The sequence below is a fragment of the Megalops cyprinoides genome, chromosome 8 (assembly GCF_013368585.1).
Source record: "Megalops cyprinoides isolate fMegCyp1 chromosome 8, fMegCyp1.pri, whole genome shotgun sequence".
NCBI classification, from domain to species: domain Eukaryota; kingdom Metazoa; phylum Chordata; class Actinopteri; order Elopiformes; family Megalopidae; genus Megalops; species Megalops cyprinoides.
This window is the reverse complement of record NC_050590.1, coordinates 12,097,444-12,169,532: the sequence shown is the minus strand read 5'-3', so window position 1 is coordinate 12,169,532 and position 72,089 is coordinate 12,097,444. Positions and strand designations below refer to the sequence as shown.

The 72,089-nt window shown below is 42.0% G+C and overlaps 3 protein-coding genes across 4 annotated transcripts in view; 1 reads left to right on the top strand and 2 right to left on the bottom strand.

Moving 5' to 3' along the window:
• Positions 1 to 13,650, bottom strand: part of cylda (cylindromatosis (turban tumor syndrome), a) — a 21,407-nt gene extending 7,757 nt beyond the window's left edge. Inside the window, exons 1-7 of one of the 2 annotated variants that reach the window (XM_036535327.1) lie at positions 13,303 to 13,650; positions 9,390 to 10,076; positions 6,848 to 7,159; positions 4,388 to 4,493; positions 3,453 to 3,539; positions 1,863 to 1,979; positions 1 to 67 (exon numbers count right to left, since the gene is read on the bottom strand). The exon at positions 1 to 67 is cut by the window's left edge and continues 304 nt beyond it. In XM_036535327.1, coding sequence (XP_036391220.1) covers positions 1 to 67; positions 1,863 to 1,979; positions 3,453 to 3,539; positions 4,388 to 4,493; positions 6,848 to 7,159; positions 9,390 to 9,881 — 1,181 coding nt within the window. In that variant the 5' untranslated portion in view covers positions 9,882 to 10,076; positions 13,303 to 13,650. The remainder of the gene's footprint in view (positions 68 to 1,862; positions 1,980 to 3,452; positions 3,540 to 4,387; positions 4,494 to 6,847; positions 7,160 to 9,389; positions 10,077 to 13,302) is intronic. The other variant, XM_036535328.1, reaches the window with a different exon arrangement.
• Positions 13,651 to 20,582: 6,932 nt separating this feature from the next.
• snx20 (sorting nexin 20) lies at positions 20,583 to 22,635 on the top strand. The gene is made up of 4 exons (XM_036534499.1): positions 20,583 to 20,769; positions 21,291 to 21,474; positions 21,575 to 21,720; positions 21,967 to 22,635. Exons 2-4 carry the CDS (start codon positions 21,306 to 21,308, stop codon positions 22,633 to 22,635), a joined length of 984 nt encoding a protein of 327 aa, XP_036390392.1. The 5' UTR covers positions 20,583 to 20,769; positions 21,291 to 21,305.
• A 14,623-nt stretch (positions 22,636 to 37,258) lies between these two features.
• Positions 37,259 to 71,782, bottom strand: LOC118782152 (protein naked cuticle homolog 1-like). Its single transcript, XM_036535435.1, has 10 exons — positions 71,628 to 71,782; positions 71,474 to 71,506; positions 71,132 to 71,271; positions 47,344 to 47,401; positions 42,815 to 42,918; positions 42,351 to 42,446; positions 40,986 to 41,133; positions 40,201 to 40,282; positions 39,321 to 39,448; positions 37,259 to 37,878 (listed from the first exon to the last, which is right to left on the bottom strand). Exons 1-10 carry the CDS (start codon positions 71,650 to 71,652, stop codon positions 37,355 to 37,357), a joined length of 1,338 nt encoding a protein of 445 aa, XP_036391328.1. The 5' UTR covers positions 71,653 to 71,782; the 3' UTR covers positions 37,259 to 37,354.
• Positions 71,783 to 72,089: the final 307 nt, after the last annotated feature.

The following is a 72,089-nucleotide window of genomic DNA, read 5'->3' as shown; positions in this document are numbered from 1 at the left end:
GAGGGCGGAGACATCTGGTTGAACTCAGGGGGCATGTCCGTGAGGGATTTGGCAGGGTCTTCTCCAACTGTACCAAAAAAAAAAAAAAATAACAGGCCAGTTACAAGAGCATGGTGTAATTCCATCACCTGTAAATGTTTCACCAACCTGCATTGTCTGTCAATGTGGAGTTCAAATAACTCAACCTCCCATGCATGTATAAGAGAAATCTCCCAAAACTGGATTTTAATACATTTAACTGTTCTGCTGGAGTTCTCAAAGTCTGTTTTTTAAATAAATGCCATGTTCTTCTATTTACTTCATCCCTGGCAATTGAAAATGTTCGGCATTTCAGAGATGTAAATTTTGGATATTCTGTACAGTTAAGCGTGTATCCATAAAAACACGAAATACAGAAGTCATAAGCAGACCATGCATGCAAGCACAACAAGGCTGGGTCACAAATGAAGATAACACACAGCCACATAGACGCAGGAAAACAGAAATGCTGCAGGTGGGCACTGAAATAGTGCCATGACAATACATTCATGCTGAAAGCAGCTCCAGACCCAAGAGGTTGATGGAACTTGTGTTGTCAACCTACATGCATGGCGGAGCCATTTTATGAGAGCTCCATTTCTCTGCTTATATGAGGTGATTTACATTCTCCATTGTGCAAGTTATCTGACAGGTGAAATATGTTATTCTGTGTACAAACAAATTCACTGTCTTTCTCTGCCCAACCCCACCATGTACCCCTGAATGAAATAATACATTCGTCACAAGGCTCCTAAGAGCCTTGGCATCTTTCATTAGAGACCTTCCAATCTTTGCACGCCATCTTGCAAGTGGCTGTCAGAAACAGCAGAATGTGGAGACAATGAGAGAGGCATCTGCCTTACCGTTCACATACACCGCTGACAGCAACCCAAACAACACAACTCCTCACACACAGATGAGAGATCACTCCCCAGAGCAAAAAATCACAACCCACCTGACAACTGTCACCCAGGACAGAGGGTACACCTCATTTATTGTGTGTCAGGCTTTTATTAATACACCCCCGGTACCTCACAGCAGTGTTACTAGATTAAACCTCAGGGTTTGAATGTAGACTGCATTCAACATCGTTTAAGTATTCAATTAATAGTTCCAGTGGAGCAGTGCCTATCCTCCAATGAGCTCCCACTTCCTGGTGGTGCACTGTTTGCCTTGTTGTGCAAAAAGTAGCCATTGGCTGTGTGTGACCTTTTGGCATTTGTCTCACTTTAGCACTCATGCACAAGTGCAGAGGTTGTCATAGTGATGTGAGACTAATGTACAATTGGCAGTTCCAAAACAGACTAGCATAAAGAGGAAAGACGGTGCACATATTTAGTTTTTGGGATACAATGAGGCAAAGACCCCACCTAAGAATGTTCCTTTTCTTCCCTGCAAGTATTTATAGCTTCTCATGTTAGTACTAATAGTGATTTTCCCATATCCCTTACAAACTATTCACAATTAACTTTAAGGCTTGAGGTCCAACAAAATCAGTGAACTGAATTTAATATCTGGAGTGTATTATTAAAAGCCTTCTATGATTTGAAAGAGATGATGCCATGCAATCATGCAGATGGAGTCTCATATTTAACACATACAGAACAGGACTCCAAACAAAGGATCTTGTAAGCAGGTTACAGGACCAAGTCACTTTACATTAAAGTATGTACTTTAATCAGCAGAAATACATTTTGACAGTAGGTTCAACAAGAAGCCAGATAGAGAAGTCAAAGGAAAATGAGATACAAGATTATTATAACCAAATTGTACTGTGACACAAATGCAAGACCCTGCTATCAAGATTGCTTGTTACCGAGTCATTTCTCTGTCGTATAGATTACCTTCATCAATGTACCAAGTGCTTTTGGATTTTGATTGTGGTGGGTGATCAACAGAGCTGCCATTTAAAGTGTAATAAAACTCAGACTTGCTTCTATTCCCACACTGCAGACCTAATCCTGTAAATAACAGAGTTTAATAGAAAAAGAGTGAGTAGGGATGTATGCGCATTTACCTAGCGCATTCAGTTGTGATATAGGCTGGGACCCATTTTACCAGAAATAAAGAGCAATGCCGAGTCAGTCAAGAAAACTCAGAAACTTTGTTCAATGTTGGATAATAATAGAATGATGTATAACTATGGAAATAAATCTAAAGTCACCCATTATGATTCAAAATTATTAACAATTTTCTAAAACACTTCTGCTGTGTCCAACAGTATCTAAAGTTGACATAAAATATAGGACATTATCATTCATAAACATATAAAAATATTCCAAACACACTTCACTTCTAACTCTAAAATGACCAGCCTCTTAACTGGGTAATTTTTGAATTATGACATTTTATACTCAGCCCAACAAATGGACTTGTGTGTCATTTCCATGGACACCATGGATAACAAAGGGCTGCGTGTAATGCCCTAGCAGAGTTTAGTTTAGTGTCTACCAGCCCCTGCAGACAGGTCCAGCCACTATTCTGATGCCATGCAGTGGAGCAAAGTCAGCAAAGCAGCATAGATTCCAGGGCAGAGAGACACACACACTGCATGGGGACAGGAGCCCTTGTCTTTTGCAACCACATTAAAGCCCAAACTAACAGAACACCACAGCATTCCATGCTTGCAGCAGGTAAAAAGAATATTTAGTCACTGAAGGGAACAAAACAGTGGGGAAAACACAATCTAAATTCTGATTTTATGGTGCTTGACAGCGAGTTCCTCCAAATCCCCACTAGATGTCCCCAGCGGTGCTGAGACTAACATCTTTATAACCATTCTTCCTTTTTAACAGGTGCATGTTATGAAAAACACAAATTCAGAATTAAGCTCAAAATGTCTAGAAATAAATATAAGCAATACTGTTAGTTCCCATATTCCTACTGTTAGGTTTGAGATTAATTTGGTTCATCTGGGTTTTTTTTATCTGGGGTTTATTCATTTAAAATTTATACCTCTGAGTATACTTAGTAATCAGCAGTTTTTTTCCCAGTTTTACACCAAATCATTTGCCATATGAACCAGTTAAATGGTCAAAACAGAAAAACCATGCACATGACCATTTCCACTAAAACAGGAAGGATTTTCCCTCTGTCTGACACATTAGTGTTTCCATATGGTTGAAACAGAACAAACAGAAAACCAAATCTATGAATAAGAATCATATTAATACTTATGCTCAATACACTGTATAAAGAAAATAACTGTTAAAAATTCTTAAGAGTGGACTTTAAATAAAGTACACATTTAAGGAAGGTTTATTGTTCTGTATATACTGTCATTTTATATAGCCTTTCCATTCGAAACATTTTATTGTAGTGGACAAACAAATTAATGCATACTGGAAACATAATCTAACTGTATATCTATTTGCAGTACACGATGCCACGTTCTATAATACATCTGTGTTCACGCAGACTTAGTGGCACTATACCTTTGCTCTTTGGCTTGTTCTGGGTGGATGAGGGTTTGTCACCACCATTTCCACTGCCTCTGGGCGCAAAGCTGGGCAAGGAGAACTCTGTAAACAACCACAGGGAGAAAGCAAGAGAGAGAGAGAGAGAGAAAGAGAGAGAGAGAGAGAGAGAGAGAGATGCTGAGGCTCGGCTAAACAATCGGCATACACTCTGGACCACGAAGCGCACAGTGTAAACAGTACATCCAGTTCTCTACTCCTTCCTTTCAGCCACAAACTGCTCCAAAAGGATGACAACAGCTGCCCAGCGCAGAAGATTTGTTGTACTTGAATATCTGTAGCCAATGACAACTAATACAATAGCCTCAAACAGAAATGGAATTATTCAAAAGAGGCAAGCCTGAGCTGCTTCAGTGTCTTAAAATCGTGATACCAAAACAATGGTGTGTTTTCACAGCAATGCATGACTCCCTTGGATCTATCACATCAGCGGGATTGTAAACACTATGCAGCCTAATCACCTTTTTACTAATTAGAAAATCCTGGCCTGAGAAAAAAACTTTCTTAAATCTCAAGCTTTACTTGGAGTGACAATCCTTCCAAAAATCTGCTTAGGCAAACAGTCTTGGTCTCCGTTTTGAAAAGGTAAATGCATGGAAGAGGCAGACATTTCTAAAATGCAATCAGGAGACATCGTTAAAATTCAACATTGCTGGCACAAAACTGGCACAAGCATGAATCACTCAATACATAGCAGAAATGAACAAAGAGGCAAAACTTCTCACTGGCCTTTCTGAAGCAAGCCATGAGACAAAAGATCATTTGTCTGAGCCTTTGTCAAAAATGCCAGGAAAACATTGAGAACAAGAGCGACACAAAAGCAGAAGTAAACAACAATGAAATGGTATAAATTTACAACAAAACTAAGAGAAAGCAAAGACAAAAATGCTCACCTGGCATTACGTCACAGATGGGTACAAGACGCGTGTGTTCTACGCTGGCAAAATTACACAGGAGTTTCCCGTCAATAACACCGTCCCAGTCACCGATAGGATTGTCCTGAAAGAGGCCAACACACCGCCTTCTTACACCTGCAGGTGCTCGTCATTTCCAAAACCTATATTTATTTTTTCCCCAGCGCTGTCATTTCCACAGCTGACCTCTGCTCACCCCACCCAACGAGCTGTTTTCCTATTCCACTTTTCTTTCTCCCCTCTAATGACAGGCTGAGTGCGAGACGCTCGTCTGCACCGGAGGAAGGCTGTAGGCTGGTCCCAGACTGGACGGGTTTGAAGTCCGCAGGTCCTTACAGCCAGGCTATATGGTGATCTCTGTGGGCGAGGCTGAAAGAGAGCAGCAGTGTTTCCTCGCCTGGACAAATGCCTTGCTGCTGGTCACACAGCTTCTGAGCCTCACGCGCAGCTTGGCTGGCCCTTTGTTCCTCCCCATGAATGACAACATCCACAGGTCACATGCTGTGAAACTCTTATTCATTCATTCAGTTTTATTTATTTACCGTTACTTTTTTCTCCCAATTCAGAACTTCAAAAATAGTAAATTATGCTGAAGTAAAACACAAAAACAAGGGTATCCACTCCAGATGTTCCCCAAGTCAAGGGGCTGGCAAAATGAAGTCCAGGGCATTGTGAGCAGCCCACTATGTAAATTAATTTCGCACTTGGAAATTTGAACAGATTGCTGTGATGCCAACAAATATCAAGCTGTGCTCCTGTTCAGTTGTGTTTTGGAAAACATTCTCATCCTGAACATCTATTCTGAGCATGTATCAGTGCTCTTTTTCCTAATTAAATACAGACACTTATACTCTTAATGTGTGGTAGTCATTTGTTGCTATGTTTAAGTCGAGTGCCTCACTGCTGACTAAAAATACAGTTCACCTGGTATGACTGGAAGATAAAGCCTGCTTTGATTCATATGAATGAACTGAAATTTCCTTAGCTGAAATGGATAATCAGAAGTGTCCAAGCAAAGTAGACAGAATACATTCATTCTTCTGCACTGCTGGAATTTCTTTGATGGTGATAATTCATCAGACAAATACTGAAAGGTACAGATTGTCAAAAAAATACATTCTTCTGTGGTGAGCACTGACTTTCATCACTGGCCCTCCATACCGTAGGACTGGACTTCACTCACTACAACTTTGGTAAGCATCTTCTTAGAGCATTACTGTCACATTAACATCAAGTTTATCCATGAAAAATCTGCATCCTGTTTTCATGTTGTTACAGGTTTGATTACATTTTTCAATCATTGACTTGACAGGCCTCTGGTTTTTCTCCCTCAATTTATGGTATAATGTCGAGGCCATCTGACATTCCATATTTCTGTTTATGCAAAAATGTATATATTTCTGCAATTATGTGCAAAAATAACACAAAATAAGACTCTGACTTTGTTACAGAGACATTCCAAGATGAAGTCATCCATCAGCAGTGCAGTTGGAACATTGTTGCCCATTTGTACAACTGCAAGAAACATCCAAAAATTGTAAAGCCTCCTTCTACCCCTCACACTGAGACATGTGTTCAGGCTTCTATCCCTCATACTGAGACTCGTGTTCAGGCCTTCTTCTATCCCTCACACTGAGACTAGTGTTCAGGACTGATTCTATCCCTCAAGCTGAAGCTGGCATTCAGACTTCCTTCTATCCCTCATACTGAGGCTCAGGTTCAGACCTCATACCTCTCACCCTGAGGGTGGCGTTCAGGCCTGCTTCTCTCCCTCACACTGAGACTCGTGTTCAGGCCTGACTGTATCCCTCACCCTGAGGGTGGCATTCAGGCCTGACTCTATCCCTCACCCTGAGGGTGGCATTCAGGCCTAACTCTATCCCTCACACTGAGGCTGGCATTCAGGCCTGACTCTATCCCTCACACGGAGGCTGGCGTTCAGGCCTGACTGTATCCCTCACACGGAGGCTGGCGTTCAGGCCTGACTGTATCCCTCACGCTGAGGGTGGCATACAGGCCTGACTGTATCCCTCACACTGAGGCTGGCATTCAGGCCTGACTGTATCCCTTACACTGAGGCTGGCGTTCAGGCCTGACTGTATCCCTCATACTGAGGCTGGCGTTCAGGCCTGACTGTATCCCTTACACTGAGGCTGGCATTCAGGCCTGACTGTATCCCTCACGCTGAGGGTGGCATTCAGGCCTGACTGTATCCCTCACCCTGAGGGTGGCATTCAGGCCTGACTGTATCCCTCACACTGAGGCTGGCGTTCAGGCCTGCTTCTATCCCTCACACTGAGGCTGGCGTTCAGGCCTGCTTCTATCCTTCACACTGGGGCTGGTGTTCAGATCTCCTTCTATCCCTCTGACTGAGGCTCGCATTCAGACTTCCTCCCATCTCTCACACTGAGGCTCGCGTTGCAGGGCTGCTTGTCTCACCATGTCCACGCCCACGTAGTAGCCCAGAGTCTCGTTGCCTGGCAGCAGGTCACAGAAGATGATGGTGCCTCGCTCTGGACCCTCTCTGGTCTGCACCACCACGCGTGAGTTGATCTCCAGCTGGGGGAAGTCTGCGTCCCTGGGGTCCACAAGGTTCACATGATCCACCTCCAGCTCCCCCAGCTCCTCCTCCTCATCCTCCCACAGCTCAAGCTTGTCCAGGGCCACAAACACGCCGCACTCATCCTCGCAGCGGAAGAGCTGCTTGCCCTGGTAAGAGCCCTCCGTGAAGCCATGGCCACGGCCTTCCTCCTGAGACAAATAAGTGATGGACACGTAGTTAGCCCAGCATGTAGTCTCACGCTCACAGAGGCCTGTGTTACTGAGGCAGAGGAGTAGCAGCGAAGCCGTACAACACTGCTACGCATTGTTAGAGCCAAAGCATTCCATCACTTACAAGAATTTCACATAAGCAGGGTCTGTTATATCATACTGGGTGGGAGTGAAAAGCTCTCAAAGCCCGTAGTTAATGAAGCATTATTCATTCAATTAACACAGGGCTGTAACAAAAATGTTTTATGTTAATGTTTATCTAAAGTGTAAACATTCACTAAATGCAGCATTCAGGTCAAAAGCTACTATCTTATGTACCCTATTATGCAGAAACACGATGCAGGAAAACTCATAATTCATTTACAGATTGCCTTCCCTTTTCTATTTTTTTTTTAACAGAATAATGCATGATTCTATCGTGTCATCCAGTCCTTCTACATGTCTTCACTGACACGGCTTCGCAGTGAGTGAGCTATACCTGAAGCAATTCAGATGTGCTTCCACATTAATACTAGCATAGAGTTGGCTAGTCCCCTATATCATAGTGAATGATTGGCAGTGGAACTGGTTTAGCCTTAGGCATGTAGTGATGTAATTATGACACAGGCCTCTCCCTGCTGGCACTCCAAACACAACTCATTTCATAAGTCACTAGAAACAACATCCACTGTGCTCATTTATTAAATACTCAAGCAAACATGGCAAGCACAAATATAATTCCTTGTAAGAATATGAAGTAAAGGCTCTTAATATTTTTGGTTGAGCAGTCCATTCGAGAAGGCCTAAGACTTAACATGAACAATTGGGAATGACTACCGACACAAGCTAAAAAAAAAATACATGAAAGGGGACTACAAAAAGGCAAAAGATGCGAGCCAAGGAAGAAGCAGAAATAACTGCATTGAGGACGCTGGAGAGCAGCATACCATCCAACCACAGGACTTCTGCAAGCTGTAGCTGCAGCAGCCAGTGGCACACAGTCACCTGAATTGGGTTTGTGTGAATTTCTTTATCAACTCCAAAACAGGTCTTCACACGGCACCAGTAGCTCACAAGTACGCAGCACTATAAATTATGTTTTGGTGTAAGCAGCCCTTGTGCGGTGTGTGAAAGGCATTAAACTAACACAAATAGTATCAACTTGCATTAGAACAGCACAAGCACAAACAAGATGGTTCATCGGAAGCCTCATCTGCCCCAATGCTGTCAGCATCAAAACCCACCGCCTGGGAAGGGTCATGCTAAGAGATTTAGCATTATGTCACCAAACACAGTATATAAACTCTACAATCAGTGTTTGATTGGTTATTGTACTATTAGTCATATACACATGGCCAGGGCAGGGAAAGGCTGATAAGGCAAACTCTGACCTTTCTCATGTTGGCAGCCATACTGAAGTGAAAAAAAAGCTGTAGGGGCATCAATGGGGCAGCAGCCACTGAAGTGAATGGCTCTAAAAATACAATAATTGCTAAAGCTAAAATTGTTTCAAGTGTTTCACCCTGCTGAATGGCAGATTATTTTTGTTGGCCATTTAGTAAAGTACCTAGCTAACAATTTAAACTGTCTAGGTACATTTTCAGTCAAGGTCTTTCAATCTGCCAATCTAACTGCCTAAATAATCCCTCTCCACCTCACCTGATGTATTGTGAGTGTTCTCTGGCTGCTGTCCATTACCCAGGTGGGTGATGAGTAGTGACGGCTGAGGTAAATCCCCCTCTTCATTGTAAAGCACTTTGAGAAACTTTAAAGATGCTTACTATATAATGATTGAATACAAATGTAATCCAGTATTATTACAGGAGTAGTGAGAGGGCAAAGTATGTCGCCAGATAGCCAGCAATCAAAGTTTTGTAATTAGCTACCTAGATAGCTCTCTTGATTACTTCAAGCAACATTTCCTGTAACTCGCTCACTATGCCCAGTTTTTCTTTTGTTCATTAACAATTTAAAGGCTCAGAAGGTCCAACTCTCATGGGCAAACAATGCCCCAAAATTCAACCCCACAATACCTCATTTATAACATAGTAGGACATATTAAAATAGGATGACCCTTTCCAGACTGAGAGGTAGACCAAGTGCCACATATTTACCAGCATCTATCCATTGTGCAGGCTAACGGACAAATAAAGATATTCCTGACACATTAGTTACCAAACCACAATCACAGCCACTCCCACCGATGCATCCTGCACAAACAGGGCCTCACCAGTAGCTCCACTCCAAACCAGATTCCAGAGAGGGTCCTCTCAGGGATGAGCGAGCCTTTGAAGCGGACCACCCCGGGCAGCGGGTCGTCCCCCGATCGTAGCTGCACGTGCACCTTGGAGCCGCAGTCGATCTGGCGGGCCCGCTCCAGCCGGGGCTTGTTACACAGCAGGCCGTAGCGTTCCTCGCAGTTGGTTATAGGGAAGAGCAGCTCGGCGAGCTTCTCATCCAGCTCCAGCACGTCCTTCTCATCAAAGCTCAGTACCACGTTGGCCTGGTCCAGGACCCGCAGGCTCTTCTTGCCCTTGCTGGGCGGGATCGAGCGGCCCAGGCTGTTGCGCTCCTGGCAGGCCTGGCCGATGCTGCCTCGGGGGATCTTCAGGGTCTTCTGCGGGGGCTTCTCCACAGTGCACTCCTTCACCACCATGTAGTAACGCGAGTCTTCCCGGAAGCCCCCGCTCGGCTTCTCCTGGCTCCACAGGGATGAAGTCATGGCCACTCGGGGGGCTTAAGGCCACACCTTCTGCATAGCAACTCTGGCAAACACCTGTGTGGAATGCAGCTTATTTCCAAGAAGAGAGAATGGGAGACAGGTCATGGGGCAATGGCCTGGTGTCTCCCAATGTCCTCTCTGTGGGTTGGCTGCATTTCTCTAAACAGACTGGCCAGACTCTACACCCATTCGGACCTGTACATAAAGAAAATAGAAACATTTTTAGGGTTCTGCAGTTACGCTGATAATTTAACTTTGCCAACATCTCTTCACTCAGCTATCAAAGTATCAAAACTGTGTATATTTAAAATATCAAGTATGAATGTTTTCAATTCAGCAACACTGCAAAGCTGCAAAAATTACTACAATTATATAAAATGCATCTTACAGAGACTTACTACTATATAGCAGAACATATATTTCAATGTATACATACATGTCATTTTATGTAGGCTGTACTTCTGAACACTGGACTAAATTATACACATAGGGAGGAACGATAAACTGCAACATTAAAACACAGCCTGGTTAAATTGGGAGTTGGTGTGGCATTTCTTTACACACTAGGTGACATAGGCATTATTCTGAAAGGAAAAGCAGGGATTTCAAAATTGCAAAAGAGCACAAGAAATTCTGATTCTCTGTGAGTGATTACCAATGTAGCAACACTGCCAACTTCTTAAGCCAACTTCCTGCACATATGACGGAAAATTCTGCAATTACACAACTAGAACACAGCTAAAAACAAGGCTTACTCTTGTCTGAAATTAAGGGGCTATACTCAATTTAACTGTAATGTGCTTTGTCCTTTGGGTAATGAGCTGAAACAAGCGTTATGTTTTTTCAGGCTTACACAAGAATCTTACACCATTACACTCATAATGTTTGAGTGACAGAAAACTGCAATAGTTCATATTTGCTTCAATAAGTTTACATTAGAAAAGTTCAAGACAAAGTGCTCTGTGGTTAGACTGAATAGAGGCCTACGAATTAATTCACTGAAATAATATGGGAGGTTTAAGACAAAAAAATACACAAAGTTTTGAGAAATGGGCATAGCATTATAAAACTGTATGCATGAGGCTAAAAATAAGTGTAGCCATTAATCTGGAAAAAAAAATGAACTGTTATAAGCACTGGCCACTTTCAGACAGAAGCACCATAATACTCTACTAGCTGAAATAATGATATAGCCAAACCCTTCAGAAAATCAAAAGCACCATCCACAAACAGTGGTACCCGCTCTGAGGTCTGCATTTTCACTACTGGGTGAACTACCATGACCTTCAACCTTAAAATCAACCAGAAATTTGTTTTGCCGGAAACTCTTTTGTTAATGGGGACTTTTCCAAGTCGAGACAAGTGAAGCTGCACACTGTGTATGATGAAGGGGTTAAATAAACAAAGCCTGATCTGCTGGCTGTTGGGCGACTGGATTTCCCCTTGCTGTAAAACAGTCAGATAAGAAGCCACTGAAGTGCAAAAAGAGACTTCAGGGAAATTCACAGCTGCTCGCTTTACCCTTCCTGCCCACAAAGCTCTACCTGCAGCACTATCAGCTTACACACTGTGGGCAAAGCATGCCATGCAAGAACTACAATATCCTAACTCATCTTCCCCAATGCCCCTGCTTTTAGGTTACCATCCTCCTGCTGATTAGCTGCTGTTTTTGTGGGTTGTTTTTTTTAGCAGGGCAAAAGCAGGTCTCTCTCTATGGGTCTTTGTGCGTCAAATTTGGTTCTTGTTGACAACTGCCCAGATAAAGCAACAGAGATAGGCCTATCTTCTGTACTGTGCTTCCATACCCTACCAGTGAGACCTTAAATGGCAAATCCCTTCTCCACCCCTGAAAAACAAATCAGTGGACACACTGGCCTCATAAATGACTAGCACAATACTGACTGGTGCTCATTCTGTAACCACGCAGGAAAGCTGCGCTCTTTCGATGTTACATAAAGGACCCCTTGTTTACAATCTAGTGCCATCTGAGGCTATGTTCCCTATTGAGATGTATGTTGTGGGAGAGCACTGAAGTAAACATTGGCCATGTTGTGAGGCTGTTTTTTTGGACTTTTGGTTCCCACACATGCTGGCCATTCTTCAATGTCCCTTCTTAACCAGGCTGCAATGTACTGTTGATGAAATCTCAAAAGGTAACATTCCCTGATGTTTGGACCTCTGTTAACATAAGATTATAAGCGTGACAAACATGCATGGTAAAGCTTGTGGCATACATGGGAAGGAAACTGAAAACTGAGCTGTCAGTGTGTCAAGAGCAAACACTAAAAGCTTCTAAAAGCCTGATTTTCAAGTCCTGTCATGCAGCCAAGTGACATATAGATCAGAGTAGGTCCTATGTTTCTAGTCATGTGAGTCAAAGCATTCAGTTTGTCGATGCGCACCATAGCATAGAATATTCTGCAAGCTCACCGTCACTATGTATGACCTGCCTACATGATTTTACCACAACAGATAAAATGTTAACACTTTTATCTAAAAGCACCTATCAAATAGCCTCTTCAAGCTTTATATAAGACATGTCTAACCTAATACAAAGCCCTTTTTTCCTCAAGAAAATGCCATAAGAATATCTGTTGGGGGCGGGGCGACAGTGAGTGAAAACCTGCCCATAGCCAGCAAAATAAGTCTTTCAGCGTGCTATAACAGTAGCACTGACAGTCAGTCGCGGTATCTCAACACGCAACATTCTGGAACAAGACACAGCACAGAATAAAAGACATGCCACCAATGTCAAATAATCACCTGCCTGAACGTGAGGCAGCAACAATCAACTCGTCGTAGTCGTAATTACGTGCAAACACCAACAACCCGGAATGTAAACGCATTTTAAGTCTGTTTGTAATTAATGTTTCCTAGATACTGTAACTAGCCAGCTAACAACGTGAAAGAACAGAACCTCGCCCTAACACAGACAGCAAAATATGTTAACCGTACTGGGATGCCACATTCCCCGCTACACTGCTCTGTCTCGCGTTGGTTTTCAATCAGAAAGAGGTGACATCACCACTACAACTAGCTAGCCAGCTAGATAACGTGAGCTAGCTCATATGAAGGAGGAAATAAGCAAACTAGATGACTAAAACGAACGTGCTAAGATCTTAAACTGTAACAAATTGTGCCCACGATATTACAGAGAGCGTATGGTATTGCTTGCAAACAACCACACAGTGTAGCCAAGTAGCTGGCAAACTAATATAGGTAGCTACGCAATCTTCCCACCTGAGATAATTTAGTTGTCTGACTGGTGAGCTAGTCCGCTATTTGGCAAACATATAAATTATTTAAACATCCAGATTCCTATCTAGCCAACCCTCTGCTGGCTATATATCTGGAAATGCGTTGCAAGCGACAGTATCATGCATGTATCAAAGATAATGACATGAAGCCATCTTTCTCTTACCGTCTCTTCAATGGCAACTTAGCTAGCCAGCTCGATAGCTAACTGGCTAGATGGCTAGCAACCAGTTTGTCCCAAACTCACTGAAGAATGCTATTTTAGCAGGAATCCAGAATATGTGTCAAACTAGCTAGCTGGCAGCTAGCTAGTGGTAGCCTACCATCTCGTGTATGTCTCTGTGTGCAGTGCTAGCCAATGGAGGTATTATAGCTAGACTAGCTATGAGCACTTAGTGTTTAAGTATCTAATCAACTATAAATTCGTAAACACTAGCTGCAGTTCCGAAAGAACACAAAATACAACACACACTGCATTTAGCTAAACTGAGATTATTAAGGGAAAACCTATACAACCAACCCCGCACCACATACATTGGTTCTCATTCCTAAACCTATTGGCGTATATCCAGTGATAAAGATGATCATTGGCCAAAGTACATGCCTGTTTCTCAGGCCCACCCTCCGGGGTTTTCCCGACTGTTCGGCGTGTTAGGTTGTCGAGTAAAAGGGGCGGAAGAAAGTTCTGATTGACGTGAGAAACTGACACTGCGATGTCTTTCGATTTCTTGCACTTTTTTTTTTTTTTTTTTTACAGATGTTCTCTTATGTTGTCGTGCATCGCCACCAAAGGCATGCTTCGTAAACCTTCAAAAGATACAGTCGTAGATGAAGAGTTTGTGCAAGGCTCTGTTTATGTAGAAAGCTATATATATGCAGGCGACGAGTCCTCATTGGTTAGAGGTCCTTATTATGGATGATGTCACAGGCTGCTAAGCACGACAATTTTGGAGCGGAAAACAGCAGAGAGTGTGCGACTGCAAAGCTGCGCAGGTTGTGTCTAAACGTGACCATTACTGTCCAAGAAGAAGAAAGCATTGCATTCCAAATATACGTCCTACTTTGGTAAGGAGGGGAGAGATTAAAACATTGACCATGATACAACTAAAATAACTGCGTTTAGCAGCCACAGACAGCTGTTGTTCTGCTTATTCAAATGACCTGTGAAACAGAGGAGTATCGACTATCGAGAGACCTGAGCAGTCATCATTTGCTATAGAACATCACAACACAGCGAGGGAGACAGGGGGTGGCGTAAACAAGTGTAAGGTCAACTGTAGCCCAAGGAGGCGAACAGTTTTTCCCTGGCAGTGTGGTGAATGCAGTGAGTGTGGACAGACTGCCAAAGATCCAGGCAGGACACTGCAGTTTCAGCCATGCCTTTTAAAGAGTAAATACGCACAGCTATGCAGCTTGAGCCAAGAGAAGGAAGTCTGACATAGCAATACAAATCCTGAAGCAGATCCCTACAGAACAGCACTGCCCCAGTTCCTCATTTGAACCCGCAGGTAACTGTGGATTTCTCTGTTCAGCCATGAGTATGGAGTGCACACTTATTCATTCAGAGTTGTGTTACACAGCAAAATGTTACAACTGTAATGAAAAATGGGCTGTGATAATGTCATACTTATATTCTATAACCAGGGCTCACATTTGACCTGTAATAGTGCATAATTCTGTACTGAGATCAGTAGTACAGTTACATAACTATATTTGGCTTCCTGAAACCGTTACCCAAACATTTAGAAATTACTGAAACATTGAGAGGGAACCAGCTCTATGCAGAAGTACACTGCATTGAATTCGCTCTGGCACATGTATTACATATGGTGTTGAATGATCATGTTTAAAGGTTTTATTATTGAATGATATGTCTTGTGATGTGCTGGTTGTGCAGTGCCTGATAAATACTATTTTTCTTCTGTTAATCAAGTATGTTTAAATGCCATAAGCTGGTGGCCATCTTGGAAAATTGCATTAATGTGTCATGAGGCCTTCACATAGCTGCAGGGCTAAGCAGGTAAAGTTGGATTGAGGGTTATTTGGTGCATTCCATTGTCATTATTAGAAATGAAAAACCGTCAGAAAACAGAACTGACAATGCGTTTACAACTCTCATATCAAAACATCTTCCCTAGACAAGCTCCATATTGTACACAAACAAACTTTTGAGTGTATCTAACTGCTGTTGTATTGTATCATTAACTTTTAGAAACATTAAAGTATGTGTTATATTTTATATCGGATCCTTTTTTTATTTGTTGCTCAAGAATGAATTATTCTACTTTAACCATTGTATTGCTTTGCAATGCCCATTCCTCACCCTCCATTTAGTTGACTGCAACATTTTTTCCCAGATTTCCTGTCATTTATTTTTAGATTGCACATTTGTATAATATTTTCAACGTGCAGCTCAATCTGTACAACCAGCGCAGCATCAAACTATGTGCAATATGGACCCTCTAAACAGCAAAACCCATGTCATTGGCATTTGTCCATGACAAATAAGAATGAATTGTTAGCTGAGTCATGACTGTTGAAAGCCTGTTTTAGTCTAATGTGCACTGCTGATATCATATCCTGGCACTGGCACAGCATATATGAAATTTTTTATTTAGTGAAATTTTGAAAGTGTTATAAATGTCAAACAGTGGCATTAGTGTGGCATAGTGGTTAACATCTAATAGTTAAGATCAAACATTTACAGCAAGTCATTTACAGCAATGATTCAGTGCTGTGTGTAGACACAGTACTGTAAGGTCCACCTAGGTTTTTGTCACAAGGGTGAAAATTATGCATAGTGCTGTGTGCTAAAGTTATACAATGTGGGTCAACCTAAAGAGGACAAGCTGCTTTATTCATCATACACAAATGTATGTATTAGTCATACATTTGTGGAACTCGACAAACTTTACTGCAATTTCAGAGTTGAATTTCTCCTGTCTTTGCATCATTACATTTTAATGAATGAATAAAAGTTTTAAACCATTTTGTAATTACATTGAAGTATGATGTTACCACTATCAAAGCTGACTCACTGTACTGTAGGGACAGAAAAGTGTTCCATTTGAAAACATTTTCGTTTGCATATGGTTAAACCGTTCATAACATTCCAGATTCAGTAGGATGCCTAAAAGTAATAAATAAAGAGAATCTTGCCTTTGATGGAAAGCAGATTGTTAAAACCTGATGATCGAGTCTTCCTTCGTTTTCTCTTGGTGAAACTGTTGTTTCAGTACATTGTACCAGCTTTATTATAAAAAAGGCTGAAGTATGAATCTCTGTGTTTCTCCTGTTGTGGGGCATTTTCTCTGAATTTAGGGCGTTGATGATGCATTGCTGGGGCCCCAGTGGTGAAAAGAAGAAAGAGACCCAGTGTGGTCTGGTGTCCATTGGCAGAAAGAGTCCAGGTGGTGGGGGTCAAGGGTCAAATGAAAGAGATCTCACAGGATAGCCTCTCATTTCTGGAGGTGGGCCTTGCATTAAGGAGACAAAGGACAACACCAAGGATTGTACAGTTTTCACCACTGTGACCTCCTTTAAGACTGAGGAGGAAGCAGTAACATTACTCTAAATTATGGGTTCCAAATACTTCAGATGTGAAAAGATGTAATGTAATAAACATTGTCCATCATGAGCATCAAGAATGGTTGTCCATTCCCAGGGGCAGGAACCAGAGTTCAAGAAAATGCCAAATCTTTTTATGGAAACTAACAAAACTACAACACTACAATGACGTGGCCACATCCCAATCTGTCAGGCTATGTAATCATCTGCCACATTAAGTGATTAAATTAGTCCCTCCATGTTTAACTAGCTGAAGTATGTTGAGCATTCTGGTGTAAAAACAGGTGCTGCAGATGATCAAGTTGAATGATACACATTGATTGTGGTTATTATTATGACAGCTTTTTCACTGTTAGGCTGTATGTTACTGTGATTTGAGGTTTCATGGATGTGCTATTATGGATCATTATTAGACAATACAGCGTCTAATCTTAAATGTGACATGAAATTATATTACAAATCAGTCTTTAACAGGTTATGTATCTTTGCTGTGGAAGTGTAATGTTTTCTTTGATGATCATTCCAAGCACTACATACAGCTTTGGACACATCCTTCCTTGCACTGTTTTTCAGTTTCTATCACTGACGTGCTACTTTCTATAATGTAGTCATGCGCTTGTTCTTCCTGCTCTAATGACAAGCACTACATATATTGTGCTGTGATAGTTTTATAAGTCATTCTGGATAATAGCGTATGTCAAATAAATAAATACTAATCTTCAGACTACCAGAGATTGCATGTTCAAGCAAAAAGCCAAACACTGATGTCACTAACGTCTGTCTGTAGTGTTACTGCCAGTGCTGCAACTTGTCCTGTGGGCTGTGGCAAAGGGAATGTTTTTGTAACCTGCAATGAGAACAGCTGTCAGTTGTTTCATGACAGGGCCCACTGGGACTGTCACACTCCTCTTCTTAATCTTTTTGCTCAAGAGTAACATTCTGGAGAGAGACAGATGATAATCAGCTTAAGATGTGACAAGTAAAATCAATGCAATCACAGGGACACATCTGTAACAATCTAATGGGTAAAACAATAGTGTAAATTTTGCATTGTGTCCAGTGTTAGACAAGGAGTCCACTCTTCTATTTAGGAGGTAGTGAAAGGAATCAATCATGTTTAAAACCATGACAAGACCGTAATAAATGCACAACTTGGAGAAGTAAACTGTTTGTAACAATCAAATCAATCTAAACAAATGTGATTCTTACTCCTGCCAAAAAGTGCAATCCTGAATCTCAGATGTTAACTTAATAGCCTGCATACTGGTGTGTGCTGATGAAGGTTGCAGATTGTTACATTTTATGAATGTTTAGTGGGAGTGTAGGCAGGTAATGTATTTGCTGTTGTAAAGATCATAATTCGCTGTCCTAAAGAGCATAAAACTTTTTTTTTTTTTAGATATTTTTACAGTTATTTTTCATGTATTTATGGAAGACCACTTTTCAAACAGGAGCACTATTATGAACACCCAACAATAAAACAGATTTACATGTTCTGCACAAACAAATCACATTGTCTACTGGCAGTTTCACAACCACACTGTGAAAATATTGAATATATGTTTTATCAGTAAGATTGGCATGTATGTGCCTTTGTGCACAATTAGACTTTGCCAGGAGAGATGGATATCAAGCCTGTGAATCATCCTTCGTATAGAGTTTGGCCCGTGTTTCAAGTTAATTTGAAGGATGACATAAAAATCCACTCTCTGTTATGACAGGTTATGGGGAGTATTACTGTAGCAGTACTCTGATTAATGCTGAATATAGATCAGGGAACTACATTGTCATGGCTGGCCAAATCTGGGTTAGAATTCCTCCCTGGGAGGAATCACCAGATGATTTGATCAGCACAAGTCAGCCTTTTCTGCTCAAACAAGATGTTGACAAGATTCATATTGACTGCAGTGCAATTATGAATCCAATGTGATATCCTACAGTGAGAAGTACTCCCCCGGTGAATAAAAATTAGCCATAATCCTGCATCTGACGCAGTTAACTAGCATTCAGTTTGCGCTCAGAAACTGTTAGAAGTTTTGTTGATTTGTTTTCTGTTCTACATTTCCCTACCTCTGTTTTCATCTTAGATACAGTTATCTTGTAAATTACCCCCAAGCAGTCTTATGAATTAGGTAGGATGGGACACATTTTTCTGATTAGTTATTTTAGGGCACTTGAATTTTCTAAAGGATAGCTGTCTTTTACAGCACAGCCATGTTCTTCAACATGAACTAACAGATGTACAAACAAGACTTCAGCCTCCAGTATCATAACATAAATATATATTTTGTCAAATATCTAGTAAACACATGAAGACGTGTAGTTAGGGGGTGCTCCAGTTTAATGGATGACTTGTGACCTCAGTCTTACAGCCACCATCAGGAGGCCTTCTAGAATCATTACTGTAGGATGCTTGACTTTTCATGCTAAATAAATACAGGGTTTTATAGCAAAGGTTTTTCAACTAAAAGTAAAATAGAGCATTCCTTGAATATTACCAGCTGTTTGTGATGGAAATGGACATACCTTCCCCTGACTTTAGCCGAGGGTTTAATATTAAGCGATAAAACTAAATATGTAAACAGCATTATTGTTGAATTATAAATGTGTGAAAAATTTCAATTTCTCAAACGGGATGGAATGTTTAATATTTTGCCATTGAAAGCAGTAGGTAACCTTACCAAACTGACAAAACTGCAGCAAAACTCAACCCTGTGTCTGGTGTAACAGCTCTTGTTTAGTCCTTCACAGACAGAGCGCAGGAAGAGGTGAGAAACAAGACAAATGTCACCAGGGTAATTAGGGCAGCGGTGAAAATTTCTCAGAATTGAAGCTTTTGTATTCCAAAAGCCACACATCAGGAGAAGGAAGTGACAATTTTTACCAAAAGCACAATTATGCAAATAAAGGTCAACTTTGACATCAGCAGGTAGGCTTTCAAGCAATCGTGCGAGCATTATGGATTACTTAATGTCTCTGCCTTTTACATCTCTCCATTTAGTTAGTTTCAGTTTAATTTGTGGTAACAGGAGAAGTATTTTAAAAGAACTCTTAATATTAATCTGTTTTAATTAACATGTTTAATTAAAATTGCATCTCAGAGTTAAACACGCCAGAGCACAGACTGCATTTGTCTGTTCAGTCGAGCGATAAATAGTCCATTACACCTACACGTTAACCACATCCCCTGAATCAACCCCCTTTCTAAAGCTGCATTTCTGACTGAATACTCTTATTGAAAGTCCATTAAATCACCTCAGCTTCTCCAGACTTAATTACAGCTGCTATCAGTGTAGCCAAGATCAGTTTACACTAAATTCAAACAATATAATATATAATATAATATGAAAACAGACCTAGGGTCAGTGCTAGGAAGAAAAATATCTGTACACCCTCATCTCTTGTATTGATATTTTTGCTGACTTAAGACACAGCACATGGCAACAGGGGTGCCCATCTAATTTATCAGACTGTAGCAGCACAGCATAGCATAAGTACAGGCAGCACATGTAAAAGAGCAGCATCCTGGGTGCTCATGTTTCAGTGGGGTGCTATATAGTGGTGTGGTCCATTTTCACAGATACAGCCACCTGCATTTATTTAGATGTTGCTGAATTTCAGAATCCATTCATAGATTATTTTCTGTTTTTTGTGTGGGCATGGAGATAAGGTGTCTGAGAGTGCATTAGTGGCAGAAATGAATGATTACATTTGAAGCGTTCAGGCAAAATGTCCCCTTTACTCCACCGCTCAAGTGTTTCATTTCCTCTTGAGAAAGTCTTGACCCCCCCCCCACAGTCAGCCAATCACAGTGCAGAGCTCACCCACTGTCGTGGCAACTTCCTTACGCACAGCACACTTCTGCATCTGTCTCTGTTGTCCTGGGGCACATACTCCACATTCACTGGCCATGCTTCTTCTTTAAAGGTGGAGGCATGCAAGGTGTGCAAGGGGGATGTCCATCTTAGTGCCTGGTGTGTGAAGGAACTGTGAGACCCAGCAGATGAGGGTATGACCTAACAACAGGCACTTCAGCACCCAGAATATTCCAGTGACAACATCAGAGGTGAGCTGTCCTGTTTTCTTTTTCACAAGTGAGCTAGTCATTTGCTGTCCGACTACCTAATGTGTGACTAACAGCAGGCTGGGCTTCAGGACAGAGAAGGATGCCTTATATTATCAAAGGAGGTCTTTGTTTTGTACTTTTTGGATAACTCCAGAGAGACACAACTGATCTGGCCATGAAATCTGTAACTTCCCCTTTTTACAGACATTTGTCAACGTGTAGTCACAAAGCATTGTGACAGGAGGAATCATGTAAAAGAAGAAGTTTTGTATCTGATATGGACTCCACGTCAATGTTTTTAGTTATTTTTTTTACTGAATAGGTGGAAGTTCACCATAATAACTGGAATACCGTACATGAAAGAGCACACAAATTCACCTTGCTAACTTGGGTTTCTGTTTAGCACATTGGTATGAGTTGGTATAATATTGGCTATTTTTATTTATTTATTATAATTGTGTTTACATTTTCTTTGGTTTCTGCTACTCATGTTTATCCTTATAATTCCATTCATTGAGCAGTTGTGTATTCGCACTATGAGAATGGCCCAGAATGCATCAGCAGCGGAGGACCCACGTGACACAGTGGAGACTTTTGAGAGCAGTCACCAGCTGGCACCACCAGATTCTGACACCTCTGCAAGACACCTAATTCCTGACCTCTCTAGCTCCCCGCAACAGCGCCATGAGCAAGCAGTCACTTTAGGTTGGTTGAAGCAATTTCTCTCTTATTCACTCAGCATCCATTCTCTTGCTAATTCTTAGTCCTTTGCATGTGGTGCTACTGTTTTTGTGTTTGATTGTAGGCCTGAACCTTAGCCCCACTTCTGCAATGACCACCAGAGAACTGCAGCAGTATTGGCAGGGAGTGAGGTCTGAGAGGAAGCCTGTCAAACTACTGTTTGAGATCCCTTCAACTCGCACTGTGGAGCAAGCACTCTCCAGATATGTGGTGAGTAAGATGGGGGATTGAGTAATGTATGACATGCACCCCTCGTGGCTCATCCAGTCTGCTTCATTGCAATGCTATATATTCAAATGACAAGAGGTTTTTATTTTAAGTCTCCATGATACTTGGGGTTGTGTCTTATATTGGGTAGGTATGGTGAAAGTGAGCTTCCTGAATTTCCTTATTGGAAATACCTGCTGACAGAGTTTTATCCCCTCCAAACCCCCCAACCTGACTATACCTATGCAGGTGTACCAGATTGTTGTGATCAAATCAGGTAGCTACGACTCCAAGAAAGTGTCCATCGAGAGGCGCTACAGCGACTTTGAGCGTCTTCACCATCAGCTGCTGCAAGACTTCAGTGAGGAGTTGGAGGAGGTGACCTTACCCAGGAAGAGGCTGACGGGGAACTTCGCAGAGGAGAGCATCGCCGAGCGCCGACTGGCCTTCAAGGACTACCTGGCACAGCTTTACTCCATCCAGTGCATCCGCCAGGCTGCCCCCTTCCATGGCTTCTTCACCGACCCTGAACTGAGGAGGGCCCACGGCTTGCTGCGTGGGGGCCAGTACAGTCAGGCATTGGAACTGTTTCTTCAGGCACTGGACCTACAGGAGAAGTTGGCCCATCACAGGCCTGTCTTGACGGTGCCTACACTCTGCGCTGTCATGGTGTGCCAGCGTGACCTGGATGATCCCAGTAGTGCCTTCTCCACTGGACAGCGAGCCCTGCCCCTGGTGCGCCGCTATGGTTTGCAGAAATACCGCTGCCCACTATTGGCGATGATGGTGGACCTGGGCTTCCAGCTGGGCCACCCCATTGCCCAGCTGCAGGAGGAGCTGTCCCGTGTAAAGGATGCTCAGAGGGGCCCGGTGATATTGCTGTCTCTCAAGGAGCTGGTAGTGCAGGAATTCACCTAGAGCAAGCAGTACCCACTGCTCCATCTCCTTGGCTGGGTTCACATCAAAACTGTATAAGTCTTAGCTTATGCAAATACTCCAACAAGACATTACAGTTTCACTATGTGCAGTCACTGAAATGAAATTGACATTTTTAAATCTCTAAGATGTTGCTTTGGTATTTTAGATACAATATTTTTCTGGTGGTACCCAATGAAAACCCAGTATCTTTTTGGATATCCTAACTGCTACATAGTTCAGTAACCCAATGACAGCCTTAAAACAACAACAACAGCAGTGTAACACTCAGCATATACCTCAGGGACAGAAAATAGGACATTCAACCTTGTTTTTGGAGGCTGCGTAAGGCAATACATTTTTTCAAACAAAAAACACTGAAGATTTTGGGCTTAGCCTCCACACTACTCCATAAACCTGGATTAACAGCATGGAGCAATGTTACAAAGACAATTTGATAAGATAACAGTTTTTGGTTCAATTTGTAAAACCAGTTGTCTATACTTCTAAGAGCACCACAGGGAGATAAAAGTGAATGCATAGTGGGCCTAATTGTCATACACCTTCTGGCAGTATAGGTAGGCTGCAATACTCAAAAACCACCACTGGGGTGGGCTGTTGCATTTATGTAAACACACATCTTTATGGCTCAGTGTTCAACAGAAAAGAGAACTCAACTTCCTCACATCACTGAAGTGACAGTGAAAAGTGATGAAAATAAAAAGATCAGAAAAGAAGTTTTTTTTTTTTTTTCCCCAAACTGCCAATCTATGCCTCTCAACTTGAAACAAATACATGCAGTACATACAGCACTGTATAGTGTGAGAAGATAATATACTTCGGGTTGACCAGCTGTCAATACATTTATTTGTAGTACTTTGAAAACTATGGAAATAATTCTATTAAACTTATCTGCTGCATAACCTAGTCTTTTCTGGATTCAATTAAAAGATTTAGACTGACTAGTTTGGTATAAACTGTTGGCGTGTGGGTGGGGGATGAAAGGGTATAAACCACAGACATGAGACACAACTCAGGGAAAGAGGAAAAAGGCAAAAATAATTGTTTGGCCTTTTGGGGATGTATTCAGCATGCTGTGTTTCTGATGCAATCTTGAAAGAACTCATCAAAAGCATATCTGTGGAAATGCAGGTCATTCTGATTGCCATTTACTCTCCCTTCTGTCTTTGATCTAAGAACTAAAATGTTAGCTGATTTTTTTTTTTTTTTTGACTGCCTTTTTTTTATTCCTGCCTGTTTTCTGTGATTATGACTTTTTTCACAATATAAAAGAAACCTTTCTAAATCCAGATAGAGGACGGCATAATGAAACACGGAGTGGGGTAGGATGTTTGTCAGTTCCTTCAGACGTCTGAAAGTGAGACAGAAATGAAGACTCACTGCAAGAAATGCCTTAGAGGATGACACATTTATTACTGAAGTAGTCATTAGCAGTGGACATCAAAAATCATGATAAGCCAGTTATTGTTTCTCATGAAATACACCCTTTGTTTCCTTAAATTTACAGTCTGTTAATTACTTAGTATTAAATCCATAAGATCCATAACATTTCTTGGTACAATTTATTTAGTCATTACCTGGCACACTACTTAATGATCAAACCAACCCAGCCATGATGTAATCAAAGGTATTATTTTTATTTTCCCTTGACATTTAACAAAATCTTTCCAACAATGAGGGATCATTACACACTTGGTATTTGTGATCAGTGCTTTATTTTGATCATTTGATAGTGGCTTTGTGCAGTGTCTGGGTGCATATGATTGATCCTTAAGCTCCTGTCTGATAGCATCTCACCACATGCCAGCGACAGGGCCTGAGGCGTGGGCTGTTTGAAGTTTGGCATCTTCAAAATCCTTTTTGTTCAACTACATGTGTTTTGCCAAGATATGCAAAAGAGATCCATGGACCCGGAGATCCTGTGTTTATCATTCGATGTAGAAATGAATGTATTAATATTGAAACTCATAATACACGTTTCATTCAGTCACAGAGAATAATACTCTGTTTACTCATTGTAATGTTTTTGTGTTTGTGCTATAACAATTTTTATTACTACAGAACAAACACACAGTTTAAGTACTGTAAGTTTCGGTCCCTGAATTAAAGAATGCTGAAATGCAAACTTATGTAATCAAAGAAAATATACTGCAGTGTCTCCCCCAGTCGAGACTCTCAATGTTCCTGTAAGATCTGTTTTTTTCCTGTTGTTGTAGATGTCACAGGCCCAGGCCAGCAGTACGGTATATGCCTCCACAGGATTACCCTGGCCAGGCCTTGGCAAAATGGTCAGAGAGTGGGAGCCATTCCCTGCTGAGAAACTGGCTTCTCTTCACTCTGTCCAAAAACCTCAGCTCAGAACACCTTCACAGAGCCAGGATAGACTCCAATATTCATTGCTACATACACACATATTCATATTCATACACACACACACACACACACACACACATATTCATATGTGTAAGTTGTGAATATAAGTGAATGTTCCTGGTCCTCATCACGTTTGTCTTTTCTCTGCATATACAGTATGATACTAAATAAGGAAGACCCTGAAGGCATTGTTGATAGTTTAAACAAAATGGATCACCACAAACACAATGCAAGGTGAGCACACAACCCATATAGGACAGTGGTCGGTTGGAGGGTACACAGATTCTCAGTGGTTTGGGGGGTAATTCGGAGATGTCATTCAACTGAGATAGAAAACAAGCATACAGAGGCAGCTTTATACAGAGCTACATCTGAAACCAGAACCCTCAAGGAATGTCCTCACATGTTCTTCCATTTGTTCAGCATTTTAGAACTTGTGTAATATTACAACTCAGAGCTAGTCTGCATACACCAGTTAGATCAATTTCACAGCTGTGGTAATTGATTAATTAACAGTTCCACAAAATACAACCATAAAATTAGATTTATTGAAGATTTATTGTTTAATCCATAAAAGTTTAATCAATAAAAAGTAGCAACATGTCAGAAGGGTCTTGGCACACTCAAAAAAAACATACTACACATGGGACATGACAATACCTCTTTCTCACCTGGACCTCTGATATCCCAAAAAGTCTAAGAGAGAGTAGCCTGCAGCTGTGTGCATGTGTGTGAGAGTGTGTGTGTGTGTGTGTGTGTGTGTGTGTGTGTGTGCGTGTGCGTGTGTGAGTGTGTGTGTGATATGGGGGCTGTATAGAAGCATATAAACCATTCCTTTCTTGTACTTTCAGTACCAAAGATTAATGACTTTGCGTGAAGGATATACTTGTAAAATTCTACTCATGGTGCAAATATGTCTGAATGACTGTCTCTATTTTTCCTCTTTCTTGCAGCTGAAACTTGAACTCTTCCAGGGGCGTAGATGCTGGCGAACTCTCTCCAGACTCCTTCTACCAATTTCCTCTCACTGTGATTAAGCGGTTCCTGGGCCTCCATCTATCTCCAATGGACTGCAATGGATTGTTGCGGCACAGAGCTGCAATAGTTTTGTATAAAATGATACATGATGCAGGATGGGAAAACATCAAGACATTATCCATGTGCAAAAGTATTTACTGACAGTATTATTTCAACAGGGGGGTTTCAGTGATTTCACATCTCAGTTGTGACTTAATGTGGAATATTGAATACAATAACATTTATCACCTGAAAAAAGCAATGGGGAAAACAGACATGGTGCGAATTTAACTAACTCGTTTGTAGAGTATAACACTATTGACTATATTGTCATGGTGAGTCTAAATTATTAGTCCAGCAATAACATTTTTCTTACATAGTTAAAGTAATATATAATAGTAAAATTGGTCAAATTTCTTCTTAAACTAATTTGGGAGCAGTAGTTGTAATCAGTCAGTCATCAGGCTGCTAATTGCAACATCTAGGCAAAAACAACAGCTCTGAAGCTGACATTGTGTGACAAATCAGTGGCAAGGTGCAGGAGGCAGAAATACTTTGTTGTCTTAGGAAGTCTGATCAGGTATCAAAACTGTTGATATACACCTACACAGCCACTCAGCCAGGACTGGCAGAAGGTTGGTACAATGGTGGAGAATTTGGATACTTTCTTCTTCACCTTAGCACGGTTGCTTGCCGTGTTAGCCCTGATCTCTCACAGATGAGGGGGACAGAGAGGAAAAGTGAGGCGGGAGAGCTCTTTGATTTTAGCCAGGCCAGATGGACACACAGTTTCCCATTTACAGTCTTTAAAAACATCCCTGTGGAAAAGAGGGGGGAGAGAGAGGAGATTTCACAAGGAGATGCTGTGCATTTTTTCCATATAACATACAGACAGCCCAGCCTGGCCTGGCCTGTGCCCTGAAATGGAGGAAATGTTCATCAGAATGTGGTTTATTTGACATTAAAGTAAAGCCCTGCTCCATATGGGCTCAATTCAGCTCCCACATCAGTCCTAAAGCTGAGGCCAGGCAGTAAATAACCCAGCTCCAGACAACCATTTCAACTGCCTGTGTTTCTCCAGTCAAAACATTAAAAGCACATCTAATGACCTTAATGGCATGGCCAGGTTCATTGTTCGCATGTATTAAGTGGAATTGTGCATGGGGTTATGATTTATGGGTGGCAAGACAGGAGCAGGTGAGTTTTTCAAAGCCTGTTCCTAAGCAAAGGCTGCCATGGGAAGGCTCTAATTTATGTATTTCAGATCGCTGAAAACTCTTTGGTTTTACGGGATTCAAAGGCATGTGCGTTTAATGGTCTGTGACTCTTGATGGATTGACTGTATTGTTACACAATTTAGAGGTGCTTATAAATGGTATTAATAATTGCTGTTGGCTGAATGTATGATTCACATGCCTGAATACATTTCCTCAACCAGCAAAGACAGAATATTTGCTTGATTTCAACAAATCTGACAAGGCAACAGAGGGGACATGGAAAACAGTATAACAAGTCCAAGAAGGGTGAAAATCTTTCAGCCCTGTCCAAATGTCCCATTTACATTTGAAATAGTCCCACATCAGAAAATATCTACTGTCATGCCATTTCACATCTAAAGTATGTCCTCTGCACCACATAGCAAGTGTCAAATTCTCTTAGTTTAAAAACCATTGCTAAACCAAAGGAGTCATTGCTGAATTCCTCACCAATTCAAACAGAGCCCTTACATGTGTCATGGGAAGGTTAATGGTTCATTGAAGGGTCAAACAACATTAGCATGCAAATGCTCTTTTCAGGTGGCAAAACCAGGACCATGGTGGACAGTCTACATCATGTCCTTTACCCTGTGTCCTACCCAGAGGGACCAGAAAACGCTATGGCACCGCCATGCCACACTCCTGCGAGCAACATCAGAGCACGACTACAAAAACGAGCCCAACGCTGGACACAAAGCACAATCAGAGCCCCACTCTGGGACATATGCATCTCAAAGCGGAGCCCCCTCTGTGGCACGCCTCTCTCAAGTCTGCTATCTCTCGGCAGCTCCACATATCAGTGCAGCCCCATTGCCATCCTCGTTAGTAACCTGATCCCAGGGACACTGATTAATGCCAGGAGGGGGCTACAATCAGGCACGGCCATATGCTATTTAACTCAAGATAAAAGCGGAAGAGATCATTATGACACTGCAAAGGGGTACGCAGTTAAACATGGAGCAAAGCAAGCAAGTGGTGTCTCTTTTCCTATGATTGTCACGATGACTGATCTTTCCCTCTCCCTCCCTGCATTTCCTCCTTCAAAAGCGTCTGAAAAACAACAGCTACAAAAATGCATCTGGACCCTTCCAGCTTTGTACTGCTGTAATGATGTCTGATGTGTAGAAGGGAGTAAATATGAGCTTAATAAGGAATCAACAAGAGGACATATTGGCACCAGCCAAACTTTTAATCAGATCCAGTCAGTCCAGTCATAGTCAGTTATACCAGAATTCATCTTTTCGTATTTTAAACAGCAAACACTTCAGTTTCTTATGTATACATATTTGTTAGTTTTCAGCTCACAGAGTTGCAATTTGTGTTTGAGGGCAGTGAAGATCTCTTCAGTGTAGGCCAGATTGAACTCTTCTTTAAACCAGGATTGGATACAATCTCTTTCAAAAAAGAAAAGTCAGAAAAAGCATGTTTGTGAGTGTGCATGGGTGCATATCAAATGAGTTTTAATTGACGAGTTAAATTTTGCCTGAAAGTAAAAAAAAAAAAGATCATCTCCGCTGCAATGACTTCCGGAGTGGTTTGCAAGGTTAGTGCAAACTTCTTCTGCTGAGTGCGTACTATTATATATGGGCTGCCTACTTGTTGGACGTTCATTATTAAACCCTGTTTTCTCCTTTCATCTCTGCTCCTCACCAGTACTCAACATAAACTACACAGGCACCTTGCAGCTTGACATCTCTCCATTCATGCTGTACCTTAAACAGCATGCTGCGACATCAAAGAGGAAGAGCTGCCTTTGATGTTACAAAAAGAGAGAATCCAATGATTTACTTAAACCAATGGAACTTTTGGTTCCTCTTTTTTCCCTCCATCCCTTCTCTTTGAAAAAATGTGTGTTTCTTTCTCTGGCACTTCCATTCTCATTCTGTGCAGTTTTGTCAACTTTTACTTCCTTCTCTCCTTCCTCCCTCTTTCCTTGTTTTCCGTACTTCCTCAGATCCTTTGCTCACAAATGTATGTGCAAGGGGGCTGCTGTTTTTTGCTCCTACTACTTGTTCACAATCTGTTCTTCCACTTGAGAAGAGAGACAAAGGCGAGCAGAGTGGCTGTCACTCTGATTCCACACCTTTGCAATGAAAGCCTCTTCAGCAGTTCCCAATAACTTTCAAACTGTATTCTCCATTATCATATCAAAAGTCACTCCACCTTTCATTCACTATGCAATATTAATTTGGAACTCATGCAAAGCAAAGACACTTGATGACCTGGGCAACTTTTTGCCCTGCGTCATTGACAGTCTCCGTTCTTCACAACAGTTTTAAGACATGCATGTTATGTCAATGATGTGTTCTGTGTATGTTTTTGTGGAGACTGTATGTTCTTTGAATATGTTTATCTGTCTCTCATACCCACACAGTATTAAACCATCTGGGAAGAAATCTAAAGCAGTTTTTTCCTCACATCCTGTCTTTTATTATTTCTTTGCTTTTCAAAGGATCTTCAGCTAGTTTTGAAAATTATAAATCTGCTCTTGTTTTTCTTGTGCTCTTCTCTTTCACCACAATGGAGAAGAAATTAAAATCTGATTTGTCTTCTAAAAAAAATCTCGGAAGTCAAATTAAATGTTTCTCTGTTGTTCCCTGTTGCTGATTTATGTCATCACACAGATTGTTAGTAAAGGGTGTGCTTGCTGGTTATGTGTTCAGATTCTTGCCCCAGGTACAGTAAAGATCTGAGACAGCTTGTGGAACTTAGGGTCAGAAGCTTTAAGCATCCCCACAGTCATAATATATACATGCTTACAAGCATACTTTGATCCAGCGCAAGACTTCTACACTGGAGGAATTTGTATTTCACTAAAGATGACCATTTCTTTCAAATTTTGGGTAATTACCAATATAAAACCTCTTTCTAAAACCTGCAAGGTCCTAATCCTCAAGGATGTGCATCTCCCATCCCAAGACTAAATAATTCACCAGAATTCATTAGCAATCAGATTCACCCTGTTAAAAACATGTTCGTTTACTCTGCGGTTTGATTATTAAAAGGCAGATGTAACATGAAAGAGTTGATGAAAGAGAGATGATTCGCTTTTCAGCATCATGACAGACCAGCAAACACTACCACCGCATAGTTATATCTACCAATAATTAGGGAACATCACAGCAATTCAGGGTGAATACAGAAGGATATGGCAGCCCACTGCATATGCCAAAGATATGATTACAGAGGGGATTGTTAATCTAGCAAATTGACTTCCCATCAAATGTTAATAAACAATCCTGGCATTAATACGAACAGTGAAAAGTGTGGGTCACGGCTAGCAACTCCTGGTGACGTAGATGTGATCTTCAACACTTTGACAATTTTTGTTTAATGAACTTTATCATTATTGAAGTGTTATTTTTTGTGTTCTTTAGACACATAAAAGTCTGCCACACCAATTAGCCTTAATTCTTTTTTTCCTCTTTCTCTCCATGCTCTGAGTTGGCAGAAATTGGCATATTCCAATCATTTGCATTATCCCACGAATCTCCTTTGAAGTCCTAAGATACTGTAAGAAAAAGGACCCACTTATCTGCACATAAAAAATGTTCAAAGCCTATAAATATTCTGGAACAGATGTACATTATCATTGGATTTGCTTTTTTCTCTTTGCTTCTGTATTAGTAATAGAGTACCTCGTGTCCTTCTCATCCTTAGCATTTAGCATCTCCTCTCTACAGAAGCTAGCTCCCCACTGTGCCAATCCACACTTCAAAGCTCTCTGCCTATCTGCTGGAAACAAAGCACAAAGTGAAAACATATGGCTGCTTTTCATTTTCCCACATTTAAGTCAATATCATTGCTTCTCCGCTTCTGGCAAGAACATAATAGGGTTAATCTCCAACCCATAACCAACCCCCTCCCAACCCCACCCCCTTCATCCATCACCACACACACACATACAAACACACACAACACAAAATCTAATAGAGATGACTGGAAAGGGAGTGCATTCATCTGGCTTTCATGACTATATTTTTGTATGAAGATTGAAAAACAATCAACGTTTGGTTCTTAATCTGGTATGTTAAAGAGACATGCATGAAAGATGCTGCAGATGTTGCGAAATATGAACTGTCTGGCTTCAAGATAAGAGGAATTATGCTGTAGCAGCCACATTTTGGAGCAGGGAAGCAAACTCGGAGGTCTGTGAGTTCAAACAGCTCTCAGCTGTCTAGTTCAGAGGGTCAGGATGTCTGCCTCCTTGTATCAGGAATTAAAGACATTCTGTATTACGATACACTCTTTCCAAGTGTCCCTTCAAGAACATGTAGCAGTTGATGATTTCATGAAAAATTAAAAAGAGAAAAAGATCAAGCATCAGTTTGCAATGCAGTTAGATATGCTGAGCTGGTTATGTATGGGAAGTGCTTGTGTCATACAGGTCTATCCTGACTTTTCGTGCAGTAGACATCAAATGTCATATAGTTTATAATACTGACTTTCTGCATAAACAGAAATACCTTTTCAAAATTCACTTCACTTAATTCCAGATTATATATATATATATATATATATATATATATGGAGGACAATAAAGTAGTTGGAGAGAATGTTTTATATAGAAATAAAGGTAAAATAACTGAAACATCAAAAGAAAAGTCATGGAGATCATATTCCAACTTTATGTTCTAGATTATGAAGTAAAGAGAGAATATATCACTGACAGCACATCACACCTACTTAAGGTAGTGAGTCACTCATTCATTCAGGTGGTGGCACCAACACTGAAGAAGACAGGTGAGTTGACTCAGGCACTAATTGTCCCATTGAGGTGAATACTCTCCCCCTCAGGAGGTGAAAACAGGCATTAATATTTTTTGCATGACATAGTATATTTTAGTGTTTCAGTTAAAAAAGGCATCCTTCAACCTTGTGGCATATTCAAAAAAGCTTTTGAGTGTCTGCCACCATATTCTTGGGCTGTGTAGTTACAAATGGTTCATGAATGGAAACACCACACAGAAATGTATTGAGATTATCAGAATACACCTCAATCAACCAGTCATCCATCTCTATGAGCAACACTGAAGCATGGAGCCAGAACAACTCCAATAGCCGACATATGGCACTCTCTAACTGCCAAATTACCAAAAAAAAATCTACCAAAAACTCGTAAGTGAATCAACTTAATATTTCCTTGGGGGTGTGTAAGATAGAGTGTTTTCTTGTAGACGCCTGGGGCAGGGTGGGGGTGTCTCATACAAAAGGTTGAACAATTTCTGATAATAACTGACATAAACATACAAAGCGAATTCCAGGCCAGGGCTGTAATAGGGCTGCGTGCAATGAGGATAGAGCTGGAGCCGGGGGGAAAGAGGGAAATGGGGGCTCGGCAGCAGGAGATCCACATGTGTTTGACACATGCTGAGCCATGAGCAGAGATCTCTCCCTGCATAGCACAGCAAGCTCCACATACCAACTCTCTGACCTCAACACTGCTCACGCTCACGTGCCGAAGTCCAGGAGAACCAAGGAATCAGTGTGCTCTCAAATTCAGCAAACGCCAAGCTTAGACAACAAACCAACAGCATTAGACGGCATGGAGCAACATCTCTGGTCTCAACATTCTCACTGCTGGAGCAGGATTCTTTCAGCATAGGTTATGCTGAAACAGCATATGGCTTTAACTTTGAACAGCTATACTCATCCATCTCTAACCCCTGTGAGACAAGGGCAGTCCATGAGTAAAGCACTAAAGGACAGACCTTCTGAATGGAAACACAAATGGGGTATTGCATGAGACCAGATTGAAAGAGGACTGAGAAAAAGCAGGCTGACACAAAACACACCAACAAAACCCAAACTCTGCCGTCTGTTTGCAAGATAAGTATTTCAGCTGCATATCAAAGCCTCTGGATGTGGTGAGCTGTGGGCTCTGTGGGCGGCCGGGTTCGGGGAGATTTCGGAATACTGCACGGCTCCACGGGATTGCCGTGAAAGGATTTCTCCAAGGACTAGCCAGAGCTCGTGACCATTCCAGCTGCCTGCACAAACAACTGGCGAACGCATTCCTCCACACAGCCGAGCATCACAGGCATTCCCCCTCAGCTCACACCGCCCCCCGCATGGAGACGGTGTGCGTTGAGAGGGAACGCACACACCCCATCCTGTGTTTTAAAATCGAGCGTTTAATTAGTCTACACTGTAGACTGATTAAACGCTCAATTTTAAAACTACACATTGTTTTATGTTTGCTGTGTTGAGACTGGGTTACTGTCATTAACTAGTTAGCTTAGCGTAGCTCACAACATGGCAATCAAATGAACGTTCATCAGATGGCTCTATCTTAAATTTTCACAGGACTTTATCATCAGTGATTTACAATGTACACATTGGTTGTGGAGATTAACAATTCAGTCCAAGTAATGAGGTGTCCGTGAGTTGGTGATTTATACAAGATCATATAAGCAGAAATTAGTTTCTCAAACCTCAAACACTCACCATACAACTCAAACTGTCATATGTACAAAGAGGACAACATATAAATGAAAACACATTCATAGACAGTGCTTCTAATATTTCTAGACTCTGTATGGTTTTTCGTTTGTGTTGTATTGTGCCTCACTTGTAAGTCGCTTTGGATAAAAGCGTCTGCAATGTAAATATATGTAAATGTAGACAGTGAAGCTCAGGTTTGACATTAGAGGTTACAAGCCTAGGCCTGTAGTCCCAAACAGTGAAGAAAAAACAAGCAAGCAAAAACTTTTAAGGAACTTGTTAAAACTTTAATGAAAGAGGGTTTCCCTTGGCACAGTTCTGCTATTAAATAAATAAAGCATTTAATCAAACCATCTATATATATTCTATACAAAATGAAAGAAAAATAATCAAGAAAAAATACTGCACTGTAGTTCAGATGTTCAAAAACTCACAAGTGCTGAACAATTTCAATTCACAATATGCACTAGGAAGTCAAATGTGAAAAACCATACTGTTCCTTCTTGTCCAAATGGACTGATGCAGCAAATTCAAGGGGAATGGTGACATAAGCATATATGCTAGATTTGCAGACAAACATTTGATCAACTATTTATCAATATAAATAAGCTTATTTCTTCTACTTGTACAACCTTTCTGCAGTCCATAAAATATTTACATTGCTTTTCAAAAGGTAGATATAGGAACCTTTCAATAACATAATTTAGTGGTGGCATACACAAGAAAAAAAAAAAAAGTTTCTCACTTTAAATACTGAAAATCTTACATATCTTAGCAAGGTACAGTACAATACATTAGAACATTAAAACACAAGACTTGGCTTTTTCCCAAAATGAGAGGATCCCTTTAAAGATGGGGAGTACAGAGAGAGTAAGGTAGCAGCAGAGTGTATCCTTCCATGTATGGTCCTGCCAATACTCTAGCAAACAACTGTTCTCTCAGTCGAACTTGGTAAACTTGAGAAACTTCTTATGTGATGTGTGATATGGAGGAAGTTCTGCTCCAATCAGAGAATGAGTAATGCTGGAGTGCATCGGACCACGTGCACAACTGATTGATGCGGTCAGCCACACAATTCAAATCAGCCAATTACGTAAGAACAGATTACAGTGCTACTTATGTTCTACTTCAATCTGTCATTCAGTAGCTCACAAATCAGTTGAATCAGCTGAGTTTCCAATCTTTTTATCTATAGTGAAGAGGAGCAACTACTAATTCTTCTGCCCGTGATGGTCGTCAAAGAGTTTGTGTGTATGAGGGATCTGCCGGACAGCTGTAATAAATACAACCAGATTCCCACGTCAGATGCCATTGCGTGAGCAAGAGACAGTTGAATGAGCTACAGCCATGACCCCCACAGGGGGGTGACTAGAGGCCCACTGAAAGTACAGACTGATAGGGGACTGCAGCTGTGGGAAGGGAGCTTCATTCGGTATGCAAAGGATTTCTTCTGCTCTACCATGTCCCAGAGGGACATGCAGAAGAGAATAAATCTCCCCTGCCTCTCCTTACAATAAACAAGCCTGACCACATACCTGCCATGAAGTTTCACATGCTTGTTCACTATGCACAAAAAAGGCAGGTAGGTAACACAAATTAACAGTGGCTCTCTGCAATTGTATACCTTTAGATTCCAGGATAAAATTGGATCTGGTCAGCTCAAGATTTCAATGAGCCGGGCTGCAGTAACTAATCCTAAAAAATGCACAGATGCCACTCTGGGAGAGTGGAAGGCAGGGCTCATCAGCAAAGACCATGCAAGCCTTGACAAGCTGCATTTGCAATTGAGTGATGATACTGCAGGCTGGCCCCCATTTAGCACCACTGATACTGGACAGCTGAGTTTGTCCACCCAGCCGTGCAATAAACAGTGATGTCCTGTTGGCTGATTAGAGTCTCTGATTCCCCCCAGCACATGGTTGCTTGGTGAAAGCAGGGCTGACAGCTGAGGACTGAGGGGGATGCCACTAAGGAACTGGGCCATAGCTATGATCTCCCATTACTCAGATCTGGCTTCCCCACCACACTCCTTGTACGTGTTCAGTCAGGTTTGTTTTGTGGTTCGGAGTAGGCAGTGACTGGGACCGATCCTTCTGTATCTTCTCAAACCCAAAAATAGTGGACAGTCTATTAGCTAGAGTACATGCCACCAGTACATATCTGCTGTATTCCGCATTTGATCTATGTAGGGACTTCCCTCACACACTATGGAGTAGAACTGTACCAAGAGCTAGCAACCCCACTGTTAGCTTGTGTGATTTCTATACTGTACATGTCCACAGTCTGTATCAAATGTTACTAATTAAAAACCACAGTTACAGAAAACAGAAAAGCAAAATGTACCTGAGAAAATGTATACTTGCCAACTTTCTGGCATGCTGCAACCTTCTGCATTCTAGTCTACCACTGTGTTACTTCTCCACTTCCAGGAACCATTGGTTTGTCTAATACACATTTGTTGCTCAACATTTAAGAATGAGTGGTCTTCAAAATCAGCTTATTGGGAGAATCAGTTAAAGAGGTGAGCATACATGAACTAGGAAGCTACAAGGTTCAGAGTGTGGATATGAAATATATCACAGAGTTAGTATAGCTTGTATTGTTGACAAGTATTGCGTGGTGTTAAAGCATGGCACATACATATATACAAAAGGAAATATGAAATATAGCACAAGGCTACATGATTGCAGAGTGAAAAAAACCTTCCACACGACATATTAAAAATCTGTTACTGAAAATAACATCTGAATAATAACAACAATTATAATAACAATAATCATAATAATACAAGAGGTAGCAGCTGTTTGGGGTCTTCCATTTTCAGTATGTTTTCTTCAAATGCCTTGCTTACATTTTCTTCAGAAGAGTGTCTCAGAATATTGCTTGTGAAAGTCAGAATCTGAACTTGATAGAAAATGCTCACGTTCTGACAGCAAATACATTTTAAAAGCAACTGCACCAGGAAGTGCTTTTTGAGTGGTCTTCAGCAGACAGGACCCCCAGGGCCGACTGGTCCCCCAGCAGTCTCCCCCACCTCACTAAGGCAATGCTGAGAGCCCTGCAGGATCTCTGCTGCTGATCCCATCCTTTCCTTCATAAACAACATAAAAGTCCTTCCATTCCACCCAACAACCCTCCCCCTCCCCATCCCCACCCCACACCCATTCCTCAAATCAAGGCGCAGCTTTAAGTGTGCAGTTCAACAGCCAGGGTTTCAGAAAACCAGAGAAAGGTCAGGGCTGAAACCCTTAGGAGAGAACACAGGGCTCTATCAAAAGCCCCGTCTCTCTACATGCACCCACTCCCCGGCTTCTAGCACCGACCATGTGAGAGCAAAGCTTGCGGATTCCCAAGAACCCTGTAAGCCTGGCGACACATGACCCACTCGTACCCCTCAGAATACCTTGGGCTTTCTCCACCCCTCTCCTCCTGCTGCTGTCTCTCTCACAGCACCCATCAGGAAAGCCCCTCCCCTACGCCTGCCCACCCTCACCCCCCCCAGCTCAGCCCCAGGAGAGGTCCTCCCTCCAGCAGTCTGCAGTTGCTTTTGTACAGAGTTCTGAATATGCACATGTAGTGGGTATGGTGCTTATACTGCATGGTAAGGTGAGTCACGACTGGTAGAAGTGGTGGTAATGGTGATGGTGCTCATGATGGTGGTGGTGCTCGTGCCTCTGCACCACCTGGCCCAGGCCACCTTCATACAGCAGCATGCTGGGAAGGTCACGCACCTGCTCCTTCTCAACCATTGCCCCTGGGGCCCCCAGTGAGCCCAGAGCCCGGTATGCCTGCTGGCTCTCCTTGACCCTCTGTTTGTGCCTCTTGTAGGGCACGGAGGACTGGTATGGGGGGTTGGAGCTTAGCAGTGCTGGTGGGGGAGGGGCTCCCCGGCTCCTTGTGGCTCTCCCAGACGTCTGCGCAGTGGGCGTCCGGCCGTGGGTCTTGGGTGAGCGCAGGGCATGTCTGCCTAATTCCTGGCCTCGTGGCCGGGGGCAGAGAGTCTCCGTGGCCGGGAGACTGTGGACTACATTCTCAGCAGCCTGCGAGCGGCGATGGTGTGAGTAAGAGTGGCCATTCTCCGGCTCATGAGAGCGAGATCTGGTCTGACCCACAGCTGCTGGCTCTGTGCTAGGCCCTGCAATGCAACAAAATTTTAATGTTAAGGTCTTTAAATGTTTTTCAATTTAAATTTCATTGCCAGCAATCAGATTATTAAATTGGTTTACCATAATGAAGATTTGCTATCCTGCGGTTAGGTAAACACATTACACATTACACAAAATACATATTTAGTGCCTGTATTTGTGTTTATCCATGTGTGTGTCCATTCTGAACTGTTTGCAGTTGCAAATCTGCCATATCCATGGCTTATTGGTCCAATTTTGTCAGTACTACATTGTTTTTTATATTTTTTTAACTCAACTAAAGAGGCCACATCTGTCATACACATCATCAATATTATTTGGTTAAATGCTAATCATGTAAAGAAACATTAGAAATCCCCTCATAAGAGATAATGACATTGCATCACATCTCTGTCTTTATTCCACATATATAAATATTTGGCTGAAGCTAAAAAATATTTCACAGCAATGGAACAAAAATATAATTCTGCTGTTTAAGAAAAGATAATGAATTTTGTGCAACTGGTCATTTGAGAGCAACATGTGAATGACTACAGCTCTATATCGCTATGAATTTTGTTACTGTTCATGCTATACATCAAACAAGGGAGAAGCTTTTCATGATGTTACTCATTTCTTTGCCATATGTAACAGTATAAAAAGGTAGCTCAGTGCTATCCTGTCTAGCAATGGGGAGCAACAACGTCATAGGGCAAAGCACCCAGTGCAAAGCTGGGTATCTGTGTTACAGTATTAGGTGACTCTGTAGAAAGGTTACACAAACTGGGAGGTATGCTTTTGCCGCATAGTGTCTTAACCATACAAAGTGTACAAAACAGCTCACAGTTTGTATGCAGGCACCACAAACAGAGCATGACAATTGAAAAGCGTATTGCTTTTTAATAGTCAACGAATGCAGTGAATTTATCTACTTGCTCCCCGATGAGACTGCAGCTTGCACCTTATGTGTTTAACATGTGCTCCTTGGCACATCTGCTTCTGTCATCATTAACGGCTGTTTGTATTAAGTCCAAAAGTTCCAGCAATGTTTGTGGCAGTGCAACGTGTGCAACTGCAGTTCAGCACATCTATGTGTACTTCAAAGATTTTCAGGTATTTTCATTAACACCATTAAGTGTCTTTGACTTTTGTGAAACAAATCTGGGTGAATCATCACTGGTGCAGGTCACATTAAACAACTGGCCATGATGAATCTATTTTCACAGCTAAGGAAGGGGGTCTGGAGGTGGTCTGTGCTTAATGGGTTTGTAACAACAAAAGTCACATCATCACTCACTTGCACTATCCCTCATCACTGCCACCACCACCTTGGTGTTCTATGTAAGCCTGAAAAGAAAAAATCTCCACCAGCTGTTGGTGACCAATTGTAATTGCTTCAGAGCAGAACCAAGTCCCTTGGCAAAGTGACCTGTTTCCACCATCACAGACCCACCTGAACCAAAGCGGGATGTGTAGTTCTCGATGCCTGCCAGGTCCAGGTAATGGTTCCTGCGCTCCAGGTTCTCGTCCACACAGTGGCGCTGGCAGCCCTGCTGGGTGTGGTGATCACTGTGATGACGTCTATAGACAAGACAAGACTTCAGCTGGTTGGATCTTCTAACCCCGTAGCACCCCCCCCCCCCCAGACTTGCACTGCAAGTAGCAGGCTCTGGCGACCCATTGAAAAGACTTGCAGAGAGAGCCGATAACAAACACAGATGCCTTGCACTGTGCCTTCAGCAGCTGTTAGGAACGCACAATCAGGTCCTGACACCTACTGCTCAGGGTGAGCGCCAGGCATTCCACGAAGCCCTGATACATAGACAGATCAAAGTGCAGCAGTAAAGAGCAGGGCTGCTGTGTGTGCTCTCTTCTGCAGCAAAGCAGCTCACATGGCCTCTGGACCAGCTCAAAGTGAAGCGCATCAGAGCACAGACAGGCCTGTCCCTGGGCTCAACAATCAGTCTACACAGAGAAAGACGATGCAGGAGCAGATTCCATCTGTGACCGTGATGATAATTCTTTGCTTTGGTTTTGTACATGTTCTTGATTTATTTTATAGACTACTTCTTCTGTGCGTGACTGCATTTGGGCATGTGTCAAAAGTCTGCTGCCATTCCAGTCCAAACCCAGTACAAGTGCCAAAACTGCTCTGAATCGCTGCCCTACTCCAAAGCTTTCGTCTGTGCCATTTTTACGAGCGCCTCTGCATTGTTTTAATATTTGAGCAAATTCACATGCATATGAGTACACATGAGTTTTAACTGTGCAAACTCTGTGTAAGCTGGCTTTTTGACCTTCTGACCCAAACACTGGCTGTGGACATACTGTACCTGAGCGGGGCCCGGATCTTTTTATCGAAGTTTTTGGGGTCTTCAATACACTTGTCTGCCTTCTGTCGAGAGTGGGGAGTGTCTGGGAGAGATCAGGCCATTATCAAAGAGAGCTACATTAAACAGCCGCACGGCACACTGCCGTCACAGAAGCCCTCTAAAGAAAGAAACCTTTGTTCACAGGCTTTTACTTTGAAGATTTATAAAAGAGAAAAAAAAACAATGCTTCATTTATTCTATTTTCAACTTTACCGCTCATACAAAGCAGAAAATGAAAAAAAAAAACACATCACCAAGAGTTCATTATGGGAAGGAGGGCTTATGTAGTTTGAAATTAGCATGACGACAGTGCCAATTTCAAAGGCCGCTACTTTGAATTCTGAGACTGATAAAAATAGCCATAACAACGGGAAGTAAACAAACAAGGATAAGTTATCCCAGCTCACTTTTTCAACTTGTTTACCAAGTTTGAAGTTAGAAAAGTTGTTTAACATAAATGTAGATTTTTTTCCACCACAAGTGTTGAAACACGCCCTAGGAAACAATCTCTGCAGCTATCAAAAGGAATATGTTCACCTCTAAAGAATTTCTTATAGCATTTGAAGACAATGGGGGGTTCTCCAGGCTGTCACTGCTCCGATCATTAAAAATGAACCCCATTGCGTTGGAGAAATGGAGAGACAGAGGAATTTGACAAGCTTGCAACCTGTACCTGTCGGTGTGAGAATAAACAGGAGATTGGAAATGTACACGGGAGGTAAAGGAAGTCTCCCTCCTATCTGTACCTGCAGCGCTTTGCAGCGAGCTCTTCCACTTCTGACTGGAGTCCGGGGCCACGGACAGCTTGACCCGCAGGGTTTTACTGGTGCTGGGGGAGTGGTTTACAGATGCATCTACCACCTCGTAAATAGTGTGCAGCAAGCTGGTAATGTCCTGGAGGAATTGATGTCACAACGTCAGAATACCAGCGGCATGAAAATCTCATCAGCAAACGTATGCATTTCTGACGGTTTTGAAGTGGTGTTCTATAGTCAACAGAGTAGAAGAACTACTTTTTCCTTAAACCCAGTAACACAAACAAAGGGTGGGGGGCACATCCAACCAAATGTGTGAAGACATATGATGAAAAGGGGAAAAGAAGCAATATTGGATTACACAGGGAGACCTGCACTGCAGACCTATATCAGTGCTACCCTCCTGTTCCTGCTCTTTGAGAATGTCTATGATTTAGAGCACTGTTAGGGAGGCTGCTGCACCCATGGTGCTCCCTGCATGAAGACTGCACGACTGGCAGAGCGCTGTCCCGGAGGACAACAGCCAAATAACACTCAGAGACTCGCAAGATATCTGGAGACACTTAAGGCTTAAAAGCCTGTTTAGGAAGCATGTAACATTCAACTCCCTGGATGAAAAAAACATTAGGTTTAATTATACATGTTTCAAGTCTTATTAGCGTTTTCCCTTGGAAGGTAATTACAGTTCTGCCACAAATGCTCCCTACACTGTCACTGTGGAGTAACGGGCTCACAAAATGATTCTGAAATGAGGCCGTTTTGCCCCTATTAGCTCTGTCTTTTTCAAAAGATGCATCTGAGATCCAGCGTCTTTCCTCTTCCTTCTCTCCCTAACTCCAGCATAAAGGACTATTAGGTGTTCTTTAGGGACCACATCGAGATATGGATTCAAAAGGCGAAATAAAAAAGCCTTCTCTGTCATTTTCCCTTTCCATTTTTTTGTATGTGTGAAGAAATAAAAAGCAGCTATTTTTTTGGAGCCGTCTGCCGTCTCATGTGCTGCAGGGCCGGGGGCAATGCCAGGGAAGCTGGAGATCCAACAACACAGAGGACAGCTCAAGAGTCTTCACTCTGTTTCAACTCAATCCCAAAAAAACAGGCCTTTTTGATTGCAGCCTTAGATCTTTACAATCCGGAATTCATCACTTACAGCTCAGCAACTGAGCATCTTAGGCGCACTAAACTTTCAAGACTTTTTTCATCTACCAGCCGTGAAATGGCTGGGTTTAATGCCATGAAGACAATTGCATTTCACATTTATTGTAAAATACAGTCCACAGAGAAAATGGGAAGGGAGGTGTCAACAGTATGTGTAGGCAAGTGTGTGGTTTTGCATTATAGGGAAGAGGCTCGTACCTCTCTGGTAACCTTGCCATTGTTGTCAAAGTCATACAGGGTGAATGTCCACTCCTGCCTGTTGTCCTCCTCCAGAGAGACAGCACACTCCAGTTCCTGAAGCACACATGCAAACACACATACAAACACTTAAATGCACTTAGTGTGGATGCTCAAGCCTGGTTTGTGTGTATGAATGTAAATATGTGCATAAGGTGGAGCACTTGTGTGTGCATATTAATGCTATACTCCTGACCCCTCTCTGAACAGTCTCTCAAGAAACAGCGCTCAAGAAAACTTTGCCAGCACAAACTACCAGATAGCATTCATACAGCTGAATGCATGCTTTGAATTTGCTAATGAAATTAACTGTGCTGAATATTGTTCTAATGCTTCTATTACAGCCGTCATATGTTAGCACGTTTGTTTCCTCCTCTGGGACACAGATAAATGGAGCCCTACTGTGTTCTCGGCTCTGCACTCACTTCAAACTTGAGCTGTTTCTTGGCCACCTCGGGTGCCTGGCTCTCCTTCTCTTGGATCTTGTCTTCCGCCCAGCAGCTGTCCGTCTTCTCCGGGGGGAGAGCCACTGCAGGGGGCACACGGTCGCATTAATCAAGGCAGGGAGAAACGCACCTGCTGTGCGCTTTGTGAAGTGCACAAGCAGCATTTTGGAAGGGAGAATAGAATAGATTTTTTTTTTCTTAAAAATAAAAAAATAAAAGCAAGCCAAGACTTAAGGGAAAATTAATTCTAATGCAATTCATTTGCCCCCACCCACCCTCCAGGGACCTTTTAACAGACAGTAAGCAGGGGGGGGGATTCCCTAGCTGGAGGAGAGAGCTAAGAGGTAATGTTCTAGTAAAGACAGTGTCTGGACATCAAAGGCACCGCACTGGAGCTGTTAGCCTCCACCTGCTGCTGTACTCTGAGGGCAAGGTAACATGATGGGCGCTGTGCTCAAGGTCAGGCTGGGGGGGCAAGCACATTACCACTACCATACTACCATTACAAGCGCAAACCTCTGTCTCGGTCAGGTTAGTCCCTGCACTGTCATTAACACGTCTGATTATAATGTCCAACTCTGGGATCATCTACATCTCCAATTCTACCCAAACTATATAATGGCATCTTGTCATTACTAACATCTACTGTGGGTTACCGGCTATTCGATTTCTTCATTTTATTTCTTGACTACACAGGAAATTAAGTGAGAAATGAAAAAACTAAAAGACAATTGCAACCCAGATATTATATAAGAGGCTCCATGTGCACTCCTAATCAAAGATGGGTGTTCAATCTCACTGCTGTTGTGATTTTCCCTGTGTGTAACAAATGTAAGCAACTCACAGTTGTTTTCAATTATTACCCAACACTGATTAATATTAGTAACCACTAAACCCGTAATGTGAAAGAATAAAAAAATGCTCGTGTTATGGATAAAATGCAGCCACACGTAGGCTGAGTTCCACCTTCAGTGTTTGGATCTGTCCATTAAATTCATAATGTAGATGTTAAACACTACCGGTCCAAATAACATCTGAGGAGTTACAAAACCGGCCTTCTCCCATAGGTGCAAGTGGCAGATTAAATGCTTTCCTTCACAGTCTCTCCCACTGTACTTTGAAGTTCTATTCTCAAGCTCCAAGATGCCTTTTGGATAAAGATCAGACAGCTTTAAAACGGAATCGCTAATTAATTAAGCAAAGTTAAATTTTAAACACTGTTTGTTGTGTTAGCCAAAAGGCCACAACAGCCCTCTTTTTTTCCCCCTCCTCTCTCATTCCCAACAGATCAAAGACGACCTGTCCCATTCCCCAGCAGAAAATGGGAGAATGAGGGGAAAAAATGATCTTGGGGAGCTTTACCAAGTAGAGGCAAATAACATCAGGCCTGTCTTTTGATCATCTGATGAACTCAAAGGGGACACTGTGCATAGGCAATCTGTTATGTTGCAAGCTGTATTTTCAGGAGATGGTTATCTTGGTAGTAATGAAATGCTCAAATAAGGAATCTTTTAATCTGCTTTCCTGCTCCTACTTCCTGTCGCTGAAACAGGCCAAGCCTTTGAAGATGGCCAACATGAGGGGATTTTGCACTGTATCAGATGAAGGACTGGCCAGCGTTGACCACAGACGGATGACTCCAGGAATTCTGTGTTTGATGGAACCCCACTTTCAGGCTACCGTCAGAAAGGCTGTCACCTTTCACATGCATGGATGACTTTCTGCGCCACCTGCCCATTCGTGAACACTTAAAGATGTCAACTTCCATAACTACCCCAATGAAAGTTAAAAATCACAAAGTCACTCACAAGCTCAGTGGTAGCACTGGAAGTTGTACAAGTAAAGTGAATTATGGGGATTCATTTTGTACCTCCTCTCTCCAGCTATATCAATGGTTTCACAGCAGGTGGGAAGACATTTCACCTTCTTTTAGCACATATTTTTTTCCATTCCTTGTGATTAATTTGCCAGAATGCGCTTAGTATCCCCACACACTCAGTATGGGAGCTGAAGCCATATGGAAAGTGATTTCAGCATATATTCCTGTCGATTGCATGAGAAATAAAAGCCCTCCCAGGTGTGACTCCAGCTTCCTCCCCAAAGGATTCTATCTGTGTCAGGGGCCTTATGAGCAGCGTGTCTCTTGTTCCACCCCTCCCTCTCTCTCGGCCCCTTTCATACGCCTCAGAAATGAAACCCGATCCCCCTTGGCTTGGTCACAGGCGCGCAGTCATGCTCAGTCTTTCCACCTCTCCAGCTGAGAGCTCTTTTATGAACAACACACGTTTAAGTCTTTCAGGTCTGGCTAACAAGGGCCACTTGTCCCACTAGTCTACCTCATGAACTTAAAAAAAAAAACACTACAGGCTTTGAGATGGTCAAGGACTGCATGTCCACCTCATACAGCCCTTCTGAGGAGATGTGGGAAGGGAGTGACACTGCCAAGCAGTAGGTAGACAGGCTGGTGTTTGGAACCCAGCATGTTTTCTCAGATTGATCACCTGCTGGCCTGTACTGATGTTCACACCAAGACTCTGTCCCAATCCAAGTGAACAAGAAAAGTGTTAGTGAGGGAGCCCTTGCTTTGCACGACATTTTGCCTGTGGGGCATTAGCGCACACATCCTGATGGAAGGAAAGCGTTGAAAAATGGGACACATCTGGGGAAGACTCCAGACAAGAGCCTTGTGATGGAACATACAACAACAGAAATGGTGGAAGCCATACTGTCAGACATTTCAGCAATATGGACATAATTTCAAAGTAGGCAGGTCAATAACATCATTTTCGTCCACAAATTTGAAATGATGATTTTAAGAATGTTTTATCCCAAATTACTCATCACTATATAAATCTGAAAGCAGGTTTTAGCTGATGGTGGGAAAATTCAACGTTTAAAGGAGTACAACATGACTGCAATACATCTCTCAGCTTACAACTGACATGTGAGTTATTTATACATATTTATACATTTATACATATTTATACATACAAAAGGAAAACACAGTGATAACCATATAGATAATGGGGTGGGGTGATTACAAGGGAAAATACATTGGAATCCCTTGGCCCAATGTAACCACAATTTCTGATTGTGGAAAATGTGTTTTCACAAAGTAAACTTCAGTAACTACTGTGGTCTAAATATGGTTAAATAGGCAGTGTTTTTTTTTAGTTTTAATTTTTTAGTGCCACTACAGCAAACATCAGGACCAGCAATGACTTTCGGGGACTGTGACAGGTTGCAGACAGTGGACACAAAAAATAATGATTTATCTAAGCGAGAGAGAACAAATCACATTCCTTCTACTTTTTAGTTTCTTTCAGTTTCTCTTTAATGCAGTGTAGCAATAATCTTATACGAACTCCTTATCAGCCCAGCATTAGCGTTCCAGCATGTGCCAAGAAGCCCAGCAAAGCATACAGCATTCCTCCTGACAGTATCACCCCCATCTCAGTTGCAGCCCAGTTGGTAGCTTTTACTGCCTGAGTGCCAAGTCCATCTCCAGTGACAGAGCATGAGATGGAAGCAGCACCTTAGCCCAACAGAGTGAGTACTGGGCCAGGGGTGTGTTTCAGCTGCGCTTGGGCCATTCAAAACCCCACCGTGGTATCAGTGTTATACCCTTTCCCTGACCCTCTTCTCCCCCACAAACCCAGCTGGCCTTTTCAAGCTTCAAGTCAAAGCTAAATGAGCGTTCCAGTGTGGAGAGGGACTGCAAAGCAGTCACAAGATCTCCTGGTCTCTGGGTGCAGCAATCAGCAGGTCTATGGGAGAAGTGGAATGCATGCGGTCATAAAGAGCATTTTACAAGCGTGTATAATTTTAAACTCGCTTGTTACACTGTGGGATGATAGGGAGTTTCTTTGCATGGTCTTACAGACTGAACAATCAATCAACCCAACCTTAAATATTTAAATATAAGACGCTGATGTATTGTGTGCACATAGACGCACTGTATACATTGTTTACAGTGCTGTAGGAATTTCATAAAAGCTTATAACATAACTTTTTGCTGGAAAAAGTCAGTCAGTTCCACACTCCTGTCTGATTTAAAGAAGAGATAGATCCTGTTGTATGACAATGGTGAAAGTGGGCCGCACACTATCTGCTCCACCGAACTACGTCCCTACACCACCTAGACTCCACCCTGACTCCATCCCAGCATTAGCCCCATGAAACAGAGCTCCTACTCTTGGTTCTTTTTTTCTTCTGAGTTCAAAAGAAAGGATCCAATGCAGACGGCCTCTCACTTCACACAGCCTTTAATCCAGGGGCACACCAGACAGCCAGGGGAGAAGGACGAGATTAAATACCAAGGGTTTCAAGGAGTAGAGAGAGGGAATACAGGAGGGGTTGAGGAAAGAGAAAAGGGGGCTGGGGAGAGCTCTGTCTGAATATTCTGGGGCTCTCAGGCCGCCTCGTCTGCCGCTCTCCCCCGCCTCGTCATCCATCTCATCAGCACATTTTTTTGGGATTAGAGGGGTCGTGACCCCAGGGCGGCCTACCTTCTAAGCGGTAATGTTCATCACTGATCCCTTCTCCACACGCTTCATCTGAGGGGTCCTGGAGAAAGGAGACAGACATCCATGTTACACACCAGGCGCACAACAGATGGGATACACATTAATCACACACACACCGATTAACACCATGGAGGTGAAACTAAAGATGACCATGAAAGCAAACGCACAATGTCACACAGAAACTGCTTCCTGACCTCTCATGGGCCGTGCTGGGAGGTAAGTGGCTGAGTTACTTGTCAGCAATACTTGTAGTCACCAGATTAATCTCTTTTTTGTTCTTGATGCCTTAATGTAGAAACAAGCCCTAAGGGCCCAGTGGTCGTGGCCATTGAACACACTCCAGAGGACACCATGACATATGTGTGAAGGAGACAGCAGTGCTGCATCAGGACCACATGTGTGATGCACTGCTGGAATTACACTCATTAATTATGTTCCCCACCCCCACCTCATCTACAACTCATTGCCTGCTGTTGCCCTCTTTTACAACCATGTATGTAGATGTAAGCAGGAGTCCCTCCCACTCCCCAAACAATTTGGTTTCAAACTTCAAAGCATGAGCAAAAACATTAAATGTCCTTTTGCAGCAGCTGCTCACTTCATGTTTTCTTTCCCCAACTGATTCAAAAACTAAACTTCCTGACTGTGTCCCCCTAGTGGCACCACACAGTTCCCTCCCATCAACTATGGGAGGCCTACCAAGAGTCAGCCCTCCTGCCTCTGGGTTATAAAGCCTTGATGCCTTCAGACAGCCATATCTGCTTTTGGTTTGGGTAAGAACGGGGGGGGGGGGGGGGGGGGGGGGCATTGAGAGTAGCATTTTCCCTCATTAATGGCAAAATAATTTGTTATCACTCCACTGAAAGAACTCTGGAACAGTTTCTGAGGAAAGAGGTACTAACACCTTGCTTTGAAATATTTGAAATATATCCACTGCAGGTTGGGATTTTGAGAGAAACTGACTGATTGGAAATTCCAGACGTTTATAAATCTAGCCTTTGTGAGTATAGTATGTCCATCTAAATGTAAACGTCCAGTAAAGAAAAAGTCACCAAACATATAAAATGTACCTAAAACTCCTCTTTTCTGCAGCACATTCACACTGTGTATACTATTCACATATGGCACCATCCACACATACCAAATGAGTAATAAATAAACAAGGTGCTCCATTTCCTGCAGACATTTTTCATTTGGTTTGGCTGAGAGATGAAAGTTAAGGGAGTACACAGGCTTTCCAGTCCCTTCGTGTCAGTGAAGCTCACACTGCTGTCTCACCACCACTACAGCAGACCCCAGTTACTTCCACAAACCCTTCCAGAGTCTTAACACCACATCCTTGTACACCTCACACAGGTACACACCAAAAAAGCATTGCTCAGTCTTGAGGCGACATAAAGAAGTAAAAGACAGCTGTCTAGAGGCAGCACTAGTGAAGAGGAAACGACCTTGGGATTTACTGGTGTAAATGAGAGGGAATTCACAGTGGTCCTGTCTGTGTAGGACGCCCATACTGTGAAACTTGTGAACAGGTTTAATCTGTGTTCTCAAATACACCTGGGCCTCTTCTCACTCCAACAATCTTTTAATCCTTGCAAAAGATACAGAATGCACCGCGATCAATGAGGAAAGAGATCTCTCAAATGTGGATTAGATTAGACAGTCTATCAGGGAATTTCTGACAGTCTATCAGGGAATTTCCTTTAATCCAGAGGAGCCAAGGTCAGCTCTTGTAAGATTATCACAGCTCTGGCTAGTCTCTGCTAGGTTTACAGCGCAGTGGGTGGCCACCCTGGGGAAAAATGCACAAACAAGGCAGTAAAACCTCAGGTCAGTACTTCTACACTGAAACCTTATCAGCTTCCAATTTAAACTTTTCCTGAACCCAACCAATATGGTCTGGTCAAACAGTAAACAGGAATTAAAAATCAGATACCATACAGATGGTAACGCATGGTGACAGTTACTACTAATGCGTTACGACAGCCCTCAAATGGCTGCAGTGTAAGGGCATGGCACAGCTCTGCTCCCTGAGGCTTTGTCAGCAAAATTCAGGCAGAACCGAAAGATACGAGAACCAAGCAGACAACCTGGCACTCCATTTCAACCCCTGAAACGTACAGGTGGACAAAGAGTACAAAGAGTATGGGGAGGCAGTATAGCATAGTGATTAAGCAGTAAGACCCGTAACTAAATAAATAAAGTAAATATCCAGCTGTATAAATGGATAACATCGTTTTAAAAAAAAAAACTGTAACTAATATAAGTTGCTCTGGATGAGAGTACCTGCTAAATGCCAATAATGTAATGTAATGTAGATGTAATAATGCCTTGCAAGACATCCACCACCACAGTACTGATCCAGTTATTAGCTAACAGCACATGATTAGCAAGAACAGGTTCTCCTAGGTAAACATCAGTTTTAGAGCTCAAACAACTGACAACTATTAAGAGACAGCCAGTTAAAAGACACATTTGGCAGGTATTGTCTCCAATATGAACACAGTACTGTGAGGCTTAAGCTTGGTCACTCTCCTTCCAATTATATGAAGTTCCCTATTGTCCAGTGAGTTTAAAAGCTCCAAAACCAGAGCTACCCCAAACTTCTACAGGATGGCTCAGCACTACTGAGATGTAGCACAGCACACAACTGTATTCATTCGGGATAGGGAACGATTTTTCCCAAACAACTGGTGACAATAAACAAGCCCAGTGACCCCCCAAAATCTCCACCCTCAATTAACATTCCTCTTGTTCCCAGCAGAGTTGGGGCCTTGTAATGTAACAAGAAGCAGGGCTTTGATTACTGTAATGTCCCCTTCTGATCACACACACACAGACACACACACAGACTGTATGGCGCACACTTCAGTTCTTGATAAATGACACCAAATTATGGAGGGGTTAGCCAAGAATATGAGAACTGAGGAAACAGGAATGTGCTAATTGGTTGTTGTCCACTGTGACGGACAGCAGCTGCACTGGTGCAATTTCAGCCTTGTTATTGCAAAAAAGGGGCAAGATAGAAGCAGGAAACTCCTTGATTTCACATTCAATAAAATAACAACAAGTAAATACAATTCTGTGGTTTTGAGAGTACTGGATTGAGAGAAAAAATATGCAGCATGTTTTGAATTCAATTTAATTTCTTGTTTCATGTGACCTCACCATAAGGAGCCGGAGAGCTCCAGCAACTAGTTATGTCTGAACTGCAGTGAAATGTATGTAGTGAGCTGTAGTTTAAGAGCATTCCCCTTGCATTTCATTGATCTTCTGCACAATGAGTAATGTGTCAGCATACAGGTTACACACCATCTCCATCTCTTTAATGCCCATTACTAGTGATTCATTATTATTAAGGTTGTCCTTCTTGTTGCACCTAGCACTTTGAGTTGTCCTCATTCTGTGTTAATTACAGTTAGAGCTCCCCGAATTCCATGAACTTCACTTATGACCCGGATGGCATAACCCTAACCCCAATGCCTCCCAAGGGTCAACGAATGTCGATCTCCCCCTTGTGACTCCCCCTGTACCATGTGACCACCTTTTTCCCCCTGTCAGTTTCTTTCTCAAACTGTTGGTTTCACCCGACAGAAAAAGTTGCCTCAGACCCATTCTGCTACATTCTGCTATCTTTTTAATCTTTTGATCAAAAACTGACAAATACTTAAAGAACAAACTATCCATTTAGTTGGTTTTTGAGGTATGTAACACCCCTTTCAGTGCAGAACAAGTCAATAAGCAGTGATGATACAGGTCCAAAAGCAACTTTCCATCTCAAAGTCATGTGGTAGAGCAAAGGGGCCAATTAGGGTGTGGTATGGCGACCTCTGTCCATTGGGTCAAAGGTTAAAACAGGATCTCAGCAAAAGGGAAACACATTGTGAGAGACAAGGCCAAGTGTTCAAAGCTTTTCATCACCCCACATCAGCAGTCGTTGTTTGTTATTATCTGCAGGACTAAGTTATTACACTACACAAACCAAAAAGTAGCCTTTATCAATTCCCACAGTGTTCCCATAGTAACGTAAAATGAATTTATTTAGCAATTTATTATAAATTATTACTCAATCAATTGGTGATCATGGATTCAGCACCTGAAATCTACCAGTATGGAAGACCAGCACACATTTATTTGGACTTGATTGAACTTGCATTCAGTTTTAAAGTGGATTAGTCACCTACATTGCTTTCTCTTTTGCATTGCACTTGATTTCCCCCTTTAAGCCTATCTGAAGATCGTCTGCAGTCTTATTTCTAACTGTTAGGGCTGGACCCGAATATTTGACTATTCGGATATTCGTTTGTTGGGTAGGAAGTCGGTTTTCAATTTTGGGATTCGGATATTCCTTTTTTTCTTGTAAGTGTAGGCTATCAATGAAGGCGAACTGCAAAATACATTTTGTCAGCACACTCTTGTCTACTATATTTATACTTTTTAATTGCACTGTTAAAATGTGGAAATATATACCATCTAAGCTTGGGCACCTGACATCCCTCTCACTCACAGCAGTTGAACGTCACGGTGATGGGAAAGTAGCCGGCGATCGCGTAGTTCCTACTTTGGGACTCGAACAGAGGATGTAATGGTTTCGTCCGACCCCTAGCTAAGTTTGTCACCCTGCTTCCGGAGGGGCATGAGACCATTTTTAAATAACGCGGCTCCGTCAGCAGAGACGGCGATAAGTGTATAGGATGGGTTAAATGCAGAGGACAAATTTTGTTTCAATGTATGCAAGTACTGAGAAATGACAATTAAGAAATTATATAAAAATATAAATGTTCTAAATATAAATCTCAAATCTTAAATTTGTTGGAGCTAGTATGCTGTTTCTGCGCTTCTGTTTCGCAGCGCTTTGTCAGGCGCGCTTTGTTGTCTCTGTTTCGCAGCCTATCATTATGAGAATTTATGTAGGTCTATAATTTATCCATGATAAGAAAAATTGTTATTATGCTGTTATTATGTCACAAAAACTGCATAGATAGAACCTCGTTCAACCAAACCCCTGGGGATTACAAACATGCATAAAACACACCAAAGCTTTTGAAAAATGTTTTTTTTTATTATTAACAAATAACAATGCAGCCATGCATCGCTTAAAGTCCACAATACGTTCTGTGAAATAGGACGTTTTGTGAACACCATACTATATACAGTATATGGTAGGCCTATACTATGTACTGTACCATTATTAGCATTACCATTATTTCCATGAGACACGAGATACACGTGTTGCGTGCAGGAAGCGTTGCCGTCGTCCTGTCCCGTAGTCGTCCCGACCACGTCCCATTCTGCGATCGGGTTTTTAAACTTTATTATAACCTTATGGGACTACGGACGTATATGCGAACGGACGTTGTCCGAATGGACATTAAGCGGTGCAGGACTATACAACCAACAATACTGTAGAGTAACAGAATCCTTAAAAATTAATGCCTAACACGTGTTGCAGCGCTATGCCATCCATCTCAGCGAGAAGGGAGAAATATATGGCTGAGTCCTTCCCGAATCACGTTCAGCAACCCCCCCCCCCTCATTTTTCTTTTTTCTTTCTTCTGAAATACACTTCATGTCTTCATACTGATAATTCATACTGATAAATCCACACCATATTGAATGAAGGCCCATTTTTATGGATCAAGTACTGTAAATGAATCTGATAAATGTGACAATATGCAGTCCTCAGGATCCCAACAAGCCTGAGGTAACATAAAACATATGAAGAAAGATGATCCTGAGCTACCAGGCTCACAGCAGATTAACTTTGGCATCCACAGATGCAGCAACCACCCTATCAGCACCAAGGTGACAAACATCCTGGGCTTTTGATACCTTGAACACAAGGACTTTCCATGCAACTGGGACAGATTCTCTGTGTTTCACAGAGATTTCTTTAAGACTTTGGACCTCAGGATAGTGTGTTTTCCAAGTGTGCATTTAAAGAACTGCCTGTATAAACTCAAGCAGCTCTTCAGTCCAGCACTGTGAGGGCAGCTCTGAACTTTTGGCTCTGGCCGTGGGCTTTAATGCATTATGAAGAGCCAGCTGATGTATAAACAAGCGTGTTCTTCAGCATCAGGGAACACTAAAACTAATTTTCCCGACATGATATTTAATCTACTTTGGAAAGCAAAGTATAAAGCACTTCAATTTTGGAAGATGCCAGAATCTTCAGAGATTTTTCAGGGCTTAGAGGACTAGGGTTGTTAAGTCCCTGGAGTATTTAAAGCTGTAAAAAAAACTTAAACAAACAAAAGTGATTTATTTCGAAATCTTAGCAGAATGTGTTGTGCAGCATTACAGCATTGCAACAAAATTCCTGGAGAGGTTCCTGGACTGTTTGATTTGGCAGTCAAAGGAAATAAACCAAGCCTATGACATGCCCATAAATAATTAAGGAGGACCGAAACCCATATTTACAAATAAAATAATAAAGCTTCCAAAAACATGCAGAGCTGTCTAAAAATTGTAAAAACTATTCATCCATGACCAAACGAGAACATCAGATAGTGGATCCTGGCATTGCATGGTCAGGATGTTGTCATGTTTCTCCCCCACTTTAGATGCAGCATGTCTCTGTGCTCAGAGAGAGGCAGAGTCTATCCTGACCACCATGGAGCTGTCAGTCAAAGTTTCTGTCAGCACTCCAGCATCACCCTGACTGTCAGGCACATTGAGACATACGCACCGAATGGAGTGATGGACAGCTCCAGGAAAGACTTGATCACATTCACTGGAAAATGCTCTTGTCTGGGAGCAGATGAGGTGAGAATAAGTGTGTGTGTGTGTGTGTGTGTGTGTGTGTGTGTGTGTGTGTGTGTGTGTGTGTGAGAGAGTGATTGCACACGCGTGTGTGCAGACATGCGTCCCACAAGGCTCAAAGACTACACTGTTGTCTCCCTGCCACGCCACACAGGCCGATGACAGCTTGCACTGATGCTGCGCCAGTGCTCCCTGAAGACAGCCTCTCTGTTTAAGCTGGGACATTACTGGCACACCATCAAAAAAACAGCAAAAATAAAAAGGCGCACTGGGTACCCTGTGCTTTCCTGAGTTCTGGAAAACACCTTTGACTCTTGATGCTTGAGCAGCTGTCAGCATAAACACTGTGGGCCACGTGAGGCGCACATGGAGAAAACCCAAGTGAAAGGGAAAAACAAAGGAAAAGATAAGTGATCTCAGATCATATATGAAGATGTGGCCACACCTCTTAAGATTCTCCTCTTGCTGCACCACCTGCATTTTCTTCTCAGAGGATTACCCAAGCTGACAGCTTCAAAGCTCAGTCTTTTGCCAAAATACACATGCACTAAGTTTTGGTTTTGCAGAGAGAGCTGAACAAGGCTTGCAAGTCAGCTATGCATGCCATCAGCCATAAAATCTCGGCTGGATTGTTCACAGCAGGTCAAGCCTAAGAGAGAATCACAGAGATTCAAATGTTTCACCCTTGATGACACCATGTTCACTTTAAATCACTTGACCAAAAAAAAATTTGGAATATACAGCTTGACACATTCATCCAACAGTCATGCTAAAAAGCACTGTTGGTGGCTCTGAGAGAAAATAAAAAAAACAATGTGCTTCACTGTGCAAATTCTTTTAAATTTGCCTCATTTGAACCGTTTTCTTGGTGTGTACTTGGTGTATCCAACTAAAAACTGTCCTCCATTTATCTTTATAAACTGAATTATTCACACTTTTTGGCAAGTGTCGGGTGTCAAATGTCAAGCTCTGAACGGGATTATGTGTTAAATGTTAAAGTGTAAAACACCATGGTAAACTGATCACTTTCTTCATACAAGCAGCATATCCTTGTATCCATTAAAACGTTTATTATTGAAGGTAAAAGACTCCACAAATGGAAGCTCCTTTATGCCATTCCCAATAAGAGATAACAGGAGAGACAGTAGGTGTATTGCTCTGTACTTCTGGAACAGCATTAGACCATGCGTAAATGATTTGAACTTCAGCTGTGCAGTGACCCATATGCTTGTGTACTCGGCACTTTTTGGACTGAGTTAATTAGCCATGGGTCCCTGTGACTTCAAGACTTGGTAAGTGCAAAGATAAATGGAAGTGAGAATAACAGGAGGTGAACCCCCAAAACCTCCCAAAACCCCATGCTGCCAAATGCATCCACCACCCTACTGACAGGATTAGTTTTCCTAAAGATGTCATGGTGTTTTACCTGACATCCCAAACCTGGATTAATATTTTACCCACTGCAGTTTTGTTTTGGTTTTTCCACATATAAAGACATAAAAAAGGACCAAACCATCCCAAATAGGGGGCTACCTGAGGCGTCAGGTAATTCAGACAGGGGGAATATCCAGAAATGTTCCCAGATTCACATGAGCCACTCACCGAGATGAAGCAAAAAGTGAATGAATACCTTGAAGATAATCAGACAAACTAGCCCAGCGCAGATCCCTTTTCGTCAACCATGCAGTTCCGTCTTCTCTCTATACCCACCATATTTCCTCTATTTCACCCCAACAGGAATGCACCACCTGTGGACTCTCCTATTTGGTTCAGCCATTTATGCAGACGACAGAACAGGAGCTGTGCCTGGCGAGATCAGGGTCTTTCTTCCAGCCCAACTGCCCCAGCCAACAATGAACATGCAGAATTCTCTGCAACTTGTGTTTACAAAGCAGGGTTCCTTGAAATCATGGCAAGTATGAAAGTCTTAAATCTGAAATTGTGCAACTGTCTGCACAAGCTCAAAACACTGCTTCAAAGGGGATAATTTCACATGGATGAAAGCAATATCTCAGATGACGACAACATGACATAAAACAGCTCTCCATCCTCAGCAAGGATTATTGCACAACTCATGACCAAATCCAGAATTGCAATCCGGCAGGAGACATTTACATTCTAACTTCACAAATCACAAATCTTAGACACAACTTCGTCTTGATGTCTGTATTAACTCAGCTAAAAGGACAATTTGGGGTGTTCTCTGATAAATTATCAGTAATGCATAAGGGTAAATCTAGACACACTGAGCACCAAGTCAGTGGCTCATATGGATGATTTGTGCATCCAACCAAACACTTTCCCTTAGCTTTAAATTCTTATGTAGCCACACAGCACCTTTGAAGTTGATCTTGAAATTGTGGTGCTAATGGATCAAACCCATTCTGCCGGGATCACCGACTGGCCCATGCAATAGCCGTCCCCCAGACCAGACATTCCAGTGGAGTCTTCTCTACAGCGACAGGGCAAGACCAGACGCAGTTAATATTACAGCTAATATTGAATTCCTTCTCTCAGTCCATGCCAGTGATCCTGGTTCAGAGGCTGGCTTTTAGGAGCTATCAATTCAGCCAGTTTCAGAGTTCTACATCAGCCCTTCTATAGCCTGCCTCTAATGTTCCTGTCAAGGGTGTAAAATCTGGATTTTTTTTTTAAGCAGCTTCAGACTTTACTCCATTCTTTACAAGACACCCTGTGGAATGAGCTCACTGCCGTTTTGCAATTCATTATGGATTTTGTAGCAATGTTGACACACCATAATGGAACGGAATCAGAAACTAAAGAGCTCTTATTTGAGCAGCACGCAGTGGGAGGTTTGACAACATGTGTGGAAATTAAGGACTTTTCACTTAAGTGTGTTTACACAAAAAGAGGCAACAGATAAAAAAAAAAAAAAAAAAAATTTCATTTAGTTAAGTACAGTACAGTGCAATCTGCTTACCAAAATGACATCTGTCCAAGATTATTTCATTGTTATAATCAGTTCACACTTAAAAGTGCTGTTCTCAATGAAGGGATAAAGTGGATGCTTCTGTTTTAAAAAACATCTTCCTCTTAACTCAGAAATGTAATTAGTTTCTTCAACCATGGAACAACATATTTGAAGCACTTACTATTTTCAATAATCATTTTTAAAAATAACATAACTTAGGTTAATTATTTGAATGTCACTGTGTGAACCGATGACCCTGGTTGAGCTCCAAAGTCACCAAGTCAATGTCCTAAACAAAATTAAAACATAAAATGTTAATTATTTTAGAGCGTCTCCACAACAGAAGGCCCTGTGGTGTCTTGTTGTTTGTATTTGTTTTCATGATATGAAGACTCCTTCATTACAATGTTAGAAAGAGTTGTGTAGGCTGTGGAATGCCCATTTTCTCATCTGAATTTCTTTCATTGGCCTTAAGAATATTATAACACTGAAATGGACAACATTTTTTATCTGTAGAAGGTGTCTTCCTTTCTTCTGCCATGTCGACTGGCATCCAGGCACTTGCACAACTGATTTCTCAACATATGCATGGTATTCATATTGTAATTAATTATGCACAATGGTGATCCATTGAGTACCCCATTACATGTTCTAAGTGAGACTCACTTGATTCTAATAAGTGGATTGCTTGACTCTTATAAGCAGAGTTGGTAAATGGCATTTATAAAGGAATAATTCTATCTCACTGCATCATTACACGCAGTTATTCTACTATAGAAGTCTCTTATAAGCAGACTGCACTGTATTCGGTTAACAAATGGGATATGAAATTATGTGCAACAAACAACTGACTATATTCCTTTTTATACTAAATAACTAGATACCAGATACTACAGGCTTGATGGCCCCATCTCTAATGGCCCTCAACCAAAGTGCACCCATTCATCTTCCCCAGAACACTAGGATTTTTAATTACAATCAAGTGTTTGGTCTCAAACCCAAGGAAGCCGCTGTATGATTAAGGAAAAATCTGAACAGCACAGCCTCTGCTTTCACACGCCACACCTTTCTTCCTGTAAGGCCCACGTGTGCCAACCATCTTAAACTCTTTTCTAGCTCTGTGGACAGGTAGAGAAACTGTTCCAAAAACACAGCTGGCAGTAATAGTGCTAGGAAAAAAACAGCTTGTCATTAGCAGACACAGCATTTAAATGACAAACATTCCATGTAATCAAAGCCTTAGCATATTTACAGCTTCATCTCAACAGTGCAAGACTTCAAAACATCAGCTAAAAAAAAAAAAAAAAAACATAGTCCAAATGTGTAACTGTATATGCACCACAAATCGATAATCTGTCAAAACGTAACCACATCCTGAGGCAAAAACCACAGCGTGAATAAACTATGCAAACATACTGACTCTACGTAGCTAGCTATAGTAACTCCCATTAATGTTGTTTGCCTAATTTAGGTAACAAGGTTGGCAACACAGAAAAGCAGGACATGTGCACATTCTGAATTTACTGAACAGTGGAAAAATGTTGTAGTAACTACACTGGCACATATGTGTATAGCCACCAGGCAATACTTTATTTACAATAGTTTCACATCTCACACCATACTAGAACATGTTGTTGCACAATTCTACACACTCATTCAGTCCTCCAAGATTAATGCACACAGCTACATTAGCTTTCTGCTGAAACAAAAATCTCTCCCCTAGTGTGTGATTGGCAAGCAATAACCAATTATGGCATGCTTGTGAATATGTTTTTTTGACAGTTTAGCAAATGGGCAACTTGCTTCTTGATATGACACAAAACATACCTTTTTATACTTCTGAAGTTTAATTTCCTTGAGAGAGAGGTATTTCTTGGTATGATAATGCAAATGAGTGACTATAATTCTGGCACAGAATTTTGCCTTGGGTATACCTCTGCTGTGTGTACATTTGAGTCTTTCAGTGTATGTGTAGGTGAATCTTGTCTCACAGATAGTCTTTATTAACCTTGTCACTGTATACCTCAGGGTAATGGACTGACTGAATTAGCACAGAGGCAAGATAAACATTGCTAGTTACATTACCTCATCAGCTTCAAAGGCAGAATCATAAAGGCCTCAGTAAAATATTAGTGGAGATTTACAGCCCTTGTGCTTGCACTTCAGAAACATGCTGATTTGAACTAATCTCTTGCTGTGCTTCTGATGTGCAAAGTTGGAGTATATTTACATTTTATGACCCATTTACAAAAATTTTACACCTTTAAAGATAATCTTTACAACTTTTCTAATCCCTCTAGCACCGAAAACTATTGGTATCTCAATGGACAGGTATTTATTAGCTTTGCAATGGGTGACCAGGGCAATCACGGTTTATCAGGTACTTTACACGGATTTTATTTAGAAGACCTGACAGGACTTGGATGTATTCTGTGGCTAAATCAACACTGAGGAATACTGCACTGCATTCTCAAACTGTCCTTGCTGACAAATAGTTAAAGATGAACCCAAAATCCCCTTGGACTCTTCTGGCATCATCTCAGCCAGCCAGTAAATCCAGTCAGCACTTCTTTTCCTACAGGACACAGTGATTGGAAGGGAATGAAGACTGTCTGTCACTTAAACTTGATTTACACATTGCCCAGCCTGCCAGAAGTAACAAATCACAGACTTATTGCTCTTTTAATGCGAGCAAAGTTCATTACAGATGAAAAGAAAAGTATGGTGGGGGACAGAGACAAACGAAAAGTGCCACACTTTGTCTCTGAGAGGTCATTAGTTAACACCACAATGAGATAATTCCATTTTCCTCCTATATCACAGGCTAATTTTATAGCGTATTTTACGACAAGCTGTCCATCACCATTTAAAAACTGTCTTAATTTATGTATGAAATGCTGTGTGTGGTATTCTTCCCACAGAATATGACAGTTCAGACTGTGCCTGAACACTTGGGCTAATTATCTGAAATACCTTAAGAGGGAAAGTGGTCCTTGAGAGGTTTGTATGGGTTTAGCTGCCAATCACAAGATGGGGTGTCTTGGGTCTGGCTAAGGGGGAGTGATGAAGCCATAGTCACATTAACCGTTTCACTGCTGGGGCCATGGAAATGATTCTACACAAAACCTTTCCATCTGTTGCCCACAGCTCCTTCAGCTTCAGTTCAGTTAGTTTTTAAAACACAAATCGACATGACTCCATTTTGATTTGAATGTTCTCAGGGTCCACTGTGTCTTTTAAAAAAGATCTTGTTAAGTTATTCTATGTACATTATTAGATGATTTTTCTCATAATTCACCTCTTGCCTCTTTAGGGATATGGGATCCCACCTCTCCAGATATCTTATGTGTACACACTGGGAAGCATTACACATTTTCTTCACAATTGACCTTTAAATATGGTTTCATCCCGATGCCAGCGTTCCACACTCTTCTCACTTCACTATTAAAATGGCATTCAGTTCCACAGCAGTTTGAGGAAAAACTCTAGCCTTTCAACACCCAGCCTAAAAGGCACTTTCTAAACATAGGCACACCTTTGCCCCAATTTGTAAGGACTGGCCAGACGGCGTCACTTAATTCTAGACCTGTCAGGTTGGGCACACAGACGGACCAGCCCAGAGGGGATTTCTAACTGGCATCATTACAACATTAGGCTCAGCTGTTCGCCAACTTCAGCCAGACCTAAGCAAAACCACAAAGCAATCAACTTTGTATATATGGCCAACATCAACTTCATAGGCTTTTCGCAATTCCATAGAATTCCTTCACAGCCAGGGCCACGGTTTCCTGCAACATGCCAGATATAAACACTAATGCCTTTGAGGACTTGCAGCCTCTTCCAGAGAAACCACCACCCCCCCCCCCCCCCCCCCCCACACACACACACACACACACACAAAGACCCCAAGGAAAACCTGCTCACCGCCAAGACTGGAAAGCAACAGAGAGCGGCCTTGTCATAGGGAACGGACCTTGGAAACTTCAAAAACTCTAACCACTCCCAAGTAACTTTTTAAACTCACTCTACCTTTAAACATTTATGAAGTTTAAAACAACGATCATTCAAAAACAGCCTCAAATAAATGAAATGCGCAAATGACTCATGGTTGATGTTTGAATACAGACCTAGTTCTGGACACCACATTTCTCTGTTATTCCCCTACTACCAGTGAAGTCATGTCTATATGTGCATTCCATTCCCAACAGCAGGTCTTTACTTAGTGCCAGCCAGCATTAGCAGTTACTGTAACAAACTTCAAAGCAGCTATTTATTCACACTTGTGCTGACTAATTCCCCAACCCAGACCACAGCGTACCTCTGTCCTTAACAGACAGCTTACAGCTGAAATATGTTTACATGTGACCCAGAAGGGACAAAAGTGGAAACTCTTGGGGCTGCTGCCTGCTGTGGGCAGGATTTACAACACATATTAAACAGGAAAGCACAGTCTGAAAGCACAGACATAACACAATGTGCCTTATATACACTAACTATAGCACTGATGCATTGCCAGGAACATTTTTCTTTTGTCAGTTTCAAAGATCACCAGGAATGTAGAGAAGCTGCATAATCACGAGTACGACAGTGTACCTACGGCACAGAGAGGGAACGCCTTTGAAGTATCAAATATGTACCTGCGCATAAAGTTTGTAACATTTCAGCTCCCTTCAGGGAGCTTAATTCTTTCTCTTCAGAACACTGTACTGAATGAGTACTTAACACAGGAATGGACATTTCTGAATGCACTTATGAATGAGCTCCATTATTATTAATAGAATAGCAGCATAACTCACAACAGCCATAACTTCCAAACACAGCAGAACAAACAGGATTTCAAAGATCCCCTGGCCTTGTGGTCACCTGTACCTAAATGGCATACTTCTAGCATGGTTATTGAGGTACGGAGAGTGGAGAGACACCCACCATTATCAGGTCCAACACAGTCAGCCAGCTGGTATTATACCTGTAGGTTGTGTTAGCATTCCATGCCTCCTAATCACCACATAGCACAAGCTTGTGCTCACAGTCACAAAACCCTAAGACATGATCAATTTATTAGCTAACAGTCTAACCTTAATCAGCTACAGAATACACAGCTATTAGTTAACCTCTAATTTCAACGTGAACATTTCTAGAGTCACCAACAGTTTAGGAAAGAGAAATGAAACTCAAAATGCAGTTTTTACCATATACCTAACAAGAATGTTTCAGTGTAAGCACTGCTATTTATGGTTTATACCTATGCTTAAATATAGTTAGGTTAAAAAATAGGTCTGACGTGAATGGGAACAAATACAAGCTTCAAGGTTTTTTTGAAAACACTTGGGTGCGTTTTGCCAAATTAATCCTGAAATCAGTGTCACCTGATTTCAATTTCCATATGCAACATTTTTCATGTTCAGAACACAACAAAAAAATTTTAACCAGAAAGTTTGAACAGGCATTAACAAATGCACTCCAGCGTGTCATCACTCACCAAAGATGCTTGTGGGCACAGGTCAGTAACAGGCCTTAGTCCAGATGCCTCCCTGTTGCCTCTGAGCCCTAGTTAAAGCCCCCTCCAATTTGCCCCAAGCTCCCATGTGGGCACTAACCTCAATCCCCCAATAGTAGGTCATAATTAGATGTAATAAACAGCCAGCTACACTTGGTGTGTTTACATCTCCACCCTGCTCCACGTCACAGTCTAATTTTAGACCAGAAAATTAAAGCATTCACACACCACAGACTCCAAATGAATATTCATATATCAGACTTGCTGTCTAATTAGGTGACTTGGTACATTCAGGCTGGTTCAATTTTTTCAACTCTCCATGTATAACTTACGATGCAAACACCTTAAAGATATAATGACACCTGTACAATAAGTGTCACAGTGACTTTACTTCCAATAAAAGCATATGGCCATGTTTTTCAGCATCCAAACTATGAACAACAGAGGCACTTAAACTGAACATCGAACTGAACAAAGTGATTTATTTTGTAGGACTTTTACACTTCTGTTAAATCAGCTGAAATTAATATTATTATTATGAATGACAAACATTTGAAGGGGCAGTGAGTGGGCCAAGCAAACAGCACTAAACTGACCTCTACACAAGTCATTATTAGTCCACAAATCATTATAAAAAATGTACCTTTTTACTAACTCTCAAATGCGACAAAAATATCCATGGCACGTTAGCAGAACTGCAAATTGTCTTTTTTCCACCCTGGCAGTTTGCAATTTTTTCACAATGGTAACAGCAATGCATTGGTATAGATATTAGGGGAAATGGCAGTGACAGTGAATCTGCGGAAGTGTGGTCATTAATCAGTTGCTAAGGAACTGAAGACACTTCCCTAACGCATTGAGAGATTCATCAGAACTTACCTCCTGACTTCTGTACCAGTGAAATATTAACACACAGGGAGATGAGACACTTCTTTTCAATGCAGGGACACCCATTTCTGCCTTTCCCAAAACCATAATATCCTTTTTCAAATAATCAACCCACCCTGCTGCCCAGGAGCCACAGCCAGACGAGAAGTAAGCAGTCAAGAGGAAGCACAACGAGTCCAAACCACAGTTTATTTTCACACAGCCTCTACCTTTCCTTGCCAGGTTTACTTTCTGCATCACCAAAATATAAAAACAAAAATACAAGTAGGCTACATTTCTGCTGTTCACTTCATTTTCTATACATTCAAAGCCCCAACTGAAGACTGGCTGCAAATGAAGTGGGAGAGAGACAGAGAGAAAGATATCTGCTCTGTGCCACACAGAACTTTAGCAGGGGATAAAAACACAACCCCTCAGGGGACCTCAATAAATAACCAAAGAGAGAATTATTCAGATTCACACACTTAAACACACACTTCATCAGAGTCTTTCATGTGTGTGGTTAAAACAGACTTGGCATCAATGAAGATTTCAGATCTTTGGCTGCAGCAGCACAGAACCCAGAAGAATGGAGATGCGTTGCAGGAGAGCATTCTTCCTCTCTTCCTGTTCACTCCATGTTAAAGAGGCCCTCCGTACCACAGGTCTGTTCCATCACCCTCCTGTGAACCGTCCACTGCTCAACAAACACAAATCACTTGACACCAATACTAGCTGGGTCTCCACAGCCTGCAGCAGCCCTTTGGGAAGGATCCTGGTTTTCTCATTTAAATTTCGAGCTTTCTTTCCAACACTTTGCCTGAGAATGTCAGTCCTTGGCTGTCTCTTATTCATGCCTTGCTTTGGAAAAGTTGGACACTGCCACACACTCATACAGAGACACAAATGAGGAAACACACACATTAAAAGGATGGCTCCAGCAAGGAACCCTGCAAGGTCACCCAGCTTCAACAACTCCAAGCTATAGCTGGATCATCCACATAATTAGAACTTTTATACACTCAATATGCTTGCGCACATATAAACATCAAGCCACAGGCAATTGAATGTTTTGATCCCAATACTATTCAAAGTAAAAGAGAACTCTACAATCAAGGAAGGTAATTCCATCTACCTCAAACACAGGAAACCAGCTGCAATGCTAAAAAAGTGCAATACTGGCACGTTAAATCTACTCTACTGAAATTAAGGCATTTTTCAAGAACAGTAAAAATATGCCTGTAAGTCAAGCGTAAGAAGCAACAGAAAACCACCACAGCCCAAACATCAAGATGTAGAAGAATCTTCTGCTACAGATTTCTCAACACAGTGTGTACATTTAAGAAAAACTGATTTGAAAAGTGAGATAGCAATCCCTGGGGATTCTCGGCACATTCCCTGGGAAGACTTTGATCTCCACAGTGCATTGGCACAGTCAAGGCGGACCGTTGCAGACGGTGCTCACTCCCTCACAGACACCACGCTGCTCGCTTTCCTGCTCCCGCACCTCAGATAGTCCGCCACCCGGAAAACATGCAGCATGCATGATGACATGCACACCAACAAACGTGCATACAAAAACCACAACCATCAACAAACAAGTACCACCCAGTTTCTCTACCTGCTCCCACTGCTCTTATGTGCTGCCATACACAGACATCTTGCCGATCAGGGGACGGTAAAAAGTAAATGGAAAAGATGCATCTCTGTGAGTTTATTAGGCTACCTATGGCTTTCTAAGAAGTGCATTTCCAAGCATATGAAGAAACCTTTCTATCAAAACACACTTCCCAAAGTACAACTTTACAAGACCAAATCTGGGTTATCTGCTGCATGCCACAGTGGAGCAATGCTGCAAATAAATAATTAATGGGACACATGATATGGCAGGTGACACCTGTATAACCTGCAGCTCCTGTTCCTCCCAGTCCCCCAGTAAAATTAATTCAGGAGTAGTTCCTCTCCGCTCCTGAGAAAAAAAACAAAGCTCTCCTTTGACCAGGATCCATGCCATTTTCCCCAAAGGCAACTCCTTTCCTCAAAACAACTACAAACTTCTCCCAGTCTGTTCAAAGAGCAACAGGAGCTTTCTGCGAGGGGGAAATGAGCAAGCCATGACAGGAGAGGGGCACGGGAACATGAAGGAGGAAAGATAATAGGAAATTCTGTTTCATGAAGGTGATGTGCCTCAAAGTTTACCAGAAACACAAGAAATACCGCAATGTGGGAGAGGAGCCTACATCAAAGGTGCATTCAGCTCCTTGACAACACCCATTGCTTTTTGGGTGCAAAAAATGGAGGAACAAAAAAAAAGGAGTAAGGAAAGAATGAAACCCTGCTGTGTTTTCTTTTTTTTTATTTGAGGAACATTAGAAATCCTTGACTTGGTCCAGAAACTTCTACAGCAACATTTCAGCCCACAGTGTTTAAGAGAGGGAGGAGGGGTGGCATATTACCCATTAAGAATAACATAGGGGTAGGCCAGAAATTCTGCTGCTAACAAGTTCTCCATTACGCTCCCCCTGTCATTAGAGATCACTCTGATGCATTTCCCTCGCCTTCGAATGGTTTCAGCTTAGTGTGTTTCAAACCTCTGTGGTATTCAATAGAGCTGCCGAATCCCTTACACCCGCGAGCCCAGGAATGAGGACTCAAGCAGGGTCAGTCTGACTGGGAGACTGCGAAACAGCTCGCCACAATCCCGCCTTTATCCACACAGCAGGTACCAGTCGGGAGAGAAGGGGGGACTGAATTTCACAGCATCCGCCTCCATGACCTGCTTCAAATTTAGTCTTATTTCATCAGCAACAACTTTCAAGGCTGCAGGATAAATGCGAGAAACAGATGGAGGCTGCGAGAGAGGCAAGAGAGAGAGCTGAGGCAGGAGGAAGGGGCTTGGGGGTGTGGGGAAAACGCTTTCAAGATCTGTCAGCGGAACTCTCTGGAGGCATGCAACTCATTGTAAATTCTTTGGCTTGGGTGTGCACCCCCTCTTTAATAACATTATTTTAAAAAAGAAAATGGTCTAATGAATGTTTGATTGAACGCATTAATGAACGCAGAAAGGATTCCAGGTGCCATTCCAGAGCTAAGAGCATTCTGAAAAGGGAAAACCAGGTGTTCTCTCAGAGAAATTGCTGTACAGTCCCAGAGCAGAAACAGGACAATGAAGGGAGGGAAGAAAGCAAGAGAAGAAATCCTGGTCGGGTAAGCCTGAAAGAAAAACATGAATGAGAGGCAAGAGAGTGGACTGCTGAGCTTGTGAAAACCCGGTGCGCCTTTCAGATCTCTGTGGAGACGGTGCCTAGCACAGCCTCACACATGGTCCCCGCTCCTCTGGTCTGGCTGCAGGGGCCGGGCGACACACAGGCACCAGGCCAGAGACCTCCTAATGGTGTAAAAACATCCTCGGCTTGTTCAGGGGGGGGGAGGGGCGGGGCAAGCTGCAGGCTCAGAGGAACACTGTGTCCAGGAGCCCCTACAGACAGACACTCTCTCACACACACACACACACACACACACACACACACACACACACACACACACACACACACACACACACACGTGCACACACACACACACACACCAACCCCCACAACCAGTCCTCCAGTCTCAGCTGTGTGAGGAGGTCGTGAGGGTCGCTGACACGCACAACAGGGACAGCACTGCCTTGTGCTCTAGCAAACTTTTTTTTAAAAGGTTTTAAAAATGAGAGCTTAATCACAAACCCGGGAAGGCAAAAACCCAAAAATACACAATGATTAAGACATTAAAAAAAAAAAAATACTTCAAATGTACATTTCAATCCATTTATATTCCCTGGCAAGAAAAAGATTTCTTTTGTTTTTGTTTTCTGAAGTAATGAAATTGCAGCATTTGAGCCATAACAGACTCCCCAGAGATGTAGAATAAAGAGTGGTATAACTGAGCGCTGAGTTCAACATCCAGGCTCTCGGTCTCAGGGGTAACATTTAAACAACTTTACTCACAGGAAAAGTGATCATTTAGACGCCTTGAAGCACTGCTCGGCCCTGGAGTTTTTCCTTCCCCCGCCTTCGCCACTAGACGCTTAACACAATTCATTAGAGCTAATGAAAACAAGCTTACAAATTTAATCATTTGCTCAAAAACAAACATTTGCTCTTTAGAAACAGTTCTTGGGAGCGGCAGTCCTTTTTAGGAATAGCATTTAAATGCTTTATATCACTAAAAGTCCAAGTAGGACTAAACTATCATGGTCACCACCATCTGACCATGATTCTGCAGGACCCAACTTCAACACAAAAGTTGCAAATTAAGCTCTCATCAGATTTTCCATAAAGTAAAAGCATTTTCTCATCAATAAGTCAATTTCTTCTGCTAACTCAGGGTTCACTGGGTCAAGCTCAATTTGAAAGAGACACATTTTACACAGAGTATCAGAGATCACAATACACAAAATAACCTTAATGTTCACTCCCCGTATGCAGCGACTATTTATAGATGGGCTTAGTGCTGCCAAAGAAACAAAAAGGATATTAAAGAAATCCAACACCAGTGAGGCACATTAACCACTAACGAGCTATGCAAAATCTGACTGAAATATGCTAAACAAATTCCGGTTTTTAAAGGCTTTTGTAAAAACTAAGGCAAGACAAACTAACCATACAACCTACACTAGGAGCAGCTTTAGTCTTGCTTTAATCACTTTTCCACAATGCTGTAAAAGCCATTAACTTAAAATGGAATGATTTAGAAAACAGAATCCCTGAGAGACCAACGTGCCTGCAATTTTCAGCTGAGTTCATTTTTCACTATATCTCACATCACACCTATGAGGGGAAAATACATCCTCCACAAAACACCTATCTTCCAGATGTTTCCACGATCCACTAAAGTGAGATGAATGAATGAAATGCAATGACTGATATTAGGTACACGCAACTTAAAGAAAGCACCCATAGCACACCGCTACATTCTGCTACTTCCCTGACATTTCCAATTTAACCAATTTGGAATGGAAGGTTTCTAACAGAAAAGAAATCAGCCTACAATCAGCCTACACATCTCAGCATATTTTCAAAGCCATCAGGTTTGCAGGTCATAAAGGCTTGACCACTTTCTTTCCACTGGCACCTCTTCCACACACCTACAGGAAAATTTCAGGAATAACCGATGATTTCGCACCTCCGTTTACAGGTGACCCGCTTCACGCGACCGTGTGATCGTGACCAGAGCAGCGTCCACAATAAGAGGAGCAACTCATCAGTGGTCTTATCAGTAAAGTTGACAGAAGCAGTGCCCTCTTCAGTTCCATCACACACTGGGCTGAGCTGCTTCCCCAAGCCTGGACCTCTCCTTGGGCCTCGCAACAGGTGGCATTAATAAAACGAGGCGGAGTACGAAGACAAAACAGTGCTCCAACACAGGTTGAAGCACTGGTCCAATGCAACTTTTCCACTGGTTGAACAGTTTTTTCTAATGATTTTCTGGTGAATTACATGCACTTTGGTGTTAACACCTGCATACAGTCTGTATGTCATACAGTCATACAGTCTATGACACAGAGGCAGTTTACAGTTGCATTCCTAACCTATTTAAGCACAGCAGTCAGCTTTGTTTGACTGAAAAGGAAAACAGCAGTGGAAAGATTTGTTCATTATTTCTGGATATCTGGAAGGGGTGTGATATGGAATAAATGTGTTAATCTCTGACTGAGATAGCTACCACTGATTTTGGTAGCCCGCTCAGTATTTTTTCTATCTGGCAAGTCAGAGAAGGGAGAAAAACTGAACATCCTGTTTTACTTTGAAGCACTTGGATCAATGCTAAGCACTGAACCCACAAGATACTGTTTTTGAGCAAGTGCTGCCAACTTAAGAAGCTTAAGGCATTTCTAAACCAATACCAGTGGATTTCTTATGTAGACAACATTATTCCATTTGTTTACAAGTACAGTAGATGCAAAACAGACGCATCATTGTCCCTATACTGCATTCTTTCATTGTACCCCTGACAGCAGACAGTCTGAAAATGTTTGAAACAAATCCTAAAGATTGTTTTGCACAAACTGAGCATTTACAGTTAACTCTTGACACTACAGTGAAGCAAATCATTTACCAGTGCATGTAAAATTTTAAGAGGTGATGCTCCTTCAATATGAAAACTCTGCAATGTCACACTCACAATTATGAAGGACATGCAAAACATTGTGGGAAAGGCATTTGAGCTTGATTGTTACAGAAAAAACAACACACTACAAATGTGGTTTTAATGGTTTGTCAGCAACAGGGAAAAACACATTAGTAATTCTCCACATATAACTGCTTTTTCCTGCTTCTACATCAACACTGTGTATGCTTACCATAAACACACCACACCAACTCAGGTTCTTCTTAGTCACTCAGTGGAACCCGCAAAGAATTGAAAGGGCTTCTTTCCATAATAAAGTAACTTGACATTATATTATGACAAGAATTTAAGTCACAGTCAAGAGGTCCCAAGTGTGCTTTCACCTCACTCAGAGTAAGGCTGAGATGAAAGTGCCATGTAAAACCATCAGGTAAAACCATTTAATTTATGTATCGCAGTCATGTCAATGCGTCAAGATTTTTAAAGTTACTTCTAATTCTCGGATTTGAGTACTGTAGAACAACGCTTAAAACCACTTTCCTCCGAACTGTGTTCAATAATGCAACACTTACGTAAACATGATTAATATTGAATTGTTCTCGTCTACAGAAAAAAAACTACCTTGCCAAAATTAGTTTCCAGTCAAAATTGCTTCAAAAACAGTAGTTTGATGTTTGATGGTGTTTGTTGGCAATACTCCTTTTTGAAGGATCGTTCCGAAGAACGACGGGACTTATGTCATCCGGGTGCAGTTACTTTGCCCGCTGTGTCATATGAGAAACTTTAGACCTCATCATTTCTTTTCATAAACCATGCCGATGTATACCAATATGTGACAAAAACAAATCGATCGATTGGAGACCGCTGCACCCAATTTGACTCGTTAACTTTCTCCCGCTCAAGTACATAAACCCATGGACGAGGCACAATATAATCTACGAAAAAAGCTTAAGTATAGTTTAGTCAAGTCTTAAAATGAACTGGAATAATTCATAGAAAAGGACAAAGACCAAAGTCTATGATATAGTCCGTTTACCGCGATGAGAACATTTGCTACCCTGTTCAGCGTTAAACTTTAAACCCCCTCAATGCGTGGAGAGCAATGCAACGTGCGTTTTCCATGCATAGCCAACGATTTTTAAAGGTGTGTCTCCTGGTATTTATGAACACTTTAAGAAATCTCAGTTTTAATTAATGAATTACTTCAGTTACCTCTCTAAAACAGACTGCAAACAATTTAATAGGCTAGTTTTCATGTTGTTCTACTAATTATAGCTGGACGTCTATACATATAGTGGACTTCGGCTTGTCGAAGAAGCTGCCAGTACAGGGAACGATAAAAGCAATGTGACAGGGGTTATTCCTGCTATGACACGATGCTGAAACGTGGGCTAAGTGCCACTTTCAGATCGCCTCCAATGGACTGTTCAATATTTCACACTAAAAGTTAGCCAATTACCTTTCAAAGTACCACCGCTATTGCGAGTCACTTCACATTGAAGCCACAGCACTACAAGGGGGCAGTGAAAACAAAAGCTGTACTATTACAACAACTCAAGAGACAGAAGATCGCACGAACGCAGAACACATTTCTTACTCACCCGTGTCGACAGTCTGCAGGTAGTTTTGTGCTGACAGTCTTGTTGCTCCAGTCGCGACCCGGTACAATAGTATCTCTGTTTAACGATCCAATCGTCAATTCCTTTCCTGGCCAAACAGGCATTAACTACGAAGCTATCACCTATGATCAACGCAAAAGAAACATTCGATCAATGGCAAATGTTCATTAAGTATCTTGTTAATCATGTGGACTGTATTCATTAGTTACTTTTTCATAAAAGTACAATGGCGAAGCGTGTTGGACTACACTTAAAAACACGCACAGCTCACTGGCATGGCAATAAAGAACCAGGCATAGCAGTAAAGCTTTCCAAACACCTCACCTTCTGGGCTCTCCCTCGGTTTACAAACAGCAGCTTTCCGGGGCAATTCAGTAAAGAAAAAGGGGAAACAAAAGCGCAAGGAGAGTTACTCAAAAGTGCGTTCATTAACCGGCTATACAGAAAAACTGTTCGTTTAAAACAAAAGAAAACTTACCATGTTTCGAATGAAGTTTACCCATTTCTCCGCATTGGGTTGGGATAGAAAACCATTTGATTTATTAATAATCCAGAAATCAGCAATGTCCCTGTCTTTATAACCGTTTTAGGTGAAGGCAGTCGATGCTAGCTTTCCACATCCAACGGCGACAAAGTCCCGTACTCTTTTGATCCAGGGCAAGCGTTTCCTTCAGCCTGTCTTTCCCAGCAAAGGAGGCGGTTACCAAAACCCGCAATTCAACCGCCGCAAGAACATGATTGACACCTCGCCGAGATTAGACCACTTGCAGGCAGCCTCTGTGTTTTATTGGACCAAGGCGGCACATGAAAGGGAGCTGAGATTCTTTTGGAGCTCCAAATATAAAAAGAGGGCAGCCCCCACACACCATTCCCAGCCAGCCTGCCAGCCAGGCACAGCCAGTGGAGCGCCGAGCTACGGAAAGGGGAGATAAAGCATCAG

Coding starts and splice junctions, on each gene's coding strand:
- LOC118782152 (XM_036535435.1), bottom strand. CDS start 71,652: ATGGGTAAACTTCATTCGAAACATG. Junction 71,272..71,473: donor ACCGAGGGAGAGCCCAGAAG/GTGAGGTGTTTG, acceptor CGTTGATCATAG/GTGATAGCTTCGTAGTTAAT. Junction 47,402..71,131: donor CCTGCAGACTGTCGACACGG/GTGAGTAAGAAA, acceptor TCCTTTCTCCAG/GACCCCTCAGATGAAGCGTG.
- snx20 (XM_036534499.1), top strand. CDS start 21,306: ATGAGAATGGCCCAGAATGCATCAGCAGCGGAGGACCCACGTGACACA. Junction 21,475..21,574: donor TGAGCAAGCAGTCACTTTAG/GTTGGTTGAAGC, acceptor GTTTGATTGTAG/GCCTGAACCTTAGCCCCACT. Junction 21,721..21,966: donor AAGCACTCTCCAGATATGTG/GTGAGTAAGATG, acceptor ATACCTATGCAG/GTGTACCAGATTGTTGTGAT.